The 72,089-nt window shown below is 38.4% G+C and overlaps 1 non-coding gene across 1 annotated transcript; it reads right to left on the bottom strand.

The window, feature by feature from the left end:
• Positions 1–49,885: 49,885 nt before the first annotated feature.
• On the bottom strand, positions 49,886–50,016 carry LOC122471079. Its single transcript, XR_006294098.1, has one exon. It is a non-coding gene; the product is annotated as a small nucleolar RNA SNORA44 (small nucleolar RNA).
• Between the last annotated feature and the right edge of the window lie 22,073 nt (positions 50,017–72,089).

Genomic DNA, 72,089 nt, shown 5'->3' with positions numbered 1-72,089 from the left:
GCGAGATCATGACCTGGCTGAAGTCGGACGCTTAACCGACTGCGCCACCCAGGCGCCCTGAAAATGGAATTATTTTTATTCTCCATTAAACACTGGCTTTCAGGAAGTATGTATGAAATCCATAAATCTCTGCTTCTGTGGATATCAAAACTGAGCCCTAGCATCACCAAAATTGCACATCTTGGTGTTTTTCTTTTTTGTTTTTAAGTTCACTTATTTTGAGAGAAAAAGCATGAGTGGGGAGAGGCAGAGAAAGAGGGAGAGAGAGAATCCCAAGCAGGCTCTGCGCTGGCAGTGCATGTGGGACTCCATTCGGAGCTTGATATGAGGCTTGACATGGGGCTAGATCCCATGAACCATGAGATCATGACCTGAGTCGAAATATAGAGTCTGATGCTTAACCGAATGAGCCACCCAGGTGCCCCATCTCATTGTTTTTTAAACTGCCCATGAAGATCGTATCTCTAATATCTTAGAATGATAACTTTGTAAGATTATTTATAAAATATATTAATAAAAATTAAATAAGAAAATGCAAAGACATACAAAACACAAATTTAAAACTGATGTTAAATTCAACAAATGTAAAATTGATGTGTCAAACTGTATAAAAGTTTCTAAAGATGTCCCCTCAATTTCTCTACTTGCCATGGACCAGTGACAGTTTGCAGGTTGATGTTCTCCTGTGGGTCACACCGGGAATAGCACTATGCAACTAGTTCTATCCCTCAGCTTTTATCTGGTTGTGCAGACCAGATCAGCAATCACATGTCTGCGATTCTGTTCCTTCTTGGTTTATATTAACCTCATAGCTCTACCCATCCCAAGCATCCTAGAGAGCAGTGCTTCCCAATAGAAATACATCAGGCAGGCCACATATATAATTTTAAATTAAGGTGGCCACATTGAAAAACAGAAATGGCTAAAATTAATTTTAATAATATATTTTATTTGAGCTGACATGTCCAAACTATTAGCATTTCAACATGTAATCAATATAAAATATTATTGAGATGTTTTACATTCTTTCTCTCATAGTAAGTCTTGGAAATTTGGTGTGCAGATTTGCTTACCGCACATTTCAATCTGGACTAGCCACACTGTAAGAGCTCAATAGCCACATGTGACTAGTGGCCGCCATACAGAACAGTAAAGCCATAGGCCTTCCTCTGAACTGTCCTCAAGCAAGTAAGACACATCTAAAACATCATCTTGGAAGAAACTACCTCCCTGAAAAGGAAACGCCAAACTCTTTTGGGGGGATACGAAGGTATGCCAGACACATTTAGGAGACATCCATGGCAAAGGACCCACGCTTTTCCTCGTCTGTCTGTGGTAAAGTCATCTTGAAGTAGCTTCAGCTCAGCATTTCTGGAATCTCAGTTTTAAATATTCTGATTTCTTGTCTAGGATTTTTCAGCTCTGTTATAGTCAGCCTCTCTGGGCCATATTCCAAGTCAGGATCAGAGTTTGTCTCTTACATGTCTCACAGTTATTTGAAAATCATAAAAGAGATTTTCAGAGATATTAGTGTATCTTTAAAGTATTCTTGTGGGCTTGGTCTTACCTTTGGTCTTCTCCCTCCTTCAGGTTTGCTCTACAGGGATGATGTCCTTAAAAATCTGCCACTTCCGTATTGATTGTTGTCGTTGTTCTGGAAAAATAATGACCAAGCTGTCTGATCTGGCTGTGAATTATGTGGGAGAAAATCTCTGCTGGCCAGTGGAAATGCATTCACGTGCATTTCATCTCCTTAATGACATTCACAGTGACAGTTTCAGCTCAGTCCCTCATCATCAATCCTCTTGACTCTGTTTCAAGTTATGTCCATGGGGGCAGAGGATAGGAAAATACCTCTAATCACTCATTCATAACATTTTGAGAGCCAAATACTTATAGTTAACCTGTTAGCTTTTTCTTTACAGTAAGACATAAACAACCATGAAGTGAGCTCTACATTCTTCCAATTTAGTTACATTCTGGAGGGGAAAAAAAAGATCCAAATTATATTTGGTCAGAGAAAGATGATGGGTTAGATGATCCACCTTTATTTCATGAGCTCTGAGCAGAGAGCAAGGTGCTGAGTACGATAGCTGGATTTTCTATATCCTGTCTCTCCAACCTTAGTCTATCTTGAATCTACCTCTGGATCATATTGTCATAAGGGGGTCTTTAGAAGAAGATGAATTTTGCCAATGCTAAATCTAGGGTGCTTAATAAAAGGATTTAAGTTTTATAAGAATGTAGTCAAAGTGAGAGTTTCAGCACAAGACAGTTGTGAACATGAAGAACTCAGGGAAAAATGAAGTCTCAGTCTGTTAAGGAAGACCAAAGATTGAACATGGGACACCAAGAGCCCAGACTAAGTATAAAGGCTAGAGGACGATGGGAGTCTCGGGTGGGGAATAAGGAAGGTAAAAGTCTGGTCTTAGGTGATTGCCACAGACACTGGTAGGTGTTGTGCTTCACCTTTATGAAGGATGGTGTCTAGTGCAAGGACAGGGCTACCGACTCAAAGGGCCAAGAACCTGAGGCAGGCCTGGTATCATTCCTACATGAGCCTTCTGTCTAGGCAAAGTGGAGTCAAAGTCTCCTGGGACTCTGATGGTAGCTTCTGGTTTTAGTGGAGTGTTACCAAGGTTAGAGAGAAGATCCTAGGATTACTCCTCCATCCAGCACCGTTCAACGCATCAGAGAGAGATTGATAGTGACATGGTGTCCTTTGAAATATGATATTTACAACCCCCATTTTAGGGAGATATGTGGCAGGGGAAGATGCAGCAGGAAGTGAGAAGGTTCTGTTTATCTACATGACGTAGGATACTTAGAGAAGGAATTTTGTGGCATTATGTTAAGGGTTTCATTTTATTAGATGGGGAAAAAGGGAATTATTGTTAAAAGCAAACTATAAGTCATTGTTCTTGGTATCGTTGGCACACATATTGCTAGGGCTATGAGAAGCTATAAAATATAAGTAACATAGACCCAGCTTTAAGAAACTTACAGGTAAGAAGGGGGGACAAGTACATATAAACATCTGCACATCTTCTGGAGTAGGTACGATGATAAAAATACCCACGAGACAGGTGATGGTCATGATTTTACTTGTGGTAGGAAGTGACACTGGAGCAGCATGGTCAAGGGGCATGTGTGAACCAGCCTGCTGTGTTAGGAAATACCGCATAGTGTATTGGTGCTAGAGTGGAGAAAGCAAGGCGTGGAGAATGGTGAGCTGTTACTTCCAAATTATCTCAACCCTACCTTCTGTTTATCTCCAATGGCACCATTGTAAGATGCCATTACATTGCCATTGTAAGAATGGCACCATGAAGGTATTCTTTACTGTTACATGTACTATTCCAGTAACTGGTGTTTGGGTATCTAGAGGCAGAGAGGCATATCTTGGAGATATTAGGCATTTGGTTCCAGACCATCTCAATAGAAGCAAATGTCACAGCATAGTGAGTCAAATGAATGTTTTGGTTTCCCAGTGCATCTAAAAATTATGTTTACACTACACTGTAGTCTAGTAAGTTCCCTGTGTCTAAAAAAGTACATACTTTCATTAACAAATATTGCTAAAAAGTGCTCACTATCATCAGAGCTTTTGCGAGTCGTAATTACTGATTGCAGATCACTGTAGCCAATATAGTAATAATGAAAAAAATTGAAATACTGTAAGAGTCACCAAATTCTCTTTGACACAAGAGACATGAAGTGAACAAATGGTGTTGGAACAACGAGGCTGGTAGTCTTGCTTGACGCAGGGTTGCCACAAACGTTTAATTTGTAAAGAACACGGTACCTGCTATTGTTTTATAGAACTTCATTTTATTGTGCTTTGCTAGTCTCTGGATTTTGTGTACAAAGTACCTGTGGCTTTTGCAAATCTTCAGTAGGGTTTGCAAGGGTGGTCATTTAGGATTGGCCTGGGCTGTGGCTCCTCGCTTGCCCCTGAACTATTTCTACACATCAATTTATCCTTGTCTAAACTGACCAGAAGAGAAATGAGGAAGACAGAAGCATGTGAAAGGAAAACCAAAAAGAAAATCAGTATGTATGCTATTTTTGGCACTTTAAGAAGGTTAATAACCCAAGGGATATATTTATAATCTCAATAATAATAATAATAATAATAATAAAGATTGAACAGACTTCTGTATTCTATCCTCAATACCCCTAAAATCTGGTTGCAAGTTTGTCTCTCTGAGTGCATGTTTATCTGAGAAAGGGAAAGTGTAGAAAGTGCAAAAAACCATCATCTCCCACAGGTCCTTCAGGGCCCACATAATAGATGTTGCTGAGATTTGAAAAATGCCATGCATCTGCCATTTAAAAGTCACATCTAAATATACTTGCTACCTTCTAAGTAATCTTTTATTTTTAATTGTAATATTATTTATGAGTTTTTACTCACTAGGAATTCTGTGTTGCTTGAAAAGCGTTGGTATGAAACACAATACATCAGGAGAAAGACATGTGCGGATGAAATATGGTCCTGAATGTCATCATTCCGGTGATGTATATTAGAATAGGAATGGAAGAGCGAAGTTGAGGGATGAGTCTGTGTGCTGTGCATTCTTGAATAATCCCCATGAAAACTGTAATAGAATTATTATCCGTGTTTAGCATCATGTAATCAGAAAGTATTTGTCTGCAGAGGGAACCATTTTGCAAGGTAACTAGGTACGTACCCCACCAACACACTGGGCCACATCCATTTTAAAGGACGAAAACCAAACAAAGCATGAGGGAAAAAAATCAAATACATTGAGTTTGAATAAAAGCAATCCAAATCCCATCTTTATAACTCAAGTAATTTCTGATTACCTAGATTTGATGGGCTGGTGGGGATAGGTTGTGTGTGCAGTACTAGTCGTTTAGAAAATTCTGTAGGTGAAGTTGAATTCTTAGCTCTGAGAAAGCTGGCTATAATGTTTCTGTAATTATGCAGTGGATTTCTCACACATCTTCGTATTCATAATTACCTGGTATTTAACTTCCAATAATGACATTATTAAATCTGAGGTGACAGCCCTTCACTTGTGACATTTAATTTGCTTTTCAATTTTCCTCTCTTCTTGGTCCTTTAAATGGTTCTTAAAGGCAAACAACTGAGGAGGAACTGTCAATACCTCAGAACATCAGCCATGATGATTTTTCTTGATAAATATCTTCCAAATACATCTCCAAATCTAAGTTTCAGTGAATGCCTTCATAGGCAATATACAGTTATTTCGAAATAGCACAAAATAACAGTGATCTTTCTCTGAGTTGTTTAAGAGAGAGTGCTTTTAAGGTACGCTTGCAGCTGGTCATGCCAAAGGCCATTATTTACACAGGAAATGTCCTTGCTTTCTGCTCTTTCCTGATGGTAAAGCCACAAAAGTTTACCATTTTCCATGAAGGTGAGCTGAAGAGCAAATCTCATGTACTTATTTACTTTACCACAGATAAATCTTTTCTTCTGGCTCTTTTGCACACACTTAACAATTAAGAATGCCCACAATTATTTTTCAAATCATGAAAATATATTTCTTATGTTTATTTATTTATTTTGAGAGAAAGAGAGAGGCAGAGAGAGAATCCCATGCAGGCTCTGCACCATCAGTGCAGAACCTGATGTGGGGCTCGATCTCATGAACCATGAGATTATAACCTGAGCCCAGATCAAGAATCGGACCCTTAACTGATTGCACCGTCGATGTACCCTAAATAATGAAAATATTTTTTTAAGAACTGTATAAAATGAGTATGGGAACATAATTTATGAGACTTTGGGGACTTGCAAAGTGGGAAATTTTATTTGGGAAGTCATTAAATTCTAGTGAAATCAAAGCTGGATATAGAAACAAGTATATTTCATGATTTTATGAAATGTATAAAATACTCAGTGGTAAACATTATTGATGAGCACCCAGGTAATATCTTTTGCATAAACAATAACCCTCTGTGATGCCCTCTAGAAGTTTTCTTTCTGCCAGGAAAGTTGTAAATGTTCATGCAGTTGGCACCATTCCTTTAATTAGCATATTGTTCAATGTGTCTTTATAAGCCACTTATCTCCTATTGTACAGAACTCATTTTAAGGTGGAAGAAGGAGAATGTTACTTTGGGGACTCAATGCCAATGACTTTTTATTTTTCTACTGGTTAATATAATAGAATATTGTTGTTGAAAGGACAATTAGAGGGCATGCTCCTCATATCAAACATAATGCAGGGATCCAGTTTGCATTATTAACTCCTAGCTCACTTGGCTTCCAGGAAATCACCCTCTCTTCATTTTCTCCCCTCTTTCTGACCAGTCTGTCCTGCGGTAGAGGCTGCTCCCTTGCCCTTACGGCCTACGCACACTGCATCAGGTCATGTGCCCCAGCAAACCTTCAACTGTCAACATGGGAGCTTTCTCTGGCTACGGGAACCCACTCAGACCACAATCATGGGAGGCTCCAAGTATCACAGAACTAACGCCTCCTGGGAGCCACTCCCACTTAAGACAGATGGCAGCTGGTATCTACATATCCTAGTTTCCTTTGTTTTCGGAAGGATACTTTGAGGCATGCATTCTCCATTGGTCTACAGAGTTCTCCAAGGGAATTAAGCTCCAGTTGTGCGTGATGACAAACTTGCTTGATAATGCACGCTTTCCTGACTGCCTCTCCTCTGTCTTGTGTTCTGATTCCACTATCATGTTTCCCGGGGTTACCTTCCAAATAAACTATTATATTCAAATACCTTCTTCAGGGTCTACTTTTGGGGAAACTCAAAGTAAGATACTTCTCTGTCGCTTTTTCTTGATCCTTATTTTCTGGACATCAAAATGTTAAAATAAGGTGAGGGCTTAGTCCTTGGAACACTTCTCTTAACTAAACTTATTTCCTAGAAGAATTAATCCAAACCTAAGATTTCAAATATCATCCAAAATAATGCCTCAAGCTTTGCCTTCTTTTCAGAACCTGAACTATTTTTTTTAAAAACTTATTTAAATTCAAGTTAGTTAACATACACTGAGTGTAGTATTGGTTTCAGGAGTAGAATTCAGTGATTCATCACTTACAAATAACACCCAGGGCTCATCCCAACAAGTGCCCTCCTTAATGTCCATCACCCATTTAGCCCGTCCCCCCCCCCCCCCCCCCCCCCCCAGTTTACATTTCCCAAACTAAACTCTTGAATTTCTTCTTCAAGTGATTGGGAACTGAATATCCTATGTGATATTTAGGTTTTTATGTTGAATACATTGGTCCTAGATTTGTCATAGGAGACATCTTAAAATATTTAAAGAAAATATGGGGCGCCTGGGTGGCTCAGTCGGTTAAGCATCCGACTTCGCTCAGGTCATGATCTCGTGGTCTGTGAGTTTGAGCCCCGCGTCGGACTATGTGCTGACAGCTCAGAGCCTAGAGCCTGTTTCAGATTCTGTGTCTCCCTCTCTCTGACCCTCCCCCATTCATGCTGTCTCTCCCTGTCTCAAAAATAAATAGACGGTAAAAAAAAATTAAAAAAAAAAAGAAACTAGAAATGCCTCTTCCTTTAGTGTTGTTCTCTAGGCTCCAGGTTCAATAAACCTACTTCACTCAGATGTCCTCACATAACAGCTTTCTTAGGTTTGTCACATTCTTCTCTGTAAATATTCAAGTTTTTTTGTTCCTCTCAAAATATAACAACTAAAATTAAGTCTGACAATTCTAATATGGTATAGCAGATAAGGAATATTTCTCTCCTTTCTTCCCTCTCTCTGACACACACACACACACACACACACACACACACACACACACACACTTTATCAGGTTATATGCATCTCTTGCAAGTTCTTGTATTGAACTTCTTTGTACATGTCAGCAGTGTTATTGTTTTGTTGTTTTTCATACAACTGGACAATCATAACTAGAAAAAACCCAACATATCTTGACAGATTTTCACAGAGCAGTCTGGATTTTAAAATGTAATTTTAAGATACTTTCTAAATTCAGGAAAGGCATTGTGAGAGGATCACAAGAGCACTATCAAGCTATATGAAGACAAAGAATGCTGTGGTATGTATTTTGAGTAGTTTTTTTCTTTGTGCCATTTGTCTCCATGGCCCATTGGCCTGTTCAACGTTTATGTGGGGGAATCTGCTAGTCTGAGTGAGGTGTGAAATTTCAAAGAAAACAGAGACTACTTTTTTGTTGTTAGAATGGAGAAACTCTTTATTCCCCTGTCAACTAGACTTAGGTAAGCAACAATTGTTCCCTTTACTTAAGAAGATGGATTTATTTGGGTTTGGGAATTGTCAGGCTTTAACAGAGGAAAGTTAATTCAGTCCTACTGAGAGAATAAGAGATATAAGGAAGACATGCCGTTAAGTACAGATAATCATGTTGTTAGATCAGCCACTTTCCAGTGTTAGTGAAAACAATAATAATATTGGGTTTTTATATATGTACGGCATTTATAGTTTTCAAAGCACTTTCACATACTATCTCTTCCCTCCCTTCCTTCCTTCCTTCCTCTTTCCCCTCTTTCCTCTCTCTCTCCCTTGCTTCCTTTCTTCCTTCTTCTCAAGTGCTTAACATGTGCAAGGAGCTGTGCTGGAAACAAAATAATAAGATATTCTCCTAACTACCAGGGGAAGAAAATACATATTACAAAGACCGCCTTTATTACAGCCCTGATGACATGGCAGTGTGAGCATTAGCTCACTCATAAGGTGACTGCTGTAAACTCCATGAGAACTCACCCATGTGCACAACAAAGCTGTTTTCTTGACATCTCCCTGCAAGTCAATAGGTATATAGACAATCCAAAGTGCCTTTCAGATATAAACCAGTTATTCCTCAACTGTCTAACAGAAAATGACTGAAAGCAATGATCCTTATCACAATTAAAATCAGAAAGATGGTATAAAAACTAAACTCCAAACACACAATACAGAAGCTCACCTCAGCATTCCAGGGATTGAAACTGATGTTTTAGGCAAAATTCAATTCTCAATGAGAATTCAGTTAGAAGAGACTCTATCTCAATGCTTACCATGAAGATAGTTGCCCAACGTGGAATAAGACTAGCAAAGAGAAGTTGGTTTGTAAAATTAGCTTTGTAAGGCAAAGAGTTTTAATATGATGATATTGACAGAATATGAGTGTTGGTTATAAGTTCAAAGGGCGCTAAAATTACTAATGATGTCTGAACTTTTTAAAATCTGTGCAATTCACTGACTCCAGTCCTATGATGAGGCCAGCTGAAAATCGAGCTTTCACCATTATTAATTTTTAAAAACTGCAGAAGAATAAGATAATAACTTTTTCATGTATATTTGAGGACTTTAACATTGAGATGGCAAGAGCTGATATAACATAATTTCAAAATTAATGAATGAGGCCACATTTGAATGAGGCTTTTTAGATTGAATTGTGAACCCAGCTGTTTCAGGGAACTGTTATTTTTATCTCAGTCTGACCAATAAAAAAAAAGGCAGAAGGATAATATCAATAACCCAAGGCAAGGGTGGAAGTCCTGTCCACTAGTATATCTTGGGGCTATTTATTTGGGGCTTTATGGGTCACTTAATGAGAAAAGAGGCCATTATTTTCAAATTCTAAGACGAATGGAATTTTTGAGTTTCTAAGGCTTGTTTCATGGTGTGAACATTTATAACCTTTAGCTGCAGAAATATGGGACTTAGCAGGATCAGCATCATTTTAAGGAAATCATAGCCAAGCATTAGTAGCCAGATTTATTTTCCTCATCTAACGATGTGAGAATCGAAATGGGTTTTAATATCCTCTTTTCAGTGCTAACATGCTGTATTACCTGTTTCTGTGGGCGGTGTAGGAGAGCATGTCATGTCTATTTGATGTATGATCACTGTCTCTGGGAGCTTGGCTTATTAATTACTAGACAGTGAAGATGTAGAGATAATTGAAATGTGATGGGCTGTGATGTTCTTTCAGTGGGCGATCCCTACTATATCAGGCTTCCAAATGTCTTAAACCTTGAAAGAAATGCGAAGGGTTTGGGTCAATTCATTATGATGCCTTTTTGTTGTTTTTAAGGGTTGTTTTTCAAAACTATTAACCAATTTGGATTTGTGGAGAGAAGCACTGTCGAAAGCATTCGATGTAATTCAACAAATATTCTCTATGCCTCCTGTGCTATTTCTAGCATTAACTAACCAGGATTGTGAAAGCAGAAACCTTGAGTCCCTCCACTGCTTTGAATTGACCATGTGCAAATAGTTAAAAATAATTTTAAGCTGACTACCAAAATCAAAATGTAGGAAATGCTTTATTAAAGCAAATATGTGTAATCAGAGAAGAATTTGTTTGTATAATATGACCACTGTCTAGGTATGGGCAGTCTGGCGTGGTTTTTATAGGTCCCATGCACTGGATTCTGACTGCCCAGGCTTAAATCCCTCATCTGCATTGACTAGCTCTGTGGCTTTTGCCAAGTGCCTAGTGGTTGAACTGCAACACTGGGTGGTCATGTGGATTAATAGGTGAATTCTTTTAAAGCACTTAGAGCAGTGGTCAGTGTAGCGATTACCTTTATTGCATCCCATTCTGGGATGTTGCCATCACAATTGGCTTGTTCCTTATTTACTCTCCTTTTGCAAAATATATCAAAACGCCATGTCTGGCAGATGATATATGAAGTCAAGTTTAGCTTTCTTGGAGGCTGGGGGTGGAGGCCATACCACATCTGATCTTAGAGTTTTCAAAGATAATATTTATATTTGTCTTTATAATTTTTTCTGAATGTAAAAGTAATATTTGTTATTGAAAAAAATGTTCAAACAGTCTAGAAATGTCCTAAAGGCAGATCTTTGTGGAAATGTAAATATTACCATACTGATCGGTATTTTGCCTTTCATAAAAAGCAGCTTTATTGAGATATAATTTATATATCATAAAGTTCGTGAAGTGAATTCCATGATTTTCAGTAAATTGATAGTTAACTGCACTACCATCACCACAATTGACTTTTAGAATTTTTCCATCACCTCAGGCAGATTCCTTAAGCGCGTTTGCAGACAACCTCTGTTCCCACCCCAGCCCAGGCACCATTGATCTGTCCGTCTCTATAGATTTGCTTCTTGTGAACATTTCATATAAATAGAATCCTACAATGTTTTTTTGCAGCTGTCTTTTTAAACTTAGTATAATGTTTTTGAAGTTCAAATGTGTAGTATGTATTAAAATTTTACTTCAGTAGCTTAATATGTCATTGACATCTTTCCATTTTGATTATATATGATTTAACTCATTCTTTTTAGTAGTGACAGATTATTGTATTTTATCAGTTTATAGTTTTAGGTCAGTCTCTTAAAATGTTTTCAAATTGTTTAGATTATTTCAAAATCTTCACTGTAAATAGGTCTACACAAACATTTTTGGGTAAATATCTTAGTGAACTTGTATTAATACTTCTGCAGGATGAATTCCTTAAAGTAGAATTTCTGAGTCAAAGGGTACAATAAATTTTAGATTTTGGAAAACATTTCTTTCAAGAGATTGTAACAATTTACTTGCTGACTGATAATATGTGAGTACCTATTTCCCAACGTTTTCACATAGACATATTATTATTTAAAAAATCTTTGTTTATATGATATGTAAAAGTGACATCTTTGTTTTACTTAAATTACATTAATATTCGTTTGACTTTTAGTAAAGCTAAGCATCTTTTCATGTTTGAATGAGCCAGATGCTTTTATGATTCAGTGAATTACCCACTCATGGTTTTTTGTTTGTTACCATTTTCTTTTTCTTTTTTAGTTTTTTTTTTCATGGAAGCATATTTTGTTAATGTGTTACATGTTTGAAACCATTTTTTTCTATCATTATGTTGTTCTACCTTATCTATTGTATTTGTCAAGTTATAGTTTTGTTTTGTTTTTTAGTGCTGTTAGACCTGTTAGTCATTTCTTTAGTTTCTGTTGGTGACATTAGGCATCTCCCCAGCCTAATATTTATAATACATTTATCTGTATTTTCTTTTAGTAATTTTTTTTTGCATTAAATCTGTGTAATTCATATGAATTTAATTGGCAGTTTAAAAATATTTTTTAAACATTGCATTTTTGCATTCTTTAGGTGAAGTAATCTGGCTTTCTTTTTTCTTTGATCTCTCTCTCTAGTTGTTTGGAAGTTTTACATCTTTTCCTATGCTTATTTAAAGAAACCCACATTTTAACATTTAGAGATAATTTTACAGTTTTTACACAACCTTCCCCAAATATAACCTTTAGCTTTATTTTGCTTTTTTCCTGCTTTATTTATCCAACCTACCCCTACTAAATCTCGTTTTATCTAAATAATTTGGAATTTTAGTGTTTATTGGTTTACTTACTACTATTTTCTGATTGTTAACTCTCTTTTTTTTGTGGCTATTTTTGTTGGTCTCGTTTCTTTTAATTTTGGCTGGAAGTCTTCCGTGAGTATTGTTCCCATGGGAAATTGATTTTTTATCATATCGTTTCTGAGTGGTATGTGTTTCAAAACTTCACACTATACTCTCTCACACAGCAAATAGCAAGTCCAAAATCCCGAAGAGAGCTTATTACTAGAGGATTAGAAAGGTTCACAGGACCAGTGTGTAGTGAGGGAGCTGGAGAGCAAGGCAGGTGTGGTCGGACAATCATGTGGATGTGGAGGCCCTAATGAGAATGTTTGAGTTGTATTCTCTGCCAATGGGGAGCCATTTTCAGCAGATGGTGCCAGGCTTCTCTGTTCCCTTGGCCTCCTTGACCACTTTGGGCTTTTTCACTCCCAGCAGCTAGCACCTGTGTCTGTTTTCAAGGGTTGTCTCACCTTCCAGAGCCTGCCTGGACTGCTTGTTCTTAGAGCAGGAAGGGCCTGGGAATCTTTGTCCCCCTGGATGTACTCTTAACCAATGACAGGCACAGGAGTATGAGTACCCCAGCTCTCCTGTTCTTTTTTTTTTTTTAATAAAAAATTTTAAACTTTATTTTATATATATACATATATATATATATACACACATATATATGTGTGTGTGTGTGTGTGTGTGTGTGTGTGTATATATATATATATATATATATATTTAGAGAGAGTGCATGTATGTGGGGGAGGGGCAGAGATAGAGGGAGCGAGAACATCTCAAGCAGGTTCTGCACTGTCAGTGTGGAGCCTGATGTGGCTTGAACTCATGAACCATAAGATCATGACCGGAACCAAAACCAAAAGTCGAACACTCACCTGACTGAACCACTCAGGCATCCCTCCTGCTCTCCTGTTTTAACAGGGGTGCCTCTGAGGAGTGGCCAGCACTGGTTCTCCAGCTTCCCTGTGGGGTTGCAATAAAGTTACCATCTGTGGGACTTGATATTATTCTCTTGTTTGGCTTTCATTTCTTCCCAGTGCCATTTTCTTACTCTCCCCATGTTTTCCTGGGGATACTTTCAAATAAACCTGTTTTACATGAATTCTCATCTTGGAGTCTAAGGAACCCAAACCTAAACCCACTGAAGGACTGAAGCGGAGGACTGGCATATTTGTTGGTGTTAGTTGAACTGAACCCCATTGACTTTTTTCTTTTTTGTGTATATTTCAGTGTTACAACAGGATTTTTCTGTTTTGCCTTTTTTTTTTAAGCCAGTGCTTGAAACCAAGCCAGTCGGTTGGTCTCTTAAGATATGTGCATGCACATACCAGATTATATACCCTTGGGATACTGGTCTTGGAGAAGATCATTTTGATGTTGATTAGTGGAGTTGGTGAGAAGTGGTCAGATCCAAAATAAATTTTGGGTTTGCTGCTGGATCTGCAATTTTGTGAGAAAGAACAAAAGGAATTACAAATAACTTCTAGATTTTTGTTGTTGTTGTTGTGCAGTTAAGTGGATAGTGTTGCTGACTTTTGACAAATTGGATTTGGAACAGATATTAAGAGTGAGAAGAGAGATCAAGACTTTTAGCTAGGCTTTGTTAAGTTTGAGGTGTCTATTAGACATCCAAGCATGTAGGTCCTATAGACAATTGGATCCGTAGGTCTATAGGATCTTTGGTCTAGAGGGAGATCAGGCTGGTGATATAAATTTAGAAGTCATCAGGATATGAGTAAATTTTAGGCCACAGGAAATAAGGAAATTATCTAGGGAGAGGTTGCATATGGAAAAAAATGAGGCACAGAACTGAGTCTTTTTTTTTTTTAATTTTTTTCAACGTTTATTTATTTTTGGGACAGAGAGAGACAGAGCATGAACGGGGAAGGGGCAGAGAGAGAGGGAGACACGGAATCGGAAACAGGCTCCAGGCTCCGAGCCATCAGCCCAGAGCCTGACGCGGGGCTCGCACTCACGGACCGCGAGATCGTGACCTGGCTGAAGTTGGACGCTTAACCGACTGCGCCACCCAGGCGCCCCAAGAACTGAGTCTTAAATGTAGAAGACAGACAGAGACTAGGATCCAGCAAATTGGTGTAAAGAAGAAATCAGAAGAACATTTCCCAGAATTGAAAAAAATACAATTGTTCAGATTGAAAAATCTCAGGAAGTGCCAAGCAGAACGAACATGTAAAGGGACACCTACAGACATAATTGTGAAATTTTATATCACAAAAGATAAGGAAAACATCCCAAAAACTGGGTCATGGAGAACTTAAAACAGAGGTTACCTGCAAAGGAGGGAGGTTAGATTTCTTCCTAACAGCACTATATACTTCAAGATAATAGCCAATAAGTCAAAGGTGATAGTAGAGTAAAAACATTTTCGACCCACTAAGATGCTGAAATACCCTTTCACTGGAAGTTTCTTGAGAATATGCTCCAGAAAAATAAGACAGCAAATAACAATAACAATAATAAGAAGAATCATAAAAAGATTCCAAAATGCAGGAAACAGGGCATCCAAAGCAGAGTGCAGTGAAGGGAATCCTGTAGGCCAGGCGTAGAAAGCAACTGATCCATATTATGGAAAGAGAAGGAAGACCCCAAAAAAGAGGTCTTGGAAAGGGCAAAAAAGGAAAAAATGAAAGGATAGATAATATTATATGAATCTAGAAATGTTTAAGGATATGCTAAAGAAGTTGGCAAACTGTAAAAAGTAGAATCCAATGGAACCAATTCTAAGTTATCTCCTATTTTAAGTGGCCATCCTGATACTGGAAAAAGAAATGGAATCATAGCTGATCACATAGCTCATTGCTGACATGGCCACAGTAAACGAAGTATCACTTAGTGGTTTTTATCTTTTAGAATCAGTATTTGGACCAATCATGGAAAACTGTACTAAGACTATAGAACAGATTGTAACCAGTAGCCACCTTGTTATTAAAAGTATAGATAAAGTAGACAGAGATGGGAGATGCTCCAGAAAAATAAGATAGCAAATTATTATTATTATTATTAGGAGGGGAGAGAGGAGAAGGATAGGAACTTTATGTCTTATCGTCTTATGAAGTGGGTAACTAAGATGCATTGTTCATAATTTATAGACCAAGAAATGGAGTTTTAACAAATTTTGTTGTTATTTCAGAGATCTGCAGAGGAGAAACTATGGTAACAAATTGTATAGTTTTATATATAGTTGTGGAGGTAGGGAATTGTGTTAGTGAGCAAAATCCTCATCGACCACAGCAGGAGGCCAGTAGCCAAGAAGCAGAGGTATAAATGTGCTAATTAAGTATCTGGAGGTGAGCCCCAGAAAAACAAAAAGTAAGCGGTTAAAAGTGTTAGCCTGTGGGGCTCCAGACTCTGTGGGTAGGGAAGCATGGAGAGAATTCTTAGTTTTCTTTATAAATTCTTCTGTTCTTTTTGCTTTTTAAACCATTTGCATTTATGACTTTGAATAAAAAATGAAGAAAGTTAAATGAAAATTTAAATTATAAATAGGGCATTGTTATAAAATAAAGACATTAATTAGGAAGATATTGAAAAGAAAATTTAACATGAAAAATGCACAGGAAGCCCAGAGTCCCTGTTCAAAACTATCACAATGGGAAGCTTAGATCTAGACAAGTTCTTTAAACGGAAATCCTACAGGACTAATTTGCAAAGAGACAATTGTAAGCAAAAAAAGAAAAGAAAGGTTTGAAAATGAAATGAGGAAGACGGAAATATGGCAAAGTTAAAGACCAGAATTTAGCATATTGGCAGACTCCTCCCCACCCCATCTCCAACGCCAAAGCCAAAGACTTCAGAACCAATACGAGTATCCCCACTTTTCGAATTTGCATTAGGCCACTTCACTTATACTAACTGAAAGAAATCTGGAGAGGAGTTTTGCTTTTACCAAAAAGGTGAAAAGCAAAGATATTATTCAGCTTTTGGTTGCGGCAAGCTGTCTAGGGGCAGCGCACAGTGGACCAGTGAGAGTGGTGCCACCCGGCTCCTTCCCAGGGAACCACACTTGGCATCTCAGCATCCAGCCGCCAGAGCTTTGAACTATCTAGGAGCATCTGTGCTTTATCCTGATTTATATTGTGCATCTGTTAGCAAGGAACCTAAAAGAGGTTATTTTTTGGGTTTCAGAATGCTCAAAAAATTTTCACTATAAATTAATGGCAATTGCTTCTTGGCTTTGTGTCATTTTGGCTTTTCTGGGAATGCTCTACTTTGGGATACCAGAGGAAAACTGTATTAAAAAATAATTGAAACATGAAAGGCAAAAAAAAAAAAAAAGAAACTACCAAAGAATTAGTGGAACTAACTGTAGGTCATGGATAAAAAAAGAGATAATATACTAGATAAAGTGTTTCTTGGGTCTTTATTGAAGAGGTGATTAAAGAGATTCTCACTCTTTAATTGTCTTTTGAAGCAGTTAGATGAAAAGGAATGGATCAAACAGCAGCAAATAAGGAGGGGAAATTCAGATCACGGATGGAAATATTTGGCACAAGTTCTACCTAATCTCTCCTCCTGTCCCCATATGGCTACAGGCTCAGAAATTTCTTATACAGTTTTCTAGAATCTTCACTATGACTGCTATGTGAGATGAAAACTATGATCTAGGTTAACCTAACTGGAAACAAGCTGTAACTAAATCACTTGGCTGCTGTTGAATTTATTTAACAATCAGACCAAAACTTGACAGATTTAAGGGAAAGAACATTTACTTGTATTTGGGTGGTTCAAACAAGGAATATCTTCTAAAAGAGGCAAGAAGGGCCTGGGGCATTAGTGGAACTATTGACCTTTGAGCCAGGGGCTTATCCAATGACCTAGATTCACCTCGGGTTACTAGACCATGGTCAGTGGCTGGGTTCAAGTGAAACTTGAGATAGATAGAAAAAGCATTAATAATTCATTATACAGAATAAATACATTGAGGTTAAAAGATGTTAAGTGATATATCCAAGATCAGAAGTTGAGTTAATAGAAAATCTGACCCTAGATCTCAGGTGCCTGGTGTCCTAGTCTAGAGCCCTCACACTAAATTACACAGCATTCATATTATAACACATGAAATCCGTTTGAGATCTAATGCTGGAGGCATTTATTTATTATTATTATTTTTTATTTTTTAAAAATTTTATTTTTAACGTTTATTTATTTTTGACACAGAGAGAGAGAGAGAGAGAGAATGAGAACTGGGGAGGGGAAGAGAGAGAGGGAGACACAGAATCCAAAGCAGGCACCAAGCTGTCATCATAGAGCCTGATGCGGGGCTTGAAACTCAAAAACAGTGAGATCATGACCTGTACCAAAGTCAGATGCTTAACCGACTGAGCCACCCCAGCGCCCCTAGAGGCATTTATTTTAAGGAACCAATTGTGATAACTGGAAAATGTCTACATTGGACACTGTTATCTTTATATGCATCCAATCCCTAAAGAACTGGTGGCCTTTATATTATTCCGTCAGATGGCACATACTACAGAATTAGAATATATAGCAGAGATTGTTAAGTATCCGCTGATATTAAGATGAACGCATGTCCTGGTTTCTCTGGAAAAGTCCTCATTCGTGCTTGCCCCAGTATGATTAGTAATAGCCTCCTGCGTCTTTAATAGTGTCCTATGTTGGGAGACAATCTGCTATGTGTCTCTCATATTTCTGAACATCCCACGAGTGAGGCAATAGCTTCTTTGTTCTGGACTATCTTTTTAAGGATGTTTATATAGTGAATAGCCTTGGAAGACAGAAAATGTGCCTCTCTCCAGAGCAAGAGGCAGACAGACATGTAAGGCTCTTTTAGGATTTGGGTTCAAATTTCCTCTTCTGTAACACAGCTGGTTCTGTGTGTAGGTATCTATCCAAGCCCCTCAGCATTGCCCTTGTGGGACTTCAGAGGCCAAGGTAAACTGATGCAAATATGGTGATGCACATGCTATCTGCAGAGCCATGTGTAGTAAATCTTTGTCCCTGACCCAGGGGTCCTGTGTCTTTTGCCAGTATCTGTGAGCCTGTGCCAGGTAAACTTGTTATTTTGCAAGTGGCATAAAATCTCAGACTCTTCAGAGTTCTTAACATTCTAGTTAGTGCCATAAATTATGTGGTTTACTGGATTAAACATTCTTTCTTTAAGGAAAGTGCACCTGAGTTTTGGTTGGTCACTGTGGTAAGAGACTACATTTTTCATCATCCTTTTCATGGCCTTGTGATCAAGTTCTGGCCAATGGAAGGTGAGCCAATACTTCCAGATCATGATCGTAAAAGGAATGGATATGGACTGCCCTTGACCTTTTCTCCTTCCATCTGCCTAGGATACAGACGTAATGGTGGCAGCTTGAAAAGACACTGTAGACTCAGAATAGAAGCCATCTGTTAGGTACAGCAGGACATCCTACTAGCCTTAGGCTGGCTACCTCTGGACTGTAAGGGGGATATAAACTTTTATTTAAATCAACATATTTTTGGCTCTGTTGAATGGCAGCTTGAATGAAGAAGTGAATTTAGAAATCCCTTTGTTATTATTATTTTTAATAAGTGGAGAAATTGAGACCTAAAATCAAAAAATGACTTGCTCATAGTTACAGAGTTAATAAAACTAAAGCTAAAACATGAAGTCAATTCTCTTTTCTCTTGTTCCTCACATTGCCCGCATCCAGTATTACCAGATAATATTGAATATACAAGCACAAGGTGTCCAGAGAATTAGGGGCCTGGGGAAATTTTTACAGTGAGTAAATGTATGATAACTGATATCAATTATCCAGCTACAGATGAAGAAATGCATATAGAGATGTAATTTGAGTTTCATGAGCTGACAATCAAGGTAAGACTGACAAATTGCAAGGGTAAAAAAGTACCCGGTGGAGGATAAATGATTTATACTAAAGTGATGTGGTCGGCAGCTTCTTTCAATTTTCATTGTTATGTCCCTGAAGTCCAATTCACTGCCTTTTTGGAATGGCTTCATTAAGCAAGTGAAATTTGGAGAGGGATCTGAGAGAGTTGAAATAGTTCTCATGGCAAATGGGTGAGGGAAAACTGGCTAGGAACTGACTTCATAAATCAAGCGGTATCTATACATAGGACACTTTGTGAAATGCTTGAGGGTGTGGTGGAGACACAATGATTTTTTTAAGGCAATGTCTGTAACCTAGAAGAATGTACAATTTTGTAGGGCTTACAATACCAGCATTAAACAAAGCAACACAGTTTTGTAGGGAGGAAGGAAATAGGCAGTTTCATAGAGAATATGAGGCTTGAGGTGTGCCTTGAAAAGATAGAATGTTGGGAAATTGAAGTTTTGTTAATAGCTGAATAATTGCCAAGTGGTTCCTCATTTAATTAGAATGTCTTAATAACAAGTGTTTTGTTATTACTCTTGTTTTTAAAAATTTCTTGATATTACTAAAACTCCTTCCCTAATCTTTTCTCCTTGGAATCTCATTGTTTTATAGATTGGTGCTGGGGTGTTCTTAAGGCATGAAAGTGAAATGGCAAAACTTTGAGAGAGAAGGTAGGATTTGGGATGGGCATCATTCAAAATTCTTAGGTGCCATATATATTGAATATTAAAATGGGAAAGATTATTATGGGCTGGGATACATTAGATATGTCCGTCCTCTTGGAGCAAATGGGGAATTAGATAAGTCTTTAAAGGAACTGAGAATCAACACGGCACAAAGAAGCCTACACCTCTGCTACTGTGCATTTTTTAAACAAAATTTAATTGTGGTAAAATATACATAAGATTTACATCTTAACCTGTTTTAAGTGTACAGTTCAGTAGTGTTAAGCAAATTCACAGTTGTGCAATCCCCAGAAGTTTTTTTATCTTGCAAAACTGAAATTCTATATACATTAAATAACAACTCCTCCTCCCTCCCCCCTTCCCCTGGCAACCACCATTCCACTTCCATAAATTTGACTACTCTAAACACCTCATACACATAGAATCATACAGTATTCGTCTTTTTGTGACTGATTTATTTCACTTAGCATGATGTCCTTAAAGTTCATCCATGTTGCAGCATGTGTTAGAATTTCCTTCCTTTTAAAAGACGGAATAATATTTCACTGTATGTGTATAGGACATTGTTTATCCTTTGATCCACGATGAACACTCAGGCTACCTTTTGGCTATTATAAATACTGCTGTTCTGAACATGGGCATACAAATATCTCTTTGGGACCCTGTTTTCCATTCTTTTGGATATATATCCAGAAGTGATTTCTGTAGCTTTGTAGTAAGTTTTGAAATCAGGAAGTATGAGCCATCCAACTTCATACTGCTTTGGCTATTTAGTGTCTCTTAAAATTCCATATTAATTTTAGGATTGATTTATCAATTTCTGTAAAAAAATGCCATTGGGATTTTGGTAAGTATTGACTTAAGTATGTAGATCATTTAGACTAGTATTGACATCTTAATTTTAAATCTTCCAATCTATGAACACAGTATATCTTTCTGCTTATTCATGTCTTTACTTTCTTTCAGCAGTGTTTTGAAAATCAGTGTGAAACCCTTCCACCTTTTCATGAAGTTTATTTGTATTTATTTATTTATTTATTTATTTTTAGTAGTTAATCTGTGCTTTTATTTTTTTTAATTTTTTTTTATATATATGAAATTTATGGACAAATTGGTTTCCATACAACACCCAGTGCTCATCCCAAAAGGTGCCCTCCTCAATACCCATCACCCACCCTCCCCTCCCTCCCACCCCCCATCAACCCTCAGTTTGTTCTCCGTTTTTAACAGTCTCTTATGCTTTGGCTCTCTCCCACTCTAACCTCTTTTTTTTTTTCCTTCCCCTCCCCCATGGGTTCCTGTTAAGTTTCTCAGGATCCACATAAGAGTGAAACCATATGGTATCTGTCTTTCTCTGCATGGCTTATTTCACTTAGCATCACACTCTCCAGTTCCATCCACGTTGCTACAAAAGACCATATTTCATTTTTTATCATTGCTACATAGTATTCCATTGTGTATATAAACCACAATTTCTTTATCCATTCATCAGTTGGTGGACATTTAGGCTCTTTCCATAATTTAGCCATTGTTGAGAGTGCTGCTATGAACATTGGGGTACAAGTGCCCCTATGCATCAGTACTCCTGTATCCCTTGGATAAATTCCTAGCAGTGCAATTGCTGGGTCATAGGGTAGGTCTATTTTTAATTTTCTGAGGAACCTCCACACTGCTTTCCAGAGCGGCTGCACCAATTTGCATTCCCACCAACAGTGCAAGAGGGTTCCCGTTTCTCCACATCCTCTCCAGCATCTATAGTCTCCGGATTTGTTCCTTTTGGCCACTCTGACTGGCGTGAGGTGATACCTGAGTGTGGTTTTGATTTGTATTTCCCTGATGAGGAGCGACGCTGAACATCTTTTCATGTGCCTGTTGGCCATCCGGATGTCTTCTTTAGAGAAGTGTCTATGCATGTTTTCTGCCCATTTCTTCACTGGGTTATTTGTTTTTCGGGTGTGGAGTTTGGTGAGCTCTTTATAGATTTTGGATACTAGCCCTTTGTCCGATATGTCATTTGCGAATATCTTTTCCCATTCCGTTGGTTGCCTTTTAGTTTTGTTGGTTGTTTCCTTTGCTGTGCAGAAGCTTTTTATCTTCATAAGGTCCCAGTAATTCACTTTTGCTTTTAATTCCCTTGCCTTTGGGGATGTGTCGAGTAAGAGATTGCTACGGCTGAGGTCAGAGAGGTCTTTTCCTGCTTTCTCCTCTAAGGTTTTGATGGTTTCCTGTCTCACATTTAGGTCCTTTATCCATTTTGAGTTTATTTTTGTGAATGGTGTGAGAAAGTGGTCTAGTTTCAACCTTCTGCATGTTGCTGTCCAGTTCTCCCAGCACCATTTGTTAAAGAGGCTGTCTTTTTTCCATTGGATGTTCTTTCCTGCTTTGTCAAAGATGAGTTGGCCATACGTTTGTGGGTCTAGTTCTGGGGTTTCTATTCTATTCCATTGGTCTGTGTGTCTGTTTTTGTGCCAATACCATGCTGTCTTGATGATGACAGCTTTGTAGTAGAGGCTAAAGTCTGGGATTGTGAAGCCTCCTGCTTTGGTCTTCTTCTTCAAAATTCCTTTGGCTATTCGGGGTCTTTTGTGGTTCCATATGAATTTTAGGATTGCTTGTTCTAGTTTCGAAAAGAATGCTGTTGCAATTTTGATTGGGATTGCATTGAATGTGTAGATAGCTTTGGGTAGTATTGACATTTTGACAATATTTATTTTTCCAATCCATGAGCAGGGAATGTCTTTCCATTTCTTTAAATCTTCTTCAATTTCCTTCAGAAGCTTTCTATAGTTTTCAGCATACAGATCCTTTACATCTTTGGTTAGATTTATTCCTAGGTATTTTATGCTTCTTGGTGCAATTGTGAATGGGATCAGTTTCTTTATTTGTCTTTCTGTTGCTTCATTGTTAGTGTACAAGAATGCAACTGATTTCTGTACATTGATTTTGTATCCTGCAACTTTGCTGAATTCCTGTATCAGTTCTAGCAGACTTTTGGTGGAGTCTATCGGATTTTCCATGTATAATATCATGTCATCTGCAAAAAGCGAAAGCTTGACTTCATCTTTGCCAATTTTGATGCCTTTGATTTCCTTTTGTTGTCTGATTGCTGATGCTAGAACTTCCAGCACTATGTTAAACAACAGCGGTGAGAGTGGGCATCCCTGTCGTGTTCCTGATCTCAGGGAAAAAGCTCTCAGTTTTTCCCCGTTGAGGATGATGTTAGCTGTGGGCTTTTCATAAATGGCTTTTATGATCTTTAAGTATGTTCCTTCTATCCCGACTTTCTCAAGGGTTTTTATTAAGAAACGGTGCTGGATTATGTCAAAGGGCTTTTCTGCATTGATTGACAGGATCATATGGTTCTTCTCTTTTTTGTTGTTAATGTGATGTATCACGTTGATTGATTTGCGAATGTTGAACCAGCCCTGCATCCCAGGAATGAATCCCACTTGATCATGGTGAATAATTCTTTTTATATGCTGTTGAATTCGATTTGCTAGTATCTTATTGAGAATTTTTGCATCCATATTCATCAGGGATATTGGCCTGTAGTTCTCTTTTTTTTACTGGGTCTCTGTCTGGTTTAGGAATCAAAGTAATACTGGCTTCATAGAATGAGTCTGGAAGTTTTCCTTCCCTTTCTATTTCTTGGAATAGCTTGAGAAGGATAGGTATTATCTCTGCTTTAAACGTCTGGTAGAACTCCCCTGGGAAGCCATCTGGTCCTGGACTCTTATTTGTTGGGAGATTTTTGATAACCGATTCAATTTCTTCGCTGGTTATGGGTCTGTTCAAGCTTTCTATTTCCTCCTGATTGAGTTTTGGAAGAGTGTGGGTGTTCAGGAATTTGTCCATTTCTTCCAGGTTGTCCAATTTGTTGGCATATAATTTTTCATAGTATTCCCTGATAATTGTTTGTATCTCTGAGGGATTGGTTGTAATACTTCCATTTTCATTCATGATTTTATCTATTTGGGTCATCTCCCTTTTCTTTTTGAGAAGCCTGGCTAGAGGTTTGTCAATTTTGTTTATTTTTTCAAAAAACCAACTCTTGGTTTCGTTGATCTGCTCTACAGTTTTTTTAGATTCTATATTGTTTATTTCTGCTCTTATCTTTATTATTTCTCTTCTTCTGCTGGGTTTAGGCTGCCTTTGCTGTTCTGCTTCTATTTCCTTTAGGTGTGCTGTTAGATTTTGTATTTGGGATTTTTCTTGTTTCTTGAGATAGGCCTGGATTGCAATGTATTTTCCTCTCAGGACTGCCTTTGCTGCGTCCCAAAGCGTTTGGATTGTTGTATTTTCATTTTCGTTTGTTTCCATATATTTTTTAATTTCTTCTCTAATTGCCTGGTTGACCCACTCATTCGTTAGTAGGGTGTTCTTTAACCTCCATGCTTTTGGAGGTTTTCCAGACTTTTTTGTGTGGTTGATTTCAAGCTTCATAGCATTGTGGTCTGAAAGTATGCATGGTATAATTTCAATTCTTGTAAACTTATGAAGGGCTGTTTTGTGACCCAGTATATGATCTATCTTGGAGAATGTTCCATGTGCACCTGAGAAGAAAGTATATTCTGTTGCTTTGGGATGCAGAGTTCTAAATATATCTGTCAAGTCCATCTGATCCAATGTGTCATTCAGGGCCCTTGTTTCTTTATTGACCATGTGTCTAGATGATCTATCCATTTCTGTAAGTGGGGTGTTAAAGTCCCCTGCAATTACCACATTCTTATCAATAAGGTTGCTTATGTTTATGAGTAATTGTTTTATATATTTGGGGGCTCCCGTGTTCGGCACATAGACATTTATAATTGTTAGCTCTTCCTGATGGATAGACCCTGTAACTATTATATAATGTCCTTCTTCATCTCTTGTTACAGCCTTTAATTTAAAGTCTAGTTTGTCTGATATAAGTATGGCTACTCCAGCTTTCTTTTGGCTTCCAGTCGCATGATAAATAGTTCTCCATCCCCTCACTCTCAATCTAAAGGTGTCCTCAGGTCTAAAATGAGTCTCTTGTAGACAGCAAATAGATGGGTCTTGTTTTTTTATCCATTCTGATACCCTATGTCTTTTGGTTGGCGCATTTAATCCATTTACATTCAGTGTTATTATAGAAAGATACGGGTTTAGAGTCATTGTGATGTCTGTATGTTTTATGCTTATAGTGATGTCTCTGGGACTTTGTCTCACAGGGTCCCCCTTAGGATCTCTTGTAGGGCTGGTTTAGTGGTGACAAATTCCTTCAGTTTTTGTTTGTTTGGGAAGACCTTTATCTCTCCTTCTATTCTAAATGACAGACTTGCTGGATAAAGGATTCTTGGCTGCATATTTTTTCTGTCTAGCACCCTGAAAATCTCATGCCAATTCTTTCTGGCCTGCCAAGTTTCAAAAGAGAGATCAGTCACGAGTCTTATAGGTCTCCCTTTATATGTGAGGGCACGTTTACCCCTTGCTGCTTTCAGAATTTTCTCTTTATCCTTGTATTTTGCCAGTTTCACTATGATATGTCGTGCAGAAGATCGATTCAAGTTACGTCTGAAGGGAGTTCTCTGTGCCTCTTGGATTTCAATGCCTTTTTCCTTCCCCAGTTCAGGGAAGTTCTCAGCTATTATTTCTTCAAGTACCCCTTCAGCACCTTTCCCTCTCTCTTCCTCCTTGTATTTATTTTTTAAATGCTATTGTAAATGGAATTTTTTTGTTTCCTTTTTCAGATTAAAAAAGTTTTCTTATGTTTATTTATGTTTGAGAGACAGAGAGACAGAACACAAGCAGGGGAGGGGCAGATAGAGAAGGAGACACAGAATCTGAAGAAGGCTTCAGGCTCTGGGTACAGAACCTGACATGGGGCTTGAACTCACAAACCGTGAGATCATGACCTGAGCCAAAGTGGGATGCTCAACTGACTGAGCCACCCAGGCTCAGGTTTTTTATTGTTAGTGTATACAAATGCAACTGATTTTTGCCTTTTGACTTTGTGTTCTGCAACTTTGTCAAATTTGTTTATTTCTAACAATTTTCTAAATGCAATTTTTAGGGCTTTCTGGGGATAAGATCATGTCTGCACTTAGACTTATGTTAAAAGAGAGTCTGCACTGATAAAAAGAATAGTCTTATCTTTTGATGCAGTTAAGAGGGATGTTGTATAATTTGCCAAGGAAAATTTTATATTTTATTTTCTTCAACTTAATCTACCCACTTAATAGTTAAAGAAAGGCCCAGAAGATAGGCATGGCTACATCATAGTTAATGACATTGATGATAATGAGAAGTGGCCAGAGTCTCTAACTCTTGGGACAGTCGTCTTTCAATAACCCTTAAGTACTTCTACATTTCTAAGAGTCTGTTGTAATTGTCAACTGAATTTTGTTGTAAGCAACCCTTACACTAGATGGATTAGATTTAGCGCTCTCCCTCACTTCCTGCAGTGAATTCTTTTTTCTCTCTCAATCTGATATACTGATGTCTTCTTTATGTTACTGTCTCTTCTTTTTTGTTAAAGTTTATTTATTTATTTTGAGAGAGAGAAAGATAGCTCAAGAGGGGGAGCAGAGGAGAGAGAGGGAAAGAAAGAAACCCAAGCAGGTTCCATGCTGCCAGCACAGAGCCTGATGCAAAGCTCAATTCCACAAACTGTGAGATTGTGACCTGAGCCACAACCAAGGGTCAGACACTTTACTGAGCCACCCAGGTACCCAAAACTATCTTCTCTTTAAAGCCTTTTTGACTCAAGACAAGGATGACCACTCTTACCACTTTTATTCAACATAGTACTGGAAGTCCTGGCCACAGCAATCAGACAAGAAAAACAAAAGGCATCTAAATTGGTAAGAAAAAAGTGAAACTTTCACTCTTTGTAGATGACATGATACTGTATATAGAAAACCCTAAAGACTCCACCAAAAAACTACTAAATGTAATAAATAAATTCAGTAAAGTCACAGGATACAAAATTTATACACAGAAATCTGTAGCATTTCTATACATTAATAATTAAGTAACAGAAAGAGAAATTAAGAGAACAATTCCATTTACAATTGCACCAAAAATAATAAAATACCTAGGAATAAACTTAAACAAGAAGGTAGAGTGCCTGGGTGGCTCAATCCATTAAGCGTCTGACTCTTGATTTCTGCTCAGGTAATGATCTCATGGTTGTGAAATCAAGCCCCACATTGGGCTCTGTCCTGGGTGTGAAGTACTCTTAAGATTCTCTCTCTCTCTCTCTCTCTCTCTCTCTGTCTCTGTCTCTGTCTCTCTCTCTGTCTCTCTCCCTCTCCCTTCCTCCCTCCCTCCCTCTACCCCTCTCCTGCTTATGCACATGCTCTCTCACTTTCTCTCTCTCTCTCTCAAAAAAAGAGAGAAGGTAAAAAACCTGTACTCTGAAAACTATGACATTGATGGAAGAAATTAAAGGCGACACAAACAAATGGAAAGATATTTCATGCTCATGGAACCAGTATTGTTAAAATGTCAATAGTAGCCAAAAAAATCTACATTTAATGTAATTCCTACCAAATTCCAACAACATTTTTCACAGAACTAAAACAATCCTAGAATTCCTATGGAACCACAAAAACCCCAAATAGCCAAAGCAATATTGAGGAAGAAAAACAAAGCTGGAGGTATCACAATCCCAGACTTTAAGATATACTACAAAGCTGTGGTAATCAAAACAGTATGGTACTGGCACAAAAATGGACACATAGATCAATGGATCAGAATTCCAATGGACATATTTTCTAGAGCTGAATTTATATTGTATCACAAAAGTTCTAAACTGTATAGTCTTTAGTCTCAAGAACTACTTATCTCACATGACTGTTCCCCTACATTTCTTAACTACAGCTTTATATTGGTGGATTAAAAATCTGAAGTTAACATACAAAAACATCAAGAGAACAAAGTATCAAATTAATCAAAACTGGTATTTCCACACTCCATTTTATTTTTCCTTTTCTGTTTCAATTTTTAATTTAAATTCTAGTTAGTTAATATACAGTGTAATAATAGTTTCAGGAGTAGAATTTAGGATTCATCACTTACATATAACACCCAGTGCTCATCACTACAAGTGACCTCCTTAATATCCATCACCCATTTAACCCATCCCCTATCCACCTCCCCTCCATCAACCCTCAGGTTGTTCTCTAGAGTTAAAGTCTCTTATGGTTTGCCTTCCTCTGTCTCTTTTTTTCTCCTTCTCTTATGTTCATCTGTTTTGTTTCTTAAATTCCACATATGAGTGCAATCATATGGTATTTGCCTTTCTCTGGATGACTTATTTTGCTTAGCATAATACACTCTAGCTCCATCCACATCGTTGCAAGATTTCATTCTTTTTGATGGCTGAGTAATACTCCATTGCATGTATATATACCATCTCTTCTTTATCCATCCTTCAGTCAGTGGACATTTGGGCTCCTTCCATAATTTGGCTATTGTTGGTAGTGTTGCTATAAAGATCAGCGTGCATGTGCCCTTTGAATTAGTATGTTTGTATCCTTTGGGTAAACACCTAGTAATGTAATTGCTGGGTCATAGAGTAGTTCTACTTTTAACTTTTTGAGGAATCTCCATACTTTTTTCCAGGGTGGCTGCACCAATTTACAATTCCACGAACAGGGTAAGAGAGTTCCCCATTCTCCACATCCTTGCCAATATTTGCTGTTTCCTGTGTTGTTAATTTTAGCCATTCTGATAGGTGTGAGGTGGTATCTCATCTTGGTTTTAATTGGTATTTTCCTGATGAGTGATGTTGAGCATCTTTTCCTGTGTTTGTTAGTCATCTGTATTATTTCTTTGGAAAAATGTTCATGTCTTCTGCCCATTTCTTTACTGGATTATTTGCTTTTTGGGTGTTGAGCTTAAGAAGTTCTTTACAGATTTGGGATACTAACCATTTATCAGAGATTTCATTTGCAAATATCTTCTCCCATTCTGTAGGTTGCCTTTTGTTTTTGTTGCTTATTTCCTTCATTGTGCAGAAGCTTTTTATCTTGATGAGGTCCCAATAGTTCATTTTTGCTTTTATGTCCGTTGCCTCTGGAGACATGTCTAGTAAGCAGTTGCTATGGCCAATGCCAAAGAGGTTGCTGCCTGTGTTCTCCTCTAGGATTTTGATGGTTTCCTATCTCACATTCAGGTTGTTAATCCATTTTGAATTTATTTTGTGTATGGTGTAAGAAAGTGGTCGAGGTTCATTCTTCTGTATCTTGCTGCCCAGTTTTCCCAAAACCATTTGTTGAAGAGACTGTCTTTATTCCATTGGATATTCTTTCCTGCTTTGCAAAGATTAGTTGACCATATAGTTATGGGTACACCTCTGGGTTTTCTATTCTTTTCCATTGATTTATGTGTCTGTTTTAGTGCCAGTAGCATACTGTCTTGATGACTACAGCTTTGTAATATAGCTTGAAGTCTGGAATTGTGATGCCTCCAGATTTGCTTTTCTTTTTTAGGATTTTTTTTGGCTATTTGGGGTCTTTCGTGGTTCTATACAAAATTTAGGATTGTTTATTCTAGCTCTGTGAAGGATGCTGGTGTTATTTTGGTAGGGATTGCATTAAATGTGTAGATGGCTTTGGATAGTATAGACATTTAACAATATTTGCTTCTTCTAATTCATGAACATGGAATGTTTTTCCATTTCTCAGAGTCATTTTCAATTTCTCTCATTAGTGTTCTATAATTTTCAGAGTACAGATATTTTTCCTCTTTGGTTAGGTTTATTCCTAGGTATTTTATGGTTTTGGTGCAATTATAAATGGGATCAATTCCTTGATTTCTCTTTCTGCTGCTTCATTATTGGTGTATAGGAATGCAACAGATTTATGTACATTGATTTTGTATCCTGTGACTCTGCTGGATTCGTGTATCAGTTCTAGCAATTTTTTTTGGTGGAGTCTTTCAGGTTTTCTACATAGAGTATCACGTCATGAAGATTTGACTTCCTCCTTGCAGATTTGGATGCTTCTTGTTTCTTTTCATTGTCTTATTGGTGAGGCCAGGACTTCCAGTACTATGTTAAGTAATAATGGTGAGAGTCTTGTTCCTGACCTTAGGGGGAAAGCTCTCAGTTTTTTTCCCACGGAGGATGATATTAGTGGCAGGTCTTTCATATATGGCCTTTATGATGTTGAGGTATGTCCCCTCTATCCCTACTTTGTTGAGGGATTTTTATAAAAAATGAATGGTGTATGTAGTTTGTCAGATGCTTTTTCTGCATCTACTGAGAGGATCATATAGTTCTTATCCTTTTTTTAATTAATGTGGTGTACCACATTGATAGATTTGCAAGTAGTGAACAACCTTTGCAGCACAGGAATAAATCCCACTTGATTGTGGTGAATAATTCTTTTACTGTACTGTTGGATTCAATTTGCTAGTATCATATTGAGAATTTTTACATCCATTTTCATTAGGGATATTGGCCTGTAATTCCCCTTTTTGGTGGGGTCTTTGTCTGGTTTTGGAATCAAGGTAATGCTCACCTCTTAGAATGAGTTTGGAAGGTGTCCTTCCCCTTCTATTTTTGGAAGAGTTTGAGAAGAATAAGTACTAACTCTCTAAATGTTTGGTAGAATTCCCCTGGGAAGCCATGTGGCCCTGGACTTTTTGTTTGTTGGGAGATTTTTGGTAACTGATTCAATTGCTTTGTCGGTTATGGGCCTGTTCAAATTTTTAAATTTTTTTTTTTTGACGTTTTAATTTTTTTTAATTTTTTAAATTTTTGTTATGAAATTTATTGACAAATTGGTTTCTGTACAACACCCAGTGCTCATCCCAAAAGGTGCCCTCCTCAATACCCATCACCCACCCTCTCCTCCCTCCCACCCCCCATCAACCCTCAGTTTGTTCTCAGTTTTTAACAGTCTCTTATGCTTTGGCTCTCTCCCATTCTAACCTCTTTTTTTTTTTTCCTTCCCCTCCCCCATGGGTTCCTGTTAAGTTTCTCAGGATCCACGTAAGAGTGAAACCATATGGTATCTGTCTTTCTCTGTATGGCTTATTTCACTTAGCATCACACTCTCCAGTTCCATCCACGTTGCTACAAAAGGCCATATTTCATTTTTTCTCATTGCCACGTAATATTCCATTGTGTATATAAACCACAATTTCTTTATCCATTCATCAGTTGATGGACATTTAGGCTCTTTCCATAATTTAGCCATTGTTGAGAGTGCTGCTATGAACATTGGGGTACAAGTGGCCCTATGCATCAGTACTCCTGTATCCCTTGGATAAATTCCTAGCAGTGCTATTGCTGGGTCATAGGGTAGGTCTATTTTTAATTTTCTGAGGAACCTCCACACAGCTTTCCAGAGCTGAACATCTTTTCATGTGCCTATTGGCCATCCGGATGTCTTCTTTAGAGAAGTGTCTATTCATGTTTTCTGCCCATTTCTTCACTGGATTATTTGTTTTTTGGGTGTGGAGTTTGGTGAGCTCTTTATAGATTTTGGATACTAGCCCTTTGTCCGATATGTCATTTGCGAATATCTTTTCCCATTCCGTTGGTTGCCTTTTAGTTTTGTTGGTTGTTTCCTTTGCTGTGCAGAAGCTTTTTATCTTCATAAGGTCCCAGTAATTCACTTTTGCTTTTAATTCCCTTGCCTTTGGGGATGTGTCGAGTAAGAGATTGCTACGGCTGAGGTCAGAGAGGTCTTTTCCTGCTTTCTCCTCTAAGGTTTTGATGGTTTCCTGTCTCACATTTAGGTCCTTTATCCATTTTGAGTTTATTTTTGTGAATGGTGTGAGAAAGTGGTCTAGTTTCAATCTTCTGCATGTTGCTGTCCAGTTCTCCCAGCACCATTTGTTAAAGAGACTATCTTTTTTCCATTGGATATTCTTTCCTGCTTTGTCAAAGATTAGCTGGCCATAGTTTTGTGGGTCCAATTATATACCTTTCCAATATATTGGAGAGGGATGGTCCCAAGGAGTTGTAAGTGTACTGATATAACTGATGTTTATTAAGTTATGGTAAAATCAAGCATCAGTGGAAATGTCATATTGAGATCATAATGGCATGGGTCTGAATAAAGGCAATTTAGGGTTTTGGGTTTCTGGGTTCATCCCTACCCTCTCACATCCCCAGGGTCGTGGGTCTCTCCTGGATGCACTTAAGATTAAGACACTTATACAAGGGAACTATAAAAATGTTATAATTTATAACTTGTTACAGTACGATAATATATAACTCAACAATTGGTAGTTCAGATTTCAGCTAATCTAGATTTTTATTGTTTGATAAAAGTGAAGTCTCTTCAAGACTGGACTTTCCTAAGTGGGTCCTTTGTGGATATACCCTTTACCAGTTAATGAATTTTTCCCCAGAATCTTTAGTGACTTCTTCAAGTCACTCTCTGGTAAAGTCCAGCTGTACACAGAGTTTCTAGGCTCCTCTCTGAATCTGTATGTCAAGTGCAGCCCTGGGCTGTGGTCAGATAAGCCCCAGGGTCCACTCTAAACACTTTCAAAGGCTTTGGATAGAGGATGGGATCCAGTCAAGAAATGATGGTACAGGTAGGCCCTCAAATTCTTTTCACATATTTCTACCCATTATTGGGGCGAGGCTGCTGTTCATCTTTCTAGGGAACCTGACAACTAACCATGTCACTAGGAACTTTAATTTTTCTCCTAAGCTCCACAGCCTAATTTTATATTATTGGGGTAATATTTCCCCTATTAGCAGGACTATGATACTGTCTTACAGGATGATGTATTTTCCTGTTGCAATAAGGACAGTTGGTTTGTTTCTGCTCAAGCTGAAGTCTGGTGACACAAGGGAAAAAAAACACTGTTTTTTTTTACTAGATTTTCTTCTTATTTCTTAAGGCTCGACTCCAACTTCTATAAGCCTATTTGGACTGAGAGTCTCCCTTCTGGAGGGGGTTTCTCTCAGTAGCATCTGTGACGTGGAGTTGTCTTTCCTCTTAACAACCAACTGTCTGCCAAGTATTCATTGTGCTATTGCTCAGTTGGAGGCAATCTTTTAAAGAACTCTTTAAAAGATTTAATGCTATTGTGAAGTTTTAGAGAGTCTTGGAGGCAATATCTTGTCCCTCCAGTTGGAGGGGTTCTGGTTTTCTTGACTTTAAGTGGAAAAACCTAGAAGCAACACTCAGGTGGCTTCTCCTCTAATGGAGTGAGAACCTACCTATCAGGGGCCAACCTGACAACCTCAACATAGTGGTGTTCTCACCGCTTATGCGACAGTGGTTTAAAAATAAGTTTACAATTCCCACAATGACTTTCTGTTGGCAGCCGTGCTAAGGTATGAGTGACAGGGGACTGACTCATTCCTCCAAGTAGCCTGGTCCTAGAATAGGGGTCAGATAGATCTCTCTTGTTCTTACCTATTCTGAACACCTCAGCCTCTCCATGGATAGTGGGACAACACTAAAAAGTCCACTGGGAGGCTGAAACATACTTACCTATCTACAACAACTTTAAGTCTATCTCTAGTCTTAGATAAGATGTAAACATGGGAACATTTCCTCTCAGTTTTGGCTGAGTTACAGGCCTGATTGCTCCCCACATTCCTAAATGAGACTCCAGAGTATCCTTACGTGGGATGTGACCCTTGTCTCCTCATCTGCCTATGACTCTAAATTGGTTAACATTGTAGAGGCTGAGAGTGCTGAAGATAAGAGAAATTTAGTTATTTGTGCTGTTCCCTAACCTCAAGGCTAATTAGAGGGGCTTCAAGGACAGCATTTGAAAGCCTATAAGGAGACAACTTGGAGAGTTTTGTGTAATCCCCTGTGCTGGAGCAATGGTAGATTACAGTCTGACTCTTGCCTGAGGAATCTAAAGAGCAAAGGTGGGCTGCGGCCAGAGCGCAGAACCCAACTGCACCACATTCCCACCAAGCCTGGGCTACAGATGTGTGTTTCCCAGGGACCAGTTTCGGTCATGGAGAGAGAGCCAGCATGCCAGGGGCCTAAGGTCATCTTGCATGGACTCTTCAAAGAAGGCTTCCTGGAAGGGAATGGAACCCATGGAGAAAGAATCTGTGAGAAAGAGGGCTACAGAGAGCCAGGAGCCTAGGAGGGGTAAATGGGTCCAGCAAGAATTCTATCACATGGAAGGAAATGGCCGGTGAGAGACCACAGCCCTGAGGCTCTGCAAAATGCCCAAAGGTGTTGAAGAGAGAGAGAGTCTTAAAGTCATAGCCAGACAGATGTAAGTCCAGATAATTCTAATTAGGAAAGACATTCTCCATACTCTTATCTCTTTACCCCTTTCTCCCCGTATCTGCTAGAGAGGGATTTTCAGACACTTCAGTTAGAAAGAGTTCCAAACTAACTATTTCTTCCAGCTGCCAGCAGGATTGAGATAAACCTGGAATCAAGTTTGGAGTTTTGATATGGCATTGCACAAAAACTTTTATTATTCAACTGTGACTATTCAGGGACTAAAGTTAAGGACAGCAGTTAGTTATCAGAATGTATGCACATAAGTTGAGGAGCTTTCCTGGGTTCTTAAGCAGGGGTAAGGGAAGAACGAGGCCTGCAGATTGGGTTTGAGAAGGTCATAAAGAAAGAGAATGCAGGAGTCTCTGTTATATGCCAAGTCTAACTTATTCCCTGTGTTGATTACAAAAGGGTGGGAGCTAAGTAAGAAATCTGAGCTTATTATTCAATCACAGCCTCTGTCCCCACACTAACAGATGCTGCTTGAGCCTAAACCCCTCCTAAATGCAAAGACCAGAATGCTACAGGCACCCTCCCATGTTCTTCTGCAGTGTAGGCTAAACACCTAAAAGGAGGAACTCTTTGATGTGAAACCTATTAAGTGACACCTGCTGTTTTGGAGGTGGCCAAAATGTTCCTGTTTATAAGCTCTGGCTTCTTCTTCAGTCTCCACGCTCTTACTCTGGTCCCTCTTATTCCAAGCTCTTATTCTGGTCATTGCCTGTTCTTTCAAGACCTGACCTTGCTGGTTCGAGTGAACTGATCCCTATTGCCTGCCCAGGCCTCAAATTCTATGGCCGGTAGGTAGCAGATCTCCTGAGAGCTAACCTAGACTCTTAGGAATCACCCACACTAAGGAATTGCAAAGAACCCTTTTCCTTTTCAAGTCCAGTCACTGTGACCTTTTGCTTTTCCTTGGACGTCTGCTTGCTAACACTTATCTGACCATGACTGGCATTGCTCTGCTGCTTGGAATTGATACACCAGTGGCCTGCCTGAAACTATTGCCAGCGAATCTACCAACCCTACAACTTGTCACACCACAGGGCAGTTGTAGCTTTCTCTTTGGGTAAAATAAATGTATGTAGAAAATTAAATTCAGAGAATATCCTTGGATTAGTATAAAATCAGCCCAACATCCATACCTTCTTCATTTCTCAATGATGTTGGGCCATCAAATAGACCTCAAAGATGATCTTGAGGTTGGCAGTGAGATTTCACGTTTAATGGGTTTCATTTGCTAATAATAAAACAGCGGCTCCTTTTTAAATAATAATATGCTCCAGACACCTTGCTAGTACTTTGCATATATTACCTTTCAGATACCTGCAAAGGCAAGGTTTATTTCCGGCTTTGTACAACTGAGGAAATTGTAAACCTTCGTGGGCTGATTCTAAACCCATGCATTCACTTTACCTATGACCCTACTATGTCACACTTTCTTCTTGGGAGTTGTGCAGTACTATCTATCTATCTCTATCTCTATCTCTATCCATATCGGCAGTGGTTTAAAGTGGTTTAAGGCAGTGGTTCTCAACCAGGGGTGAGTTTTGTCTGCTAGAGGAATTTGGCAATGTCTAGAAACAATTTTGGTTGCCATGCTTTGGGGAGAGCCCTAGTGGCATCTAGTGAGTAGAGACCAGTGATGCTGTAAACAGCCGACAGGGCACACAAGAGCCCCTAAAGCAAAGATTTATCCAGCCCCAAGTGTCAGTAGGGCTGAGGTAGAAAAACTCTGGTTTAAAGCAATTTTCAAAAGCAGTGTATATGACTGAATAGAACATTTGGTTGTGTAGTTTTAGCTAACCATGCTGCCAGATCATTGAGTGCCTGGTGTAGGATTTTATAAGAGAAAATACAAAATTAATCTTACCTTGTGAGACTCCAAGTCCCCAGATGTGTTACAGATTTTTAAATGTTGGTTAATATGGGGCCCTGTGCAAGAAAGATCCTCCAGGAACCCCTACAATCTGGAAAGGATTTAGGTAAGAATGGTCATGTTCAGTGGGCTCTGATTCTTTCTGGCTCATACAGAATGTTGGTGTGTCAAAGAATCTGCCATGAGGAGCCTAGCAGATTACACAGCACAATAACCAAACCCTCTGCTAGTTGAGATTCCATCAGGTGCTCCTGGATTATTTTCCAGAGTTTTTACCTCCCTACTTTTCTTAAGGTCTTTTAACATCCCAAACAAACCTCATAGTACAGTCCTGAAAAGCCAGGTGAGTATCTTACTGCATTTATTTTTATAATAGGAAAGTCATCCAAGTTTGCTCACTGGAACAAATTACCCACTTATTGAGTCAGGAAAGTACAATATTACTTACAAACTGTTCTCTGCTGGTCCTCTAGCAGAGGATCGACTATTCTAGCATAATGTAATGGCATCCAAAATATTATAGCATTAATTCAAGTAACCAGACAGTAAGGAAAAAAATAGCAGACCCTGAACAGCAGTAATGTTCTGCTCCTGCAGCTGATTAGCTATTTGAAACACAAAATAGCAGAGAAACCTAGAGACCAGAATGTGAAAGCAGATATAGTAACGATTTAGAAAAAGAGGCTGGAAAGGGCGAGGTGGTCACCTATTGGCCAACTTAGATCTTGACTTTTAAAATCAATTGCAAGTGGGAAGAAACACATTTCCTTTTAATGTAACAAAGTGAGTCCAAGTCTAATTCTTAATGATACCGTCCAAACTGCAATCATATTGTTGCTGCTGCCCTGAGAAGTATAAATGAATGCAAACATCTGTGCATGCCCCATGCATTTGTGCACAACATGCTCATGCTGTAAAGAGCCCCATAAAACAAAGCAGCCTGAATATTACCCAGACTTATTTTATAATGCTGCCTGGATTTGAAAATGGATAGAGAGGGTTATTATGTACTCGTAAATTCAGGCCAATTAGGCAGAGAAACATTCCAAGCATAATGCCACATGTTCCTGCATTCTATCACCTCCTTTAGGTGCTATTCTGTGGGAAGAGGAAGCCTCAGAAGAACTTTACACATAACTTGTTTTCCTGGCAAGTAGAGAACGCACATTTGTAGGATTTGGGCTGACATAAATCTACTCTTTCCTAGGGGATGATGCCCATTAGCTCCTAGGTTAGCTCTGTTTCCAACGGGTGGAAAATAGTGCAATCATAGCTTGGGCGGGTAGTTAAAGAGACTGAATTAAATGATGAGTAATTGGTGAGGGACAGATTATTCAAATGTGGAAATTAGAAATGTTAGAGGTAGAGTAAATGTGAACATCCCATCATTCTGGAATTTAAAGCTCTATCTTTGAAGCTTCAAAAAGTTAAAAACTGATTTCAGGAAGTATCAACTCACAAGGAGTTAGTAAACCTTAGTTCATCAACTATTTAGTTATTAAGAGTGGAACTCAACTTACTAAGCACCCATTATGTGCCAAGTATTATGCAAGGTGCTCAGAACATAAACTTAAGAGGACACACACCTAGCTAGAGTTGATGGGAAATTCAATTTAACAAGGGTAAACACACACACACACACACACACACACACACACACACACACACCATGCACGCACACACACAAACACCCCTTAAAAACAAATATCTTGATTCAAGATGATAAATGAAACTAATTAAATCTATGAAGGAGATGAAGATTAAAGATTTATTAAGACAGTGGCTGAGTCAGTTATTGACTGATTCAGAGTAGGTGTTGAAGGAGAGGTACCCCTCAAACATGTCCACTAGCCCCCAACACATGGAATTAGATGGATAAAGTGGCATGAACCAAGATGCTGGTTGGTGGTGCAGGAAAAGAACAGAAACTAGTTTTGAAGTGATGTTGTCCAAGAGTTAAGTTTTTGAGAGATTTAATTTAAGGTTTCTGAATATTCAGGTGGAAATTTCCAGTAACTAGGAAAAAATATGTGTTTGGCTATTAGGAGAGAGTTCAGAGTTGGATTCAACTCAACCCAAATATGGATTCAAGGAACGTTTAGTTTAAGTAAACCGTCACATTTTGCTGCCTTTTTATGGGCACTGAGATGGCTTCTGGTTTTGTACCATTTCCCTTCTGGACTGCAAGCTTCTCGAAAAAGCACCATGCTAAAAAAAAAAAAAAAAAAGAAAAGAAAAAGAAAAGCACCATGCTGAATATGTGGAATATATTTTTGTTGTTAACTTAAAAAGTATCTATGGCTGAAGATCAACTGCTGAATGAGTTGTTGTATAAGAACATATCTCGGAGCACCTGTGAAGCTCAGTCTGTTAAGCACCTGACTCTTGATTTGGGTTCAGGTCATGAAATTACAGTTGTGAGATTGAGCCTCATGTCCAGCTCTGTGCTGGGTGTGGAGCCTGCTTAAGATTCTCTCTTCCCCTCTCCCTCTGCCCCTCTCCTGCTGGTGTGCTCTCGCTCTCTCTCTCTCTCTCTCTCTCTCTCTCAAAAAAAAAAAAAGAATATATCTCAATAATGCTGTTATAAAAATGATAGGAAAAAACTAATTGATGCAATTTTTCTCCAAAGTATTTCCCATAAGAAGGAAGAAAGGAAAGGAAGAGGGAGGGAAGAGAGGAAGGAAGGAAAGAGGGAAGGAAGAGAGGAAGGAATGGAAGGGAGGGCAGGAGGCAGGCAGGAGGGAGAGAGGGAGGGAGGGAGGAAGTCAGACAAACTTGCAAATGGAATTCATGGAATGAATGAGCTGGAAGTATCTAAAAGATCATTTAATTCAATCTCTTGCTTTTGCTGATGAGGAAACATAGACCAAAAGAGTGAAATGTGTTAATTTAGAGTCATTCACTCAGCTACCTCTGACACTCAGGCCTTCTCTGGGTCTCTTGTGTTTTGTTTGTTTCGCTGTTGTTGTTTGTAAAATAGGTTGTCAGTAAAAGCAAACAGAGTAAAGGAGTGACCTTCCCTTCAGGAAGAGATTCAGAATGAGACACAAGGAATGAGCAGGCTCGGCCTAAACCACCATGGAGTGTCATGTATTCAGGGAGGCTGATTTTCTCTGTTTCTATTTTTAATAAAACCCTTGAGTTCTGGCAGCAAGTGTTCAATAAGTCCACTCAGTATTTGTCAAAAACTTAAGGTACTTAACTAATTAAACATTCCTATCTTTTTGCATTTGACATTTTCATCAGCTAGAAACTTTCCAGGCTAAATTACTGAGTTTGAAATAAAATTTTATGTGATTAAACATTTAAAAGTGAATACTAATGCATTTCAAGTAGAGAGCCAGCCTTAAGGAACAGAGCATAACCTCATTTTAAAGTGGACCAATTAACAATTGAGAGCTTCAAGAGCAACTTGTTTATGATGCCTAAAATGAAATAAAAACTTCTAAGTGGCTGAGTTGTCAAACTGAGGAGCCTATGAAATTTGCATGTGCCACAGGATTTCCATTTTTCATTACCCTGCCTTCAAACTCAGTTTTCCTACGTAGGCATCTTACTGCCTTATGTTGCTTGTAACTGTGAGAGTCTGTCTTTGGTCACTTGAAAAATATTAGCTCTAAAAAGTAAAGTTGTAGACCGGTGGTGTCTTGAAGAACTAACAGGATAGTCTCCTCTCTTTCATCTTCTCCCTTTTTTTCCCGATGAAGTACACTTTTTTAAAAAATTTTTTTTTAACGTTTATTTATTTTTGAGACAGAGAAAGACAGAGCATGAATGGGGGAGGGGCAGAGAGAGAGGGAGACACAGAATCGGAAGCAGGCTCCAGGCTCTGAGCCTTCAGCCCAGAGCCCGATGCGGGGCTCGAACTCACGGACCGCGAGATCGTGACCTGGCTGAAGTCGGACGCTTAACCGACTGAGCCACCCAGGTGCCCCTGAAGTACACTTTTAAAAATTGACCCCATCTATGTGTCATTTACTCTTTTAAGTGACCATTTCTTTTTCTTAGTCTGTGTTCAGGGAGATATCTGATTTCAGGGGAATAATTCTGAGCCTGCACCTTTCTTAGCTTAGGGTATAATGTCTCATAGAGGAATTTTTAGCTATACCATGCTAGGCATCACAGTTCAATGACTATCCAATAAATAAACGAATCAGTGAAGGAGATTCTTGCATGCTGCTTTGGTAAATAAGCATGTGTAGGCAAATGGACTTTTTCTTTTCCAGTTAAAATGTCTAGACCAGTTGACATTCTCTTTTACAATTTGTATAGCGCCTGAAAAAGATATTATGGGTCATTTGTTAGCCCATATGGCAATTTGGTGGATAAGTCAGTCCGTTGCTAAGGAGACAGCTGTGATTAGCTGCATATTTGACTCCAAAGCGTTCCATGCATTTTACAAGTCTGTGCCTTTGAAAGACAGGGCAAAACAGTTTTATTGTATTGTACTGGATATGAAATGGTTAGAGCAATGAAATTCTGATTTCTACAACCAGAAAAAAATGTTCCATAATATTAACATATGAAGTAAAATTCTGATGTTTCTGACTGCCAGAGGATGGCATTTCAGGTTTGGATTTTAATCTGGAACTTTAAAATGAGAGAAAGTTGGAAACTGGATCAACGGTAAATCATGTAATGAATGCAGAGATGTGTAGAGCAGGTGATGTCTGACTATCGAAGAGAATACGTGAATATAATAGAAACATCTTCAGGAAGCAAAGGTGGCATCAGTATGAAGGCTCATGAAAACCCTAACTGCTGCAGGGCAGACAGAATTGTGAGGCAAGTTGATTAACAGGCAGAGTATTGCAATCAGAAAACTGAATTTGCAGAAGCACAGAAAGTTCAAGAGAAGCCCTTCCCCACTAAGAGACTTTGCAATGGATGTTGAAGGAAAGCTCTGTTTTCTTACCAATAAAATTAACACTCTATCTAAAGACGGTTTTGTGCCCATGCGGTGACTTCTATAGCATATGGCATAAAAGCATATGGAGGAAGCTTAAGAACAGTACGTAGATAAGAGAAATCTGGGCCGAACAAAATTCCTTGCCTTAGGCATCATACCATTTCACCCCTTTGGGTGAAGAATTGCAAATTACTTGACATTATTTTCAGTCTGGTTGATCCAAGTGTGCTTCATAACTACATCATAATTGCTAGTTATCATTTTGTGGGTTCAGTTATTTACCACCTGTTAGAGACACAGAGACATTGTCTCTATAAATCCCCAAGTCAAAGAACCACTGCCAGTATTGCAATAGGTACGGATTTGAAGTGGGCAAAGAGTCACTGATTTGCACCCAAGATAGCAGTGAATCAGTGGGCATCCCTGGGTAAGAGTATTGCCATAAGCAGACTTGCTTTTACCTGGGGGTACTACAAATACATCTCCCTACTTGAAAATAACCCATAGCTTGTATTCTACTAATGATGTTCCAGCAATATTATCGTTCAGCAAAAAGCTTATCTGTGGTTTGACCCTAATGCTATTCTCAGGCCTTGAGAATATTATGATTTGATCCAGTTCATACAATGCCACCCTGACGAGATCAAGAGTACAATTCAGAGCTTTGAAAAATCTGTCTCTGAGGCTTAGCATCCTTTATCAATGCTTTTATCATGGCATTCCCTCCCTTGATAACCTACAACTGTTTCACACAGTCGTTGTGCCGGGCCTAAACTAACTGGGCAGTTTTCACGACCTTCCCTAATCTGACACCAGGTTTGCTTTCTGAAGAGGTTTCTGCTTTATTCACATATTCTCTCCTCTGGGAGAGCTTCCCTGCTCTGCACGCGTCTGCATGCATTACTCTATTTACTCTGATCTTTTTACCAGGAAGTCCTTTTGCTCATCTCTGCCTCACAAACAATGGTTTCCCACATCTTAAAGCACTACTGTGCCCACAGGTCTTCCCCGTTCTCAGCATGCACACTATGAATTTGAGATACCACATAGTTTATCATAGAACTATATACTACCTTTCACGGCTTCTAAATTTAATTTTGTTACTCTCCTCTTTCCAATTGAAATTGATTTTCTTAAAAAATTTTTTTAGTGTTTTTATTTTTTTTTGAGACAGAGACAGAGCATGAACGGGGGAGGGTCAGAGAGGGAGGGAGACACAGAATCCAAAGCAGGCTCCAGGCTCTGAGCTGTCAGCGCAGAACCCAACGCGGGGCTTGAACCACAGACTGTGAGATCATGACCTGAGCTGAAGTCAGACGCTTAACCGATTGAGCCACCCAGGCACCCCTGGAATTGAATTTCTTGAAGGCAGATGCTTTCTCGGTGGCTCCATGGCACTCAGGTCAGGGATGAATAAATGATCAGCCTCAAATGATTTTAATCCTAGCTTTTTTTAGTTCTGTTTAAAAAAATCTCCTATATGGAAATGCTTTTCTACAGAATTGAGATGCTCTGGTATTTAGTGACCCTGAGCCTTTTCATTTGTTCACGTTGTAGCCACTTTTTTTCATCCCTTACACTACAATGGCAGGCCTGAAAGTAGCATATGGATTCACTTTGAAAATTAGGATGAATTTTGTTTTGAGAACTTGCAGCATCCCTTAGAATATAATTAGCATTTTTTCTTTTTTTTAATTTTTTTTAACGTTTATTTATTTTTGAGACAGAGCATGAATGGGGGGAGGGGCAGAGAGAGAGGGAGACACAGAATCGGAAGCAGGCTCCAGGCTCTGAGCCTTCAGCCCAGAGCCGGATGCGGGACTTGAACTCACGGACCGCGAGATCGTGACCTGGCTGAAGTCGGACGCTTAACCGACTGAGCCACCCAGGCGCCCCAAATTAGCATTTTTTCAAGTCATTGCACAGCTTGATTTGGGAAACATTCTTGAAATGACCAGCAGAGCTCGTGTGATACATCGACATCAACCAGTGTGCATGAAACTCATTGGCAGCTATGGTCACAAAGTGCCATAAATGTCACAGTTTAGGAGAACAAGGGGTCTGGGTACAATTAATGGTTTGAGGCACCTGGAGAAAGCCAAAATGAAAGACATTTGACAATGGTGAGGCACCACACAAATGTTAAACGGTGCTAATATCATTACTAGTATTTTAGTAGTCTGATCATTATGGTATCGGGAGCTCAGTAATAGTCAAAACCCACCATTTGTCGGCTTTTGGAAGTGATATCTCCTATGTTCTATTGCTTGTCATGAACGTGATTTGAGAGTGGGAAAAATTTTGCCGCATTTAATTAGTTAATTAATGTTTAAAAATTACCTGTTTTATTTCCCCTTACTGTCATAATGAGTGTAATGTTTTTTAACTGTAAGAACACTTAACATGATATTTACCCTCTTGACAAATTTTTAAGGGCACAATACAGTATTGTTCACTCTAGGCATGATGTTACACAGCAGATTTCTAGAATTTATTCATCTTGCATGACAGAAACTTTATATCCTTTCAACAGCAGCTCCCATTTTGCCCTCCCCTCAAAGTGTAATTTTTATTAACGCTCCAGCTAGTCCCCAGATGGTTATATTATACCAGAATATCAATTTTATTTATTATCTTTTTCTACTAATTCATGAAGTCTTATGTTGCTAAATTATTCACTGGCTTAACATTTCATTAATCTAACATTTAAGTCTACAATCTTGTCACATTATTAAAAAAAATCTCTCCAAATTCTGGCTCGTTCAAATCCTCATCCCTTCTTTTTTTTTTTTTTTTTAAAGATGGCAATCTGCACTTTCTAAAAGAGTTCTGGGGTGCCTGGATGGCTTAACGGGTTGAGTGTCTGACTCTTGGTTTTGGCTCGGTCAAGATCTCATGGTTTGTGAGATTGAGCCCTGCATGGGGCTCTGAACTCACACTGTACAGCCTGCTTGGGATTCTCTCTCTCCCTCTCTCTCCACCCCTCCCCCTGCTCTTGTGTATACATTTGCTGTCTTTCTCTCTCTCAAAATAAATAAATAAACTTAAAAAAAAGAGTTATATTGGTCACCAGTCACTGTTTCCACAGGCAGAAACTCAAAATGCTTGTTAAACTTTCCTGCTTCAGAGGTTTTCAGTTCCAATACTTAAAAAATTCTTTTTTGTTCTCTTTATCCTGAATGCCTTTCATGCTTAGAGTCCTTTTAATATCTCATTGGGATATTGTTTTGGAAGCAGTGTCTATAATATCCAAAAACATCATTATGTATGTGGAGCTGTCATGTTTCTATTTGTACTACTTATCAATGGCATTTGCCTTTTAAGAGTGGGAGAAAGGCAACATTCCAGATTGATCTTCATTGATTGCAGTCTGAATGAGTCATTATATTTGAGACCATGACTTAGCAAAACTGTTCCATATGATTGTTTATTTTGGATCTTTGCTGTATTCTGTATTCTTTCTCATTTGACCTTCATTGTATTGATTTCACGCCATTTCTCCAATTTACCAACATGGTATTATATTATAAACCAGTCTTTTGTAGCTTTTTGAAATCTTTCCCAGGCATGAAATGCCTGCATACTTTAATGGTGGTTTTAAAGCAGCCTTTGGATAAAGCTGACACCTTCGCAGGTTCTCTGTCACAAGTCCCTTCTCTTTTATTATAACACCATGTGATTCAAATTGTACTTTAATTATAGATACGTTAATTAGGAGTTCATTTTGGATTACTTATTTATCATACTTTACTTCCTGTTTGAGTGTGCTATGTGCAACTTTAGTTTTTCTGGTATGTCACTTAAAATCAGGACTTTAAATAATAAACTGGCAGGGGACAAGGCTTCTCCTAACATGGAATGTCTGGTGGAGAAAAAATTGCCTGTGTATAATTTTAGAATCCTGAGAAGACTCTTGGGTCTAAAATATGTTTATTGAGGGGGTAACTGATGCTGAAAATTCTATTACTGCAGATTTGGGTTTTATTTATAGCTCAAGTGTTTGATTACTATTAAAATGCAAATCACTTTGGAAGGATTGGTGCTCAAGCCTTTTCAATGACTTGCACTTAAAGGTCAGCTAAGGTAGGAGAATCTTGCTCTAAAGAAGTTTTTGCTAGAAGGCAAGATCATGAAGGTACACGGCACTTGTGAAAGATTAGGGCCAAGTAGGACAGATGAGAAAGATGTGGGGGGAGGGGGAACCCTGAAGATAAACATCATAGTGTTTTATTTGTGGAAGAATGATAGTTTGATATGAAACTACGTGGTTTTCTTACTCTTTGTTTTATTTGTACTTCTGATGAGGTATCAGGGAGAGCCACCAGCAGAATTTTATTATAGAAAATACAAAGTGTGAGAAGCAAGAAAAGGTTCAACTTCAGTATTTTAAGGCTGATCAAATAGTTTGGAGTGCTGAGGCATCTGATTTGTACAGGTTGGGTTTTTTAAGAAGACTTTGTAATTTTTAAAAGCTTGGAGGATCAAAATGAAAGCCCTAAGGGAATCAATTCAGAAAATCTGTGATATGTGTGTGCAGTACCAGCACTGGGAAGAAATCATACTAGTGAAAGCAGTACTTTTCCTCACCCTTGATTTGATATAGACTGAGGGATGGGGAGAGGAGGAGGCTGAATAGGGTGCATATCCCTGGTGTAGGGAGCCTGAATGTACCATTCAGCCAAGTCTTTGGGGAGGAGCATGAGAAGACTCTCTAGATATATTTTGGACATCTAAGAATAGGAGGGTCCCTTGTGAAGAACCTGGGGGATATTAGTAGAAGTCTCCAGTGTCATTATAGAGCAAAAACAGAGAGGAGACGGCTGCAGAGAATGGGGAATCCCAAGGGAAAGGAGGATCTGAGGCAGTTCATCATGTTTACCTCAACACCAAGTGAGGGAAGCAGCAAGAAATTTATTTGCTTCTCACAGGGGAATTTCGCAGAGAGGTCTCTCAAGCTGGAGGTTCGCAAGTGGGGGAAGGTTTCAGTGAACATAAAAGTATGATTGGAATTGAGTTTGTGTTTCGATATCAAGTCCATCCATGAGAAGGGACCCGAAGGTGGGTGGGACACCTCAGCTACTCTATTGAACTGAGGCCACTCTCAGGTTGTGGTACCTCCTTCTAGCAGCTTCAGGATCCACTTCTGATTAGTTTTGTAGTGCAACTACGTAATCACAAGCTATTTCCTCCTATCCTTCTGCAGTTATTTTGAAGACCTTATTAACCTGAAGCACAGTTCAGGGCACATTGAAGGGTTCATGGAAATGCTTGTCACACATCTGGATCTCTCTTCTCTCCCTAGACCCTACATACTCTTAAGAGTTGTTTACTACATAAGAGATCTATATAGTAGGGGCATCTAATTGGATGACTCAGTTTGTTAAGCATCTGACTCTTGATTTCAGCTCAGGTCATGATCCCAAGGTCATGAGATCAAGCCCTGCATCAGTCGGACTCTGTGCTGGGCTTGGAGTGTGCTTAAGATTCTCTCTCTCCCTTTCCCTCTGCCCTTCCCCTCCACATGTGTACTCTCACTCTCAAAAAAAAAAAAAAAAAAAAAAAGAAAGGAACCTACATATTAAAGTAATTCTACATCACTTACACAAGCTTAATTTTTCAATTAATGTTGTTTTTTTTTAAATGCCACACATACCTACCTTACTTCACTTTAATCTTCATATTAGCACTGTGGGTAAATTTATTGAGATCATTGTACATATAAAGAAAATGAAGCTTAGCAAGTGTATTAGCCAAGGTTCTGTAGAGAAACAGAACCAATCAAATACTGGTATATAATATATACATATTATATACTCATGTAATATATTTACTATAAGGAATTGGCTCATGTGATTATGGAGGCTGAGAAGTCCTGAGATCTGCACTTGGCAAGCTGGAGATCCAGGAGAGCCGATGTGTAGTTCTCGTGTGAAAACTTGCAGCTCTGTTCAAATCTGAAGGCTAGAAAAAAACCAATCTTCCAGCTCAAGGAAGTCAGGCAGGAGGAGTTCACACTTCCCTGGCTGTTTTATTCTATTTAGACTTTTAATTGATTGGAAGAGGTACACCTACATTAAGGACAACATTGTCTTTTCTGAGTCTACAGATAAATATCAAGTATTCATCTTCTCCAGGAACGCTCTCACAGGCAACCCAGTTGTTTGGACACCCCATGGCCCAGTGAAGTTGATACATAAAAGGAATCATTACAGGGAGTTTAAGTAAATGTTTGTGATCACACAACTAGATGGTGGTGGGATTTGGAATTTGATCCTGATCTGTAAAATGGGAAAGTCTTTGCTTTTAATAACTATGCTACATTAGTGGTATTTCCATTCATGTCCAGTCAGATATCAGCATCTTCCTTTGCAATGCTTCTTGCTTCCTTTACATTTCTACGACCATCCACATTTAGGGCTTCTGTGTCTCACACCCACACCATTGAAATGATCTGCACACTGGTAACCCTTCTTCCAGCCTACCCCCCAACTTCACCTTTCCAGCACATCTCTTTCAAAGTCACCAGGTTAATTTTCTTAAAACACATTTTGCCACATCACTCACTTGCTCAACAATCTTCACGATTCCCCCAAATTATAGACAAAATATGAACACCTCCACCTGGATGGTAAGGCATCTGTGTCATGCTTCCACATTTCCAGCTCTTGCTTCATCTGCACAGCTGATAGAGATGCATTTTACCTGCAGCAGAGATTTCAAAGTCTAAGGTGTAAGGCAAAAATTGCATGTGGTCAAAATTGCCCTTGAAAATCCTAATTTTTTTCTGTAAGGTATGGTATACATAGTTTTATATTTGTAATGCATTTTAAAGTTTATAGCAAGTAATTCTTATGTGTACTAACATTTGACACACCCTGACCTAGACTGAAGAGATGAACTAAAGAAGAGTCTGCAACGGAAGTTTGGGTATGCCAACAAATGTGTTTTGAAATTATTGTTAAGTCCCTGGTAGTGAATTGGGTATCAATGGAGAATTCTGAAGTATTCCTACTTGCTTCATGGGTATAGTCAACTTGTTATATTGTTCAGTCTCTTTAACATTAATACATGTGAAAAGACTTATTTGTTATTGTGAATATTAAATGAGACAGTGGAGTTCCGTGTGTGTGTGCGCGCGTGCTCACGCGCGCGCGTGCATGTGCGAATGTGTGTGTGTTGGGGGGAGAAGGGGGGCTTCTTTAAAGTCATATGTGGGGCGCCTGGGTGGCTCAGTCAGTTGAGTGTCCGACTTCGGCTCAGGTCACAATCTCACAGCTTGTGGGTTCAAGCCTTGCATCGGGCTCTGTGCTGACAGCTCAGAGCCTGGAGCCTGCTTCGGATTCTGTGTCTCCCTCTCTCTCTGCCCCAACCCACTCACATTCTGTCTCTGTCTCTCTCAAAAATAAACAAAGATAAAAAAAATTAAAAAAAAAGTCATATGTAAGTGCAATATACTTAGGACATGATCCCATTCTGCTGCCTCATTTTAGCTATTTTTGTGTACAGATAGTATATATCCTTTCTCAATTGCTCAAGAGTACAGAGTTGTAACACATAGTGCTGCCTCATGACCCTCCTGATTCCTGTGAATCTCTCTGCCCATAAGAAAGTATTTTGATTTTGGTATGAACTAAATATCTCAAAGGAGCCATTAAGAGTGGGATTTCTACTTCAGTAGACAAGCCGGTTCAGAGGTGATGTCCAGGGACTTTCCAGAAACTCTGCATGTATAATCTCAAACTTGCTCGTATATATATTTTTATCATCAGAAGTCATTGATCACATTTCATCTTTCCTCATCAACTGACACTTATTAGCACACCTCATTGTTTCCTTATTCGTGATAAGGAAATCTAAGTCTAAATAAATCTGAATAGTTTGACAAAATAATATTTTTTGAGAATGATCTTAGTAAGGTAGGAAAAAATCCTTGGACAATATTAACATTACTTAAGGAAGATAGAGCACGTTTTTAGTTAACAACTAAAAGCTAGTTAGCCATTGTACTTTGTGCTACAAAAGAGCCATTGAGTAGAGACATTCTGTTTCATGCTCTGCCACTAACTTCCTGGGGAGACCTTGGGAAAATCATCCACTCCCATTTACCTTTAATTTTCCAGTTTTCATGGAAGAAATAGTCATTCTCCAAGGTTCTTTCCCATTGTTATGTTCTGTGATGGCAACACATTCATTAACGAGTGCAGCAGATGGTAGGGTGTACCTTTTGCCTCTCTTACATTCAGAGAATCACCAGCATCATTCTTGTTAGAGAAAGCAGTGGAAAAAGATGTGATGTTCTCATACGCCTTTTTAGAGCATTGGAATGTCTATATCACAGTGTTGGCAAGATTGGCAATATAGTACAGTTCTAAATGGAATTACACATGTGAATATCTTGTGAATATGTGCACAAAGTGGTGTGTGTGCGTGTATAAAATGAATTTCTGGATTTTGACTCATCTCACCGATGACCTCCAGCTGGGAAAGATCAGCCTATATTTCCCTGCTTTAGCTCATCCAAAACACACTGAACACAATAAAACCAGAGTAAGAGCCTTCTGCTCCTGTCCTTGGCTCTGGACTTAAAATGGCTCCCCAAGAATGGATAAAGTAACCATCCTGAGTTTATTTTTAGAGTATCTGAATGAAACCTTCTTCTTGTTCAATGTAAACAGGTCTTTTCCTCAAACTCACAAATGCCTTTTTTTGAGTTCTTCTATCTTTGACTTTAAGAAATACAGGGAAAGAAAAGAGAATAAGGATACGGAAGGCCCAGAGATGATATCCTGATACCCATTCCATTTACAAAAAAATTAATTCAGGAAATGAAAAAAGAAATGGATCAGATAGAAACAAGGTCATTCATGAGTAAGCCAACTATCTATTTGAAGGAGGATAATGTAAGTAAAATAGAACTTTATTTTATTTATTTTTCTCTAATCCAAAAAGTTGATTCAATACACCCATCTACATGGAAGTTTATGGAAACGACTGGACTCAGGTAGGCGGCATCCAGCCCACGTCCTGAGTTGTTATAAGAAAGGGGAGTGACAGCTGTAGGTATCATGCTGACCTGTGTTGTCAGAGTCTCTTCAAGTTGCTCTTGCATGCAGGTGGAGATCCCATGGCCACAACTGGCCACAGCTCTTGGAACCATGCTGAATAGAATTTTATTTTATTTATTTATTTTTTTTTTTTTAAATTTTTTTTTTCAACGTTTATTTATTTTTGGGACAGAGAGAGACAGAGCATGAAAAGGGGAGGGGCAGAGAGAGAGGGAGACACAGAATCGGAAACAGGCTCCAGGCTCTGAGCCATCCGCCCAGAGCCCGACGCGGGGCTCGAACTCACGGACCGCGAGATCGTGACCTGGCTGAAGTCGGACGCTTAACCGACTGCGCCACCCAGGCGCCCCTAGAATTTTATTTTTAAGATTAAAGAGTTTTCATGTTCAGGGAGAGGTTTAGAATTTCAAGAAATTTTAGTCTTAATTTGTATACTTAAAAAAAAAATTTTTTTAACATTTATTTATTTTTGAGACAGAGAGAAACAGAGCATGAACGGGGGAGGGGCAGAGACAGAGGGAGACACCGAATCGGAAGCAGGCTCCAGGCTCTGAGCCATCAGGCCAGAGCCTGACGCAGGGCTCGAACTCACAGACCGTGAGATCGTGACCTGAGCCGAACCCGGATGCTCAACCGACTGAGCCACCCAGGCGCCCCTTAATCTGTATACTATTTTTAAAGTGATGGATAAGGAAGGGACTATTTTATGAAAGTAATATAGTACTTTATAATGCCTTATAACGTCCTTCAGAAGTTCAAATATCTTACAATCTAATCCACAAATATAAGGGAAAGTTAAAGTCTAAATATAAAGGAAAATGATAGTAATTTACCTGTGCTAATCCTTTCTTTCTCTTTAGAGCCATGAATTTGCTCAATATATTTTTCAGTTAGAAACAAAAATCATTTCATTTCTTACTCTCGTATTTATTGTACTTTTCAATGTTAAAACAATACAACCTTCAAAATGCCAAGCTGTGCAAAGAAATATTGCTCCAAAATAATTAGAAAGTATGTATGAGATACTAAAACATCTGGATGAAAAAAAGAAACATTAAATCAACTGTGAAACAACTGTTTTATATCTCCAGTGTTAAATATCTGTTTTTTTGAAACATCTGGATGTTTCCTAGATGAAAAAAGTTGCTAGTGGTGGAAGGATCTTTTATGTTGTATCTAAATGCATCAGGATGGCTTCTGTCTAGGATCAGGATTAAAAGACAATGACTGCTCTGATAATGAGGTTCATCTCTGAGCAAAGAAGTTAGGCAAGAAGGGCTTTCTAGGTGGTTTGAGATAATTAGAAACACCTTGACAATCATGCACATATATCTGTTCATTGACTTCTTGCTTTTCCAGTCAATTCATTCTACTCCTTATCCCCCAACCCCAATCCAAACACACACCTTTAACTTTGTTCTCACTGCTGGGCCTTAAATGAGAACGCTAATTGGTGTATGGGATCCATTTTAATCCCAAAGAAGGAATCTGTCTGCGGGGGTGTCAATGATATTCACCAGGAAGCCTCCCAGGGGAGGGGGAGGGTATTCAATTTCCTGGGAAACCATCACCAGGATTCTGTCACCAGGAAGACACAGTATGAAACCAGCAGGACACATCATAGCTCTCACCTTCAGAGAGCCAGCTGGGGGGCCTGTAAATTGTTCTTCTGTAGGCAGTTACCCGCAGGAGACTCATTAGGGGTGAGTTTCACTGGGCATCCTGACTATCAGCCCAGTGCAGCAGGAGTAGGAAAAATTAACACACCAGAACCAGGAGGAAAAAACCTTCCTCCTCCCAGCTCCCTCACATGTCCTCTATTGACAAAGATTAGCATTGTGCCAGCTGGCAGGGGAGAAATGTTTCAGTATCACAGTAGACAAGGAAGGGTGGATTTGGGACTGAGAGGCAATGAGCTGATAACTAGCACATTTTTGCTCCTGGTAGGTGCTAGAATCAGGTTTGAATGTAATGGAATCGAAGAAAGGTAAATCACAAACCAGGATCATGCAGCCTTACAGTGTTATTCAAAAGATCATCCAATCTTTACTGCTTCTGTTATTTAGGTTATAAGATGTTTATAGGTTTTCTGTATCTTTGGATATCAGATATCATCAACCCAAGGACAAACCACTAAGGACCATTATGGTACCATCTTGATAGAAAATCAATGTCAATAAGACTAAGACATGGCATTGATTGGAATTTGCATCCTAGTTTCTGAGACACTCAAATGTAAAATAAGACCTTAGGAATTTAAGGCCTTTATTGTCTTAGAATCAATAAAATGCAACTTAAAAAGATTATAGTTTTGGACAGTAACCTCAGCAAATGATCTCTCATCTCCCTTTTTCCTTGCCCTTCTGATTCAAATCTTTTTTTAAAAAAATTTTTAATGTTTATTTTTGAGAGAGTGAGAGATAGAGCATGAGCAGGGGAGGGGCAGAGAGAGAGGGAGACACAGAATCTGAAGCAGGATCCAGGGTCCCAGCTGTCAGCACGGAGCCCGATGCGGGGCTCGAACTCACAAACTGCAAGATCATGACCTGAGCTGCAGTTGGATGCTTAACGGACTGAGCCACCCAGGCGCCCCATCTACTAATTCAAATCTTAATAATCTTTCTATATGTAGTATTTCTTTCATCTCCATGAAGACTTTGATAGTTTGTCTTTCATTTTTCTCATTCCCTATAAAGTTGTCTTCTGAGTATACTTAATTATACTGACTCATATTATTCCCTAATAATTTCATGTGTATTAGACTCATCTCACCACTTCCATTGTTAATTCCTTGAGGAATATTATTTGCAACTTTTATACATTTGTATAAAAAGTTTGATTCAATCCATAGCTGTGGTCAGCAAGGTAGAAACATTCTCAATCTGGGGATCTGGGGATTAAAAATAAATAGCCCAATCATGTCAACATTTGTGAAGATACCTATTTCTACTTGACTTCATACTTCAAAATGTGTTTGGTTGAGAAATTTTCATCATCAAAAATATTTATGTTTAATTTGCACAGAATTAAACTTTGGTTTATATTAAAAAAAAAAAGCCAGAGCATGATAGTATAAAATGAACATATGTTTGAACTTGGGCTAAATTTAGTAGCTCCTTTAGATCTCCCACATACACTTTTGCTCAAGTCTCTGGAATGTGTATTGGTACCTTTGAAATAAATTCAAGCTCATTGCATCTCTCTCTTCCCGAGATCCAGGTCAAAGGTAATTTTCATCAGCCAGCAGGTACTACTTGACATCAAGGTCATTTTGAGCATCTCTGTTAGCAAAGACATTTCCAAAGGCAAGGAAAGGAACTGATATGTGGCTTTTCTCACTAGAGAAATTACTTGCAACAAGTCACATTGGATGAAATTATATTTAAAAGGATATCATTTTGTAAGAACAAATTTCAAGCATTTGCAGGGGTGATGGGGGGAAAGGTTGTTTTGCAATTTAATTTCCAACTATAAGAGTACAGCTTAAAATCTGACAACTGTACATAAACCTTAGAAAAGGTCTTTTGGACAGCAAAGGATAGTAAGGGAGCAAAAGAGGGAGAAAAAAATCAAGTTTTTCATCTCAGTAGTGAATTAATCTCTTGAATTACCTTCCTGCAGAGGCAGATCGTAACTCTGGGGTAAAGCTGGTATTCTTGTGTTGCTCTCCCTATTTCCCCCCATTTAATGTGTTGTTAATAAGGGTGGTGAATTCGAAGAATTAGGGGTGGGTATTGTACCCATCTTCCTTCTTTCTGATCATGTCATTGGCAGCCCTATCTATATCCTGAGAGAAGAGGGCTAGGAAGTATAAGCACGTCTAATGCTATTTTGATTCCTTTAGACTGGGGGTTTAAAGAAAAAAAATTTTAATGTTTATTTATTTTTAACAGAGACAGAGACAGAGTGTGAGTGGGGGAGGGGCAGAGAGAGAGGGAGACACAGAATCCAAAGCAGGCTCCAGGCTCTGAGCTGTCAGCACAGAGCCAGACACGGGGCTCCAACTCACAAACCATGAGATCATGACCTAGCTGAAGTCAGACACTTAACTGACTGAGCCACCCAGGCTCCCCATAGCCTGGGGAGTTTTTTAAATAAGTAATTTGAACAAGCTTTATTAGAATTTAATTTGGGGGATACAAGATTAAGGATGGTGAGAAGCTACCAAAGCAAAAATGATCCCTTCATTTCCTTCCAACTTGAATTATATGAAAATGTTAGCTTTGAAATTTAAGGAAAAGTTGTTGGTATGAAAATGTTAGCTTTGAAATTTAAGGAAAAGTTGGTAGAAGATTGGATTGTGAGAGAAAGCTCATTGAGAAATTTTTCCAGGTTGTTTATTCTAGTTCAACAAAATTTTATTTTTTAAACTTGTGGTTATATTCTGGGCTACAGAGTGGCCACAGATGATGTAATTGTTGCGAACTATGATAGATCTTTGAGTCCTTATTAATATTTTAATTGGTATATCTATGCCTGAGATGGCCAATGTCTGACACCTATGTGATCATTGTCCATTCATAATGTCTTCACATAAGAGCTGTTACTGTATTTTCCCTCAGTGCCTGGGTGTAGTCTCAGAAACTTTCTCCACACAGACCCCCAGCAAGCCACTCCTGATTGAGTGGAGCTGGTGGGCAAGATGACACTTGTTAGCTACTTTTGTAGTATATAGTGAGGGATCTTGGGCAGGGTGGCCATGGCTGTGGTCGTAGTGGCCACTGTAAACACTGCAGAGTATAATGTACTCTCACACATACTATTACATTTAATGAAGCCAGTCTCTAAAAGATGTACAAATGAAGAGCTGAAATATGTATGCTTTGCTTAAATTTGCTCAAACCCAGGACTTTAATTCCACCCCCCCCCCCATTTTTACACCTTTTTCTGGTACTTTTGGAAACTGAGAGACAAAGCAATCTTTCCCAGAGCTGCATGTTAAGCCCTCTCCCTAATAGGCTTGAGAAAGAAGGGGAAGTTTCTGAAAAAAATAGAACCACTGTGTCTCCTCCTCTCTGCTCCTCAACATGTATTTGACCAACACCAAATAAATATTGCTTTCGGAAACAACATAGCCTATCAAAAAGGTCATCGAACAAATTGGTAAGATGTAGAAATGCCAGGACACACTGGGGACCTTCAAAAGTTGAGGGCCAAAAAGTATTTCCCTTTTCCGGTTTGTTTAAATCGATGGGGGCAATCGCTGTGTTCAGTGGCAGGCAAGAAGGATCCAGAATCAGAAGCTCTGGCCTGCAGAACCACATCCACCTCTCACTGAATCTCTCTCAGAACTCGTAGATTGCAGTGCACAGAAGTGGATATCGTTCCTCATTTATATTATTCAATGAAACAATATTTTGTTAAAAAAGGAAACCTTCTTTGTAAGCTCTAAATTGCTATGAAAATGTTAATTATGCTTTTTGTGTGGTTTGTTTGGAGGCATCAGTAAATTATGCTTTTCTGCTTTGTACTCCATCTCTTGCAAATAGTTCTCAAGACCTAGTAAGAAAACTATTGCCACAAGATCTAGCATCAGTTAAAATATAGTGTCATCTATATTTACATGAGAAAAGAAGATTTTTCCTATTTCTCATTTTCAAAGAAAGACAATTCCCTTTCAATCTACCCTCTTCTCAAAAAATCCCCCCCCCCCCGCCATTTCTAAATACGTCACTTATGCTGTCTCATGTATCACGTAGTGGCTCTAAAACATCTTCACTTAGATTAATGGTGCCGATAGTGTTTTCCCGAAGAACACTTGGTTGGATAGATAGCCCATACTTCCAGAGAGCTGGCTTAGAGCAAACTAACAGTAAGTCTCAAAGAAATCTCCATTCTAGAATATGGAAAACTTTGTTGCTTCAAATGATAGGCTTTTAAAGTTTCTACAGATTAAGGTTTCATACCCTGAGTATTTAAGTTTTGAGTAGAATATTCTGGTATTTAGTCTCCTATCTTTTGCTTTCATACCATCCACTTTACTAAGTTAAAAACATTGACCTTAATTTACACCCTTTTATGTAAACAAACTCCAGTGTAAGGAGCATAGGGCTTAGAATAAAAAAATGTGGATTTAAATCTCAGCTTTATCGTCTAAGAGGAGTTTATTGAGAGAAGTGAATAGTTTATGGGACAAAGCTCTCTCTACATGCTAAAACTCCTTAATTCTTAGTTATTATTATCTGTGATAGGTAGATTAGAAAATTACTGTAAATGAAAAATTAGAGAGGTCTTTCAAAGCACTTATATGGAAAGACTCTCTATATTCCTACCCATTACAAGAAGTACAATTCTGAGCTTATAAGGGCAGCTATCAATGTGAGCAATTTTGCATTTGACCTTTAAAGATATAGCACATTCTCACAGAGAAGTTGGGGCATAAAATATCCAACCCTGAAATAGGAAATTATATGGGTGATGATGCTCAAGTATAATCTATGTAAGGTTCAAAAAGATACAACACATGTGTGGTGCATATGAAGCTATTTTCATGCTTTCTAAATCTCATTGCAGTATTTGGGCTTGTTGACTATTTGTAAGGCTGTATCCTTAAGGAATAAATAGGGAAGTACTATGAGGCAGTGTTAAATAATCCTTCTTGGTTTTGTTATCATAATCATCAAACGGTAGCGGAATGTGCTACTCAAAATGTAAGTAAGATCAATCCACTGAGTGTGCTGCCAAAGTGCTTTCTAGAACCATAGGACACAAAGACAATGTCATGCAGAATTGTGAACAGCCATTAAATTAATTTCCCCAGTGATGAAATCAAATGAGTCACCAGCAGCAGAAAGACAAATCATTTTGGAAAGAAAAACAATGTTAGCTTCACAATGAATATCCCTTTGAAAGCCATCTTTAGGTTATTTCAAGACAGGTATATCTGAAAACATATCCGTGTGTGTGTGTGTGTGTGTGTGTGTGTGTGTGTGTACAGGAAGAAAAAGGGGAGAGAGACAGAGAGAGAGAAATGGGGATAGAGGGAGAAAGAAAGAATTATTTAACCCAATGTGTAACCATACACACGCGTGCACACATACACACACACATCTTTTGTCAGCAGTCCTCCTAAATTTCTACATTAAAACTATGTTCCTCCAATTACTCATATATTCTGCTTAAATTACATTTTCAGAAGTGGAGGTTTTTAGGAGATAATGTGATGTACTAATTCATGGTAACATTATCCATTTCTGTCTCAACCCCTTTCCTTCTTGTTTCAGAGGTTAACATCTCATAATAGAAGGAATCATCAGACGGTTTAATATTAACATATCTAGAGAGTATCCAGATTGTCTAATGAATATTTTTCAAGGGTTATTATTTTTCTCCATGATAATAAGCCTACCAGGAGCCAAGTAGCTGAAAGAATAAAACTCCATGATGATCAACTCCATGTTCAAGACCCCAAGGTATCAAGATTCCAAATAAATAATCTTATAGAGGCCAAGGGCTGGTTTTAAGCATCAAAATGGCATTATCTGGTATACATTTAAGAGAACAGTGTGCCCTTTGACCAACATCTTGTCAGTTTTCCCACTCCCCAGTTCCTGGTGACCATTCTATTCTTTATTTCTATGGTATTGGCTTTTTCAGATTCCACTTACAAGTGATATCATGTAGTGTTTGTCTTTCTTTGACTTATTTCACTTAGCCCTCAAGGTCCATCCATGTTATGACAAATGGCAAGATATCCTTCTTTTTCATGACCAAATAGTATCATATATATATATATATATGATATTATCATATTATGATATTATGTGTATGATATTATGACATTATATATATATATATCACATCACATCTTGTTTATCCATTCATCCACTGATGGAAATTTAGCATTTAGCTATTTCCATTTTTGGCTAAACATGAGACTGCAGATATCTCTTTGATATTCTGTTTTCATTTCCTTTGGCTCTATACCTAGAAATGGGAAAGGGGGATCATATGCTAATTCTATTTTTAATTTTTTAAGTAACTGTTTTCCGTAGTATGTGTACCAACTTACATTCCCACCAACAGTACAAAAAGTTTTCCTTTCTCCACACCTTTGCCAGTACTTTTCATTTCTTGTCTTATTTATTATAGCCATTCTAACATCATTTTACTAATAATTAGTGATGTTGATCACGTTTTCGTGTAACTGTTGTCCATTTGTGTACCTTCTTTGGAGAAATGTATATTCAATTCCTCTGCCCATGTTTTGATGATTGTCTTTTTGCTATTGAGTTGTTCGAATTCTTTATATATTTTGAATATTAGCCCCTTATCAGATACATGATTTGTAAGTATGTTCTCTCATTCCATTGGCTATCATTTCATTTTGTTGATGGTTTCCTTTGCTGTATAGAAGTTTTCAAATTTGATGTAGTCCTACTTGTTTATTTTTGCTTTTGTTGACTTGACTTTTGGTGTCATATCCAAAAAAATAGTTGCTGAGACTAATGTTAAGGAGCTTATCTCCTATGTTTTCTTCTAGCAGTTTTATGGTTTCAGGTCTTATATTCAAATACTTAATCCATTTTGTCTTGATTTTTTGTATGGTGTAAGATAGGCACAGTGTCATTATTTTGCATGTCACTGTCCAGTTTTTCCACCATCATTTATTGAAGAGACCATTTCTTCCCCATGGTGTATTCTTGTCCCCCTTGTTAAATATTAGTTGATTGTTATGTGAGGGTATTTTTGGGCTCTTGATTCTCTTCTATTGGTCTATGTATCTGTTTTTATGTCAACATCATACTGTTTTGATTACTATAGCTTTGTAGTGTAGTTCGAAATCAGGAGCTATGATACCTCCAGCTTTGTTTTGCTTTCTCAGGATTGCCTTGACTCTTCAGCATCTTTTGTGGTTCTGTACAAATTTTAGGATTGTTTGATTGTTTTTTCTATTTCTATTTCTATTTTTCTATTTCAAATACAATTGGAATTTTGATAGGATTCCTTTGGATCTGTAGATGGCTTTGGGTTAGTAAGGACATTTTAACAATATTAAGTCTTACAATCCATGAGAATGGGATATCTTTCCATTTTTGTATGCTTGTGTGTCTTATTCAACTTCTTTCATCAAATAGTTGTAGTTTCCAGTGTGTAGCTCTTTCACCTCATTGATTAAGTTTATTTCTCTTTTATTGTTTTAGATACTATTATGAATAGGATTGTTTTCTTTCTTTTTTGGTTACTTCATTGTAGTTAGAAGAGGAACAAGTTTTGGGTATTTAATGCAAAGCATTGTGATTATGTTAGTTATGTGATTATGTAAGTTAGTGATAATGTATTATATATTTGAAAGTTATTTAGAGAGTAGCTCTTAAATGTTCATATCATAAAAAGGAAATGATAATTATGTGACGTGATGGAGGTGTTATCTAACACATGGTGTTAAGCATATTGTGATGTGGAAATGAATCAATTCAACAAATTGTACAACTTAAACTTACACAATGTTATATGTCAATTACATCTCAATAAATCTGAAAGAAAAAGATCATTGTGGCCGCTTTGTGGAGAGTAAGCGTTAGAGGGAAAGAGGCATGGCAAAGAGAACAGCTAGGAGGTTTTTGTATTCTAGTTGGGAGACTCAGACTTGAATTGAGTGATACACATGAAACTGATGTGAAATCATTGGATCCTGAATAATTGTTGGAGGTAGTGCTGTCAGGACTTGCTGATGTGTTGGAAGTGGAAAATAAGGGAAAGGGAGGAATCAAGATTGACACTTAAGGTTTGGGATTAAACAACTGGATGGATGGTGGTGCCATTTATTGAGATGGGAAGAGCTTTCTGGAGAGGGATGGATTGGGTAGGGTAAGCGGTTGTTCTGTTTGGTGACATTAAATTTCAGATGTTTTTAGACAGCAAATGGAAATGGAAGTAGGCAGTTTTATATCTGATTTCAGTGTCTCTTAGAATTCTGAACTTTCACTCATTGCTTTATAAAAATAGTGTTAATTAAATTGGGATCTGGAAAATAGAAAGTAGTTCACAGCTGGGTAAATTCAAGTTCTTAGATTAGCATTCAAGACTTCTCTTTGTCCACTTTCTTAGACTCTTCTATCTACATTTTTCTTTCATAATTGATCCTATAACCATATCAAGCCATTTGTAGTTCCCTGGATACATTATGATGGCATGTATTTCCATGACTTTGCTTGTGTTCCAAATTGCAATTCCCTTTTCCCCTCTTTCCATTTGGCCAACTCCTAACTCATCCTTTAAGACTATTTTGGTGCCATGTCAACCTTGAAAATTTCCCTAACCATCCTAGAGGTTGATAGATTCTTTTGCTACAAATTGGCATTCAAGACTTCCTTCAACTATAACATTTGTCATGTAGTACAATGATCATTCAACTATCTGCCTTCTAGACTAAACTGAGAACTCTTTATAGTCAAAGTTGTCTTTATTTTTGTACCCCTAGCAATCAGAATGATTGGAATTAATAGATGATCAAACTGGTTGTTGAATGAGTAAATATTTCTTTAAGAATCTTAAGCCTCTCTGAGAAAACTGTAGTGTAGAAAAATCTACACAGTTTAGGTTCTTGGAAATTCTTTATGAGTAGACAGGACCAGGGAAGGACAGTCAGGAAGACTACCTCTTACAGAGAATGATTTAAGTGGCCAGAATATCTCCTAGTACAACCTTTAGTGATTCATTTCTTGAGGGTTATACATTTCCCTCTTACTTAGGTTCTTTTGAAAAAAAAATGTGCATTTGGGGGAGAGAGAGTAATTTATTAAATTATTACATAAAAGGTAAGGTCTTACAGTAGAAAGAAGAGAGCCAGGAGTCTAGAGTTGTGGGCTATGTTTAGTCCCAGTTCTCTCCCTACCTTGATGTAGGAACTCAGCCTAAGTGAGTGGCAAATGTGGGGAATACTGTACCTCTGCAATGTCAGCAAGGAAATTAATTGCTCAGAGAGACAAAGCATATGATAAGTGGCAGAATTATAAAATATTCCTGAAAGATGTGAGGTAACAGTAAGAAGGCATGCAAAAATAGGCTGAGAGGAAACAATTACTATTGAGAAGGGGAAAGATGGTACAGGTGATTCTACTGGAGAATTGTGTTTGAAGAAAAACAATAGTTCCATTCCAAGCAGCAAGCCATAGAATAGAGGACATTATGCTGTGAAAAAGGCAGTCATGATGATGAGAATTTCCTGTGTTCCATGCTCTTGGTTTTCAAGGGAAACCTAGCCAAATGTGAGGTACAGTTTCCAATCCCCATGCCTAATTGATAACTTTGTCATGGATTGTATTCTGAGTTTCCTAATAATCTCAGGGAGGATTTGTTCAAATCATTCAAATTTCCATGCCCAAACTGATCTCCAGATGCCGAAAGCTTAGCAGCCAGCCCATTCCTTGTGCATTTTGAGACAAAGTTGAGTATTATTAGTAGTAATACCATATAATGGAACCATTAAGAGTCTTGGCACCAACCTCTCATTCATTTTTAATGTCACAGGAGGGAGATTTATTTGAATGCCTGCAGAGCTGCCTAAACCCTGCATCTTTCTGAGGGAGGCAGACAGATTGCTCTAATGCTCTACTCTATAGTGAGTCTGTGGTGATCTCATGAGCAAGACCTTAGCAAAGCCTTTTAGCCTGGGCACTTGAACCTGTGTTATAAGACTATTCATGTTTCTTAGTTCTAGTAGCACTGGGGAGCTTATATGAGTCAAAATATAATGACTGGAGCCTTATCCCCAGGGGAATGAAGAGGGAGCAAAGATAAGCCCTTTCTGGGATGCAGAGGCTGAAAGAAGGAAGAGAATTGTTTGTTTTGCCTGGTATCCAAGATCTTGCCTATATTCCAAGTCTGGTCTCATTTAATAGCTTTTTCCTCTTATTGCCTTCCTACATGAATTCTCTACTTTAGCCAGGTTGGTCTCCTCATTGTCTCTCAAATATAAATTTTCGGTTCTCATCTTTTAGCTTTCCAAATGCTATCCCACTTACCTGAAATGTATTTCTCTTTTCTCTCCATTTATTTAAAATCACTAAATCATTTAAGAGCTGGCTCTTATTCCATCTTTTTTTTTTAAAGTTTATTTATTTATTTTGAGAGAGACAGAAACAGTGCAAGTCGGGGAGGGGCAGAAAGAGAGGGAGGGAGGGAGGGAGGGAGGGAGGGAGAGAGAGAGAGAGAGAGAGAGAGAGAATCCCAAGCAGGCTCTACACTGCCAGTGCAGAGCCCGATGAGGGCCTCGAACCCATGAAGCTGTGAGATCATTACTTGAGCTGAAACCGAGAGTTGGATGCTCAACTGACTGAGTCACCCAGGTGCCCCTCATTCTATCTTCTATGGAAAGTTCTTGTTTCCTGAATTTAACAATCTACCAAACCCCTCCTCTCTGCTACCTGGAATCTTTTTTAGATAGTGTTTACTGAGAGCTTACTCTGTGCTAGACTAGTGATAAAACTGAACAAGTCAGACAGGCCTTTCTCTGCCCTTAAGGAACTCTCAATCTAGTGTGTTGCGAAGCTGTTAATTAGTTATCAAATGATAGCTAACATTTATAGTGTTTACTATGTTCCAGGAGCTTCTTCTGGTCGGATTTTGGTTAATTCTTAAAACATCTTTAAGGATCTTGTGTTAGAGTTTATGAGATAGTACCTGTTACTTTTTCCCATTTAACTGATAGGAAAATGGAGGCTTAAGGGGATTAAATATCTTGCCCAAGGCCATCCAGTGTTGGAGTGGTTTCTGAGCTCAGGCAGCCTTACCCACTAAGCAATTCTTCCAGGCCCCCAAGTATTTTACCTTCACCTCTACTTTTCTTGACTGCCTCGCATCGTAATGGTCTCCTATGTATACGTACATTACCTCCTCAACTACATTACAACCCAATGCCTGTGGGGAAACTGACGGTAGCTTAGGGACCAGTTAGAAACACAGGCTTTAGAAACAGACCTGTATTTAAAACCCTGATTCCCCTGGCTAAGTGTGACCAAGCAAGATTAATCTCTCTGATCTTATATTGTCTTATTTGTAAAATGGGCAAAATAACAACCATGAGGAAGTGGTGAAGGATTAGCTGAGATCACATTTGTAGAGCCTTTGCACAGTGCCTTGAACATGTCTAGCCTCAGTAACTGGTGGCTAATATTATTCTTTGGAGACTCCACCCTTTGACTGTCGGCACCATGGTTGACATGGCACGTAAACATTTTTCTTAAATAATTGAATGTAGTGGAAACTTGAGAACATACTTTGATATAAAGTTAGTGGACAATAGCCATTTATTCTTAGTGCATAATACGTTTGAATATGTAGCATGGAAAAAAAGATTCTATAAAGTCATTTTCAGTTTGTATTCTATTGATACAGAATTATTTTTTGAGCACATAGTATGTGCAATATGCTTGGGAAACTTACAATTAAGCATATATATATTTATAAATATAAATATATTAAAAATATATAAATACATAAAATATATGAAATATATAAAAATATTATATGTGTGTGTGTGTATTTATTTATTCTGGTCGATTTAAAGTTCCCAGGTTACTAAATTCTGAGCTGAGCTTGAATTTTATTCTGACTCTGGTTGCCTTCAGATTTCTCTGCCATTATTTTGTCCTTCTTTATCATTATCTTATGCTTAGGCTGGGGACTCATTTGCTGGGAATTTTTTCTGAGTCTGTTTCATCCTCATCTTTAGGCCTTCTCTTTATATCTGCCCCTTGGAGAGTTTTTTTTTTTTTTTCTTCCAGGCTCATGATCCTCTCTTAGCAACAGACTGCTGCTGGTGGTGACTCAGTACTTGTGGCCTGGTAGGGAAGGGGGATTGGTTTCCATTGTCCCAGCCTAGCCTCAGTGTTCAGCAGACCCTATGTCGCTGGTATCTGGCTTGGGACTTTTTCAGTGATCTTGTCCTTCTCCGTCTTTCTCCGGGGTAAAGAAATTTTCTGTTTTCCCTTCCCACAGTCACTGTGGGTCTTCACTTGGTCCTGGCAGCAAAAAGCTTTGAAGTCCTTCCTCCAGCAACTTAAGGCTTTTGTATCCTAATGGAAAAGGATCCAGACGGGGCTTTGTGCATTTTCTAGAGACAGCCACTCCCCAGACCCAGGCCTGCACTACAGTGGAGGCTTTCTCTTGCTCCTGATCTTTCTTGAGATCACTGGTGTTGGTCCTGCCAGTAGGTTTGCAGCTTCCAAATATTCTATAATCTCACACTAGCTCACATTCAGTCTTTAGCCATTAGCTAAAGCTTCTTACTCTCCTGGAGGGAAGCCCCATTTTCTTTCTGTGCTGTGAGTCAGTGCCTGTCTCCCAGTTTTCTGTCTATGGAGGTACCTGTCTAACTTAGAATTCAGGTATGACTTTACCTGCCTGGTGGGTTCAAGAAAAGTTAAGATTTTGCAGATTATCCATATTTTTCTTGCTGTCAGAGCGAGAGTGATACTCTTGTAAGTTTACCTACATCCCAAGGGGAATGTCACATTATTTAATTAAAAGAAAAATAAAATTATGCAGACTTGATGGGAGGATTCCAGTTTAATAAGTTCTATGAGGTAAAGAAATATCTTAGAATTAGAGTACTGGGTGAATTTGGTTGCAAAATCTATAAGAGGAATGACAAAAAATAAAACTATGCTTTGAAGATGAGCCAAATAATAAGAAACAAGCATCAAGAAACCTGAAGGGGGCGGGGCATAGGGCTATTGTAAGATGTCCTATTGTCCAAGTGAGTCAGCAGTGGTGAATGGGGGGAGGAAAGATGAAGAATATTTTTAAATGGCACATCCATGTTTTTAGGTACATTGATGCCCATAAGGAAAAAACACTATGTTTCAAGTGTGAGGAGACTAAAAATAAGGGATTTAAGAGACTCTCAGGAAGGAAATTCCTATTGCTATTCCTGTACAACTCAGACTTGGTACTTAGAATGTACGGATATGAAAACAAAATCAAACAAAGCAAACCACTTTGTAGTTCAAAAAAGAATCAAATACTATATCTGGCTGGTGACAGCATGCATGAATGAGAAAACTGCCTCTTATAATAATCACATAGTTAATACTATTATGTCAAATGAGATACTATATGAAAACTCCATCAAATTAGAGTAGCATAAAAATGTACAGTATTAGGATTATAAATATTACTTTGTTGAGGGATAACCACAACCTGGTATATGTCTCAGAATGAACTCAGGAAATGTCCACATCTGAACAGATATGGATAATATGGGCTTTATGAAAATCCTGATCATGCTGATTCTAGTTTTGGTAATTTAAATTATTCTCAGTTGACTGGTTGATGTCCTGCCTCCTCCACGAAGCTTTCCCTGACTCCTTTGACCAGTAGTGATGATATCCAGTTTCTCTGAATTCTTCTTGAGCTGGCACCCCTTCACACAGCAGTAAACCGTATGCCATGTGAGAGGACAAGGGTTTGAATGTTATGTTCTCTCTGTTCTCCGTTGCATTTCTCCCCTCTGTCCAGACAGACATTAATCATCCACTGCCTTAGGGAAAGTCTGTCACAGGAGACACGCAGAACAGAAGTGTCAAATTCTTTGAGCTTTAAAGTTAATCTTAGAAAGTATTTGGAGCAATACCTGAACTAGTTGTACGTCCCTTATGAGAGCTTAGTCTGATCCTGGAGTTCATCTTGTCTGCACTTGGGTGAACCAGTCTTTACTTGAGTGAACACTGTTATATCAGCTGTGTTGGTGGCCTATGTTGTCATTGTCATTGTCATTGCTGATCACTAAGGACTGCAGCCAGGCCGTCCAGTGATTATCCAGCAGGAGGCACACACACGTTGGCCTCAGGATTGCTCACCTTACTTTTTAAACTTCTCCAAGCGGACAACTGTCTTTTCAAGTGACCAGAGTCCTTGGAAGACCCAGGAAAGCAGAATGTGCTTTGGACACCCAAAATGGTAACAGTGTTATGAGAATTTAGATGATCTAAGCCTCTCCTCCAGCCCACATTTCCTGATCTATATCTCTGGGCAAGTTGGATGAGCTTGAGGTCATCTCTGAGCAAGAGAGAATGAGCTCTAGATCCATTCCCTCCTTCCCACCCACTCAAGCCAGAAAAGCAATCACCACTGTTGATTATAACTTTGCTTCATACCAGTTAATGATCCCTCCCATTTATTTTCTTGAGCTTAGTATCTTATATTTTGTTTGACCAAATAAGTACATTGTATAATGCGGGGCATTCAAGTACTTAATAAATATTTGGCAGACTGATACTGATATAACTAGTGTGGTAGATATACCGGAAAGAACACAATGTTTCATTGAGGATTAAATCAAGATGGATATATTTCAGTCACCTGTGACTGTGTGCAAACCACCCCCACATTTAGGACCCTAAAACAAAAATCATTTTTCTGCTTATGATATCTGCTGACATCTAGTGGCTCAACTGGGGGCGATATGGTCCAAGATGGCCTCATTTTTATGTCAGGTGGTTGTTACCTATTTTTCTCTTTCTTTTTCAGTCTGTCACTCTCTCTCTGTCTCTCTCTTTGTCTCTGTCACTGTCTCTGTCTCCCATCCTTCACTTGGTATTTTTTTTTCTGCCAAGAAACTAGCCTTGGCTGGCTTTCTTTCTTTTTCTTTCTTTCTTTCTTTCTTTCTTTCTTTCTTTCTTTCTTTCTTTCTTTCTTTCTTTCTTTCTTTCTTTCTTTATTAAAGTTTACTTTTTAGAGAGAGAGAGAGAGAGAGAGAGAGAGAGAGAGAGAGCATGAGCAGGAGAGGGGCAGAGAGAGAGGGAGACACAGAATCCAAAGCAGGCTCCAGGCTCTGAGCTGTCAGCACAGACCCTGATGTGGGGCTCGAACTCACGAACCGTGACATCATGACCTGAGCTGAAGTTGGACGCTTAACTGACTGAGCCACCTAGGTATCCCACCCTGGCTTTATACATGGTGGTGTCAGGGTAGCAGCACTGAATAATGGTAGCTACAAAAGTTGTAAGACCTCATGCGACTGAGGCTCAGGAATCACAGAAAGTCACTTTTCTCACATTCTATTGTCTAAAACAATACAACATCAGACTAGATTCACGAAGAGGAGAAAATAACTCTGCTTTTGATGGGAAGAGTGGCAAAGTCACACTGCAAAAGGATGTTGTGCTCATAGATACTATGTTTTGCAAACAAACAATAGTATGCATATAAAAGCACTTAGAATAGTGCTTACCTTTATCTTCGTAAGCAATGAATAAATGACGATGATGATGGTGATAATTTTAATAATGAATTAATACTGGTAGCTTCAGCAGTTGAAGATTCAATCCTTGTCTTCAATATCAAAACCAGCCTCCATAAGACCAAGGAAAAATCATTCACTCTTTCATTATGTTACATTGTAGCCTTGCTATTAATCTAATACTCCGAAGGTTTTCCGAGCAGTCAGCAGTATGATTTAAGATCCTAAATTCATTGCTAGAGGGTCAAGAGGGTAAGAAACAACAATAACTTAAAGTCCTTATTCTTTCTGAGGTTGTAGTACAGTCCTAACAACTTCAAGACTTAAATGCACATATGTACCAAATGTTGGATTAAGGAGTTCAAGGATATTTTATTGAAATATCTCTTTAAATATATTGAGGATAAGCCAGTGCAGTAATCAGTTTTCTTTCAAAACTCAACCTATTAGCAAATCCTCAGAGAATATCTCTGGTTTTGGTGTTTGAGGCAATAGAATCTTACACTTTCAGTGTTAATGCTATACGCCCAGACCAGCTTTTATGAAGGCAATTATCTGTAAAATGTGCCATTTTAAAACAGGTTAGAATATTCATTTGTTTTGATGGTGAGAAATGGAAATGTAGGAGGTGACACAAATATGTGAGTTGCTTTGTTGTTATAACTATAACTGAGAATTCTCTTAGTGGGAAATGAAACAAAACAAAGATAAACTTAGCTTTGCGGGAGTGATGGGAGATAAAAACTGCCAAGGGCCAATGAACAGCATGGCGCACTGAATTAAACAGCATCCCAAATTACTCAGGGCTGGGGTGCCCACCGCTCCAGGTGGACAGTGAAAGGTCTGCATTTGTGACCTACCTGTATCAATAGACCCATCAGGGTCCAAGTGAGACCCACTTGGTGTGTCACAAGAAATGGTTATTAATGGGGGGTGGGAGGAGCTACTTTTGGGAAAGACATATTCTTGGCACAAGGAAGGTAGTGGCTGAGTGATCATTTATGAGGAGGAGGAGAGACCCGTCTTGCTTGAAATTAGTTGAATTTTTGGTCTACGGTGAGGCAACGTATATCTGACAATATCAGTTTGCAAAAATGGAATGTTGCTCAGGGTGAAGAGCACTTCATTTGTCATCTGAATTCCTTAGGGAAGCACTTCTTTTTCTGTATTTGAACAGTAAACCTTTTATAAAACAGGCCCTGAAATTCCAAATTGGAAGCTGTTTGCCTCTAAATATTCACACTTTGTTATATGTAGGCTTTATTCAAATTCTCTATTTGAGCCAAGATAGGCTGATTACAGAATTAATCTTGAGGCAACTATATTAATTGACATTTAACTGATGGACCTGTTAGCGGCACATCAGACTGAATTGTTCTAAACCCAATTGATTAAGTACAGCCAGTTTTGCATGGTCTATGTCTACACAGGCAATGAGCAGTGAAGAGTTAAGCGGAAAACCTAAATTACCCCTCCATGAAATATCACATCACCCACTCTCTTACTGCTATTACCAATGGCAATAAACTTAATAAGTCTATCTCAATTGAACTGATTGGTTATACGTGTTGTTTTAAAATTAGAAGTCATTAATTCCCCATCAACCACTTCCTTAACTATAGAGGATTGCTTTCAATATTATCCCTATTAGCTGAGGTTATTTTCCAGTGTTTTCAGAGAAAGATATTAAGAAACCACAGGGATTGTCTAAACTAACACTCTCATTTGACAGGAAAAGACTTGCTGAAAACTATTTTAATATTTTACTCAAAGTTACACAGCCAGTTAGTAGTGGAGCCATGACAAATTCTAGTCTGAAGTCCTTGCCAATACTCTATGATGTTATTTAAAAAAATTTTTTAATGTCTGTTTATTTTTGAGAGCAATCATGAGTAGGGGAAGGGCAGAGACAGAGGGAGACACAGAATCTGTAACAGGCTCCAGGCTCTGAATTGTCAGCACACAGCCCAACATGGGGCTTGAACTCATGAACTGTGAGATCATGACCTGAGCCTAAGTCAGATGCTTAGCTGACTGAGCCACCCAGGCGCCCCATCTATGATGTTATTTTAAAGTACATTCCAGGGGCGCCTGGGTGGCTCAGTCGGTTGGGCGGCCGACTTCAGCTTAGGTCACGATCTCGCGGTCCGTGAGTTCGAGCCCTGCGTCAGGTTCTGTGCTGACAGCTCAGAGCCTGGAGCCTGTTTCCGATTCTGTGTCTCCCTCTCGCTGACCCTCCCCTGTTCATGCTCTGTCTCTCTCTGTCTCAAAAATAAATAAAACGTTAAAAAAAATTTTTAAGTACATTCCATCATTTTACTATGATTGCATTTCAATGCTTAGCAATCCTCACTGGGTAAAGTGTTTCGTCACACATTTGTTTGAATGAATCCACTACAGACTTCTTTAGTTCATTTCCCATTGGCCTTTGAGGATTCCAACCTAAAGCCAAACCTTAAATCATGACCCTAAAGCTGAACTATGTAAAATTCATGTCATGGTTTAATTCTTCAATTTCCTTAAGGACATATTTGATTTCTCAATTATTTCTTTTCGAGTCCACACGTAATGAGTGACGTGTCCTGCCTACTAAAAAAGTGCTTTTTTGTACATTGTTATTCTAAAGCCTACTTCTACACTCTACTAAGTGAAAAAGTAAAGGCAGACGAAGTCAATCTACTTTTACAGTTGAGTCATTAGAGGGTCACATGGTATTAGGGGATTTGGGTTGTAGTACTGGAAAGAAATACAAAACCAGAAAACATTCCTGCTCTCATCACGATGATATTCTAAGATGGAAGACAGAAAATAAACTGATTTTTAAATATATAATATGTCAAGTGGTGACAAGGACTATGAAAACATAGAAGACAGGACAAAGGAACTGATGGTAGCAGGAAGGTGTGAATTAGGGCCATCAGGGAAAGTCTCTTTAAGGAGATCTGAGCAAAGGTACAAAGGCAATGAGGCAGTAAGCTATGCAAATATCTGGGAAAAAGGTGGGTATAAAATGATATAGCTACTTTGGAATGTAGTCTGGAAGTTCTTCAAATGTTTAAACATAGATTGGTCATATGACTCAGCAAATCCACTCTGAGGTATATACCTTAGAAAAACTAAAACATGTTCATGCAAAAACTTTTAGTCACATGTTTATAGTGACATTATTCATAATAGCCAATTGGTGAAAACAACCCAATGTCACTTAGTGGATGAATGGGTAAATATAATGTAGTTTTTATTACTTGCCCGTAAAAAGAAATAGAGTACTGATAGATGTTAAAATATAGATGAAATTTGAAAACATTACACTAAATGAAAGAAACTATTTACAAAAGACCACATATTATATGATTCCATTTTTATGAACTGCCCAGAAAGGCAGTTCTATAGAGACAGAAACTAGATTAGTGGTTGCTTAAGGCTGGGGTGGATGGGGGTATGTAGGGAGGGATTATGGGGTTTCTTTTAAAGGTGACAAAAATATTCTAAAACTTACTGTGGAACACAAAGAAATAAAAGGCATCCAAATAGTAAGGAGGAAGTCAAACTATCACTCTTGCAGATGCCATGGTATTCCAAAAGATTCCACCAAAAAAACTGCTAGAATTCATCCATGAATTCAGCAAAGTTACAGGATATAAAATCAATGCACAGGAATTGGTTGCATTTCTATACACCAATAATGAAGCAGCAGAAAGAGAAATCAAGGAATCGATCACATTTACAATTGCACCAAAAAGCATAAAATACCTAGGAATAAATCTAACCAAAGAGGTGAAAAATCTATACACTGAAAACTATAGAAAGCTTATGAAAGAAATTGAAGAAGACACACACAAAACAATGGAAAAAGATTCCATGCTCCTGGATTGGAAAAGCAAATATTGTTCAAATGTTGATACTACCCAAAGCAATCTACCTATTCAGTGCATTCCCTATGAAAATAACACCAGCATTCTTCACAGAGCTAGAACGAACAATCTTAAAATTTGTGTGGAACCAGAAAAGACCCTGAATAGCCAAAGCAATCCTGAAAAAGTAAACCAAAGCTGGAGGCATCACAATTACAGACTTTAAGCTGTATTACAAAGCTGTAATCATCAAGACAGTATGGTACCGGCACAAAAACAGACACATAGATCAATGGAACAGAAAAGAGAACCCAGAAATGGACCCACAAACGTATGGCCAACTAATCTTTGACAAAGCAGGAAAGAATATCCAATGAAATAAAGACAGTGTCTTCAGCAAATGCTGTTGGGAAAAACTGGACAGCAACATGGAGAAAAATGAACCTGGACCACTTGCTTATACCATACGGAAAAATAAACTCAAGATGGATGAAAGACCTGAAGGTAAGACAGGAAGCCATCAAAATCCTAGAGGAGAAAGTAGGAAAAAACCTCTTTGACCTTGGCTGTAGCTACTTTTTACTCAACACTTTTCTGGAGGCAAGGGAAACAAAAGCAAAAATGAACTATTGGGACCTCATCAAGATAAAAATCTTCTGTACAGCAAAGGAAACAGTCAGCAAATCTAAAAGGCAACAATGGAATGGGAGAAGATATTTGCAAATGACATATCAGATAAAGCATTAGTATCCAAACTCTATGAAGAACTTACAAACTCAACACCCAAAAAACAAATAATCCGGTGAAGAAATGGGCAAAAGACATGATTAGACACTTTTCCAAAGAAGGCATCCAGATGACCAACCGACACATGAAAAAATGCTCAACATCATTCATCATTTGAGAAATACAAATCAAAACCACAATGAGATACCATCTCATACCTGTCAGAATGGCTAACATTAACAACTCTGGACATGACAGATGTTGGCAAGGTTGTGGAAAAAGAGGAACCCTTTGCACTGCTGGTGGGAATGCAAAGTAGTGCAGCCATTTTGGAAAACAGTATGGAGCTTCCTCAAAAAATTAAAAATAGAGCTACCCTATGACCCAGCAACTGCACTACTAGG

Source organism: Prionailurus bengalensis, chromosome D3, assembly GCF_016509475.1.
Source record: "Prionailurus bengalensis isolate Pbe53 chromosome D3, Fcat_Pben_1.1_paternal_pri, whole genome shotgun sequence".
In the NCBI taxonomy this organism is placed as follows: Eukaryota; Metazoa; Chordata; class Mammalia; order Carnivora; family Felidae; genus Prionailurus; species Prionailurus bengalensis.
The sequence above is the reverse complement of the archived record's forward strand: the minus strand, read 5'-3'. Positions and strand labels throughout refer to the sequence as shown.